This window comes from Mytilus edulis, chromosome 1, assembly GCF_963676685.1.
Source record: "Mytilus edulis chromosome 1, xbMytEdul2.2, whole genome shotgun sequence".
Lineage (NCBI taxonomy): Eukaryota > Metazoa > Mollusca > Bivalvia > Mytilida > Mytilidae > Mytilus > Mytilus edulis.
The window spans coordinates 123,374,221-123,446,309 of NC_092344.1; the positions used below are offsets into that span (position 1 = coordinate 123,374,221).

Here is a 72,089-nt window from a genome sequence, read left to right on the forward strand (position 1 = left end):
ACAGTTCGTGAAGAGTTTTCGACAGTACATCACTTTTAAGTATTTCATTGGGTAAATTGTCTATTCCTACTGCTTTGCCATTTTTTAAACTCATTAGCGCACGTTTCGTTTCATCAAGAGAAATAGGTTCTTTCAATTCAGATGTGCTCGTGTTGTCAACATATGTTTGATTAACAGGGAGGTTTTCACATTCACGCTCTAGTTGCGAATTAAGGTTTTGCAGTTGCTCAACAAATTCAGAATCAACTTTTGTATTGTCACTAGAGAACAGTTTGGAATACTCCTCTTTCCATCGTTGTAAAATTTCGGAGGGATCATGAGACACTGACCCATCGTCCATACTGACACTATCAATGATTGTCGATGTTTTTCCTGGACCTAGTTTACTGATTTCACGCCAAAATTCTTTTGGATTGCCCTAATTGATTGATTTTATTCGATTTAGTCTTTGAGCTGTATATTTCCGTTCTTCTTGTCGTAAACGTTTATCAAATTGTCTACGCTTTATTTTGAATATCTCCCTGCGTTTTGTTTTTGTTCGACGGTAACCCTGATAACTCAAATAGTCCTTTTCGGCAATATTTACCTCACGAAGTAGATTTCGTAATTCGTTGTTCCAGTACGGTTTTGTGTTACGGCGTTTACGTGTGTGTGTACGGTTTTGTGTTACGGAGTTTACATCAATTCAGATGTGCTCGTGTTGTCAACATATGTTTGATTAACAGAGAGTTTTTCATATTCACGCTCTAGTTGCGAATTAAGGTTTTGCAGTTGCTGAACAAATTCAGAATCAACTTTTGTATTGTCACTAGAGAACAGTTTGGAATACTCCTCTTTCCATCGTTGTAAAATTTCGGAGGGATCATGAGACACTGACCCATCGTCCATACTGACACTATCAATGATTGTCGATGTTTTTCCTGGATCTAGTTTACTGATTTCACGCCAAAATTCTTTTGGATTGCCCTGATAGATTGATTTTATTCGATTTAGTCTTTGAGCTATGTATTTCCGTTCTTCTTGTCGTAAACGTTTATCAAATTGTCTACGCTTTATTTTGAATATCTCCCTGCTTTTTTTTTTTGTTCGACGGTCACCCTGATAACTCAAATAGTCCTTTTCCAAGATCTTTGTAGTCAAGAAAATTGTCCATTTCGTCATGAATTGCATTCAGTAGCGTTTCATAGATTGAGTTAATCCTCGGTTCAATGTTATGACGATCGAGTAGTGAAACGACCACTTTGTCTAAACAGCGCACACATCGTTCACTCTTGAATATATCATTTGGGATCTTTGTGACGTCATATTTTCGCCTCACAGATTTTACACAGTTGTTTTCATAAATTGGCGTTTTCGTTTCCTGTGGACTTGTATAATTTCGATATTCCGAATAATCGAATGAACACTGTAATACTGAGTGATCTGGGACTCTTGAGTTGGGATGTACTATATATATATATATATATATATATAGACAATTACTAATTGCTTTTCTAGATATTATCGTCTTTGGCCCAACATGATAAGTTCCGCATGTATTCAAGTTATTTTTAATAAATGTGTTAACTTTAAATTGCTTGAACTATAAATCATTTTGTATTGAATGTTTTTTTTTTTTTTTTTTTTTTTTTATTATTCATCATACTTCATATCTATACATACTATACAATCGTTATACATATCATATTTTCAATATTATGAAGATAGTCCATACAACACTACACTCATGCATACTCTCACACATTACATCATTATCATTAAGATTTTTTTTTTCTTCTTATCTTTAAATTTAAAAGAAATTTAATAAAACTATCTAAAAACAACAACAGTCAATCGTATTTATATTTCACAACATAGCTCTCAGTCACAATGGTTATTATAGCATGATAACAAATATTGAATATATGCAGATGGTTTTCCAATTCCGTCACATATCCACTTTATTTTGACATTGCAAGCTGTTTACTAAAAGACTTGTTAGTTGAAAATTACAGAAAAGAAAGTTATTTGAAATCATGGAAATCAACGTTCAAAATTTAAAATTTATCTAATATAAACATCAATCATTTCATACAAACGAACAGTTTTTTGTCAAAAGCAAATTTTGCCATCAACAAAAGTTTATCGTTAGTATCAACCGGACGAAATCCATAAGTTCTCACGTCCATAAAGTCATGTTCTACATTTTTCTTATATATTTGATATTCAACATCATTTGGATTCACTTGTTCTACTTCATCAGATCCTCCATCATATTTTATAATGTTCCCGGTTCCTTTCAATTTCGCAATGAATTTATCAGAGAACGGTCTACTTTTCTTTATCACCGCCTTTGAAATGATATCGTCAATTTCAACTGCAATTATATCATCATTATCACAATCGTCGTCGTCATTATCATCATCATCGTCGTCTTCATCGTCGTCGTCGTCATCATCATCATTATCATCATCGTCGTCGTCGGCATCATCATCATTATCATCATCGTCGTCGTCATCATCATCACCACCATCATCATTTTTATCAGATTCATCTGACTGCTCTGGATTTTCATTTCGAGTTGATACTGTGGTATCGTTATCATCTGTTTTCATAGTTTTGAATAATTGATGCTCACTAATTTCCGGTTGTTTTGTATTGAAGGTTTGAGTCAATACCCATTTAGTTTCACATCAATATATGTATCATACACATGATACAGTTGTAAAAATATTTTTAAACAATATATTTTATAAACAAGAATAAGAACTAGAGGCTCTTAAGAGCCTGTGTCGCTCACCTTGTGTATATATCAAACAAAGGACACAGATGGATTCATGACAAAATTGTGTTTTGATGATGTTGATGTGTTTGTATATCTCACTTTACTGAACATTCTTGCTACTTACAATTTTTTCTATCTATAATAAACTTTGCCCTTTAGTAACAGAGGAAAATATTTTGAATTTTTTTTAAAAAATTTACCAAATTAATGAAAATTGTTAAAAATTTACTATAAAGAGCAATAACTCTTAAGGGGTCAACTGACCATTTTGTTCATACTGACTTATTTGCAGATCTTACTCTGCTGAACATTATTGCTTTTACAGTTTATCTCTATCTATAATATTATTCAATATAACCACAAACGGCAAAATTTCTTTAAAGCAACCCAACAACCAGTTAACCAATTCATCTAAAAATTTCAGGGTAGAAAGAAATTGACTTGATAAACAATTTAATTCTGTCAGATTTACTCTAAATGCTTTGGTTTCAGAGTTATCAGCCAACATCTACATTTTACCCCTATGTTCTATTTTTAGCCATGGCGGCCATCTTGGTTGGTTGGCTGGGTCACCGCACACATTTTTATACGACCGCAAAAATTGAAATTTTTTTGGTTGTATATTTTCGGCGGCGGCGTCCGAAGTCTTTTGGTTTTCGCACTAGAAGTTTTGGTCCCAACAGTTTAGGAATAAGGGGCAGAAAAAGGGCCCAAATAAGCATTAGTCTTGGTTTTCGCACAATAACTTTAGTATAAGTGAATAGAAATCAATGAAATTTAAACACAAGGTTTATGAACACAAAAGGAAGGTTAGGGTTTATTTTGGGAGTTGGGGTTTCAAGAATTTAGGAATTAGGGGCCAAAAAGGGGCCAAAATAAGCATTTTTCTTGGTTTTCGCACCATAACGTTAGTATAAGTAAATAGAAATCTATAAAATTTAAACACAAGGTTTTTGACCATAAAAGGAAGGCTGGGATTGATTTTGGGAGTTTTGGTTCCAACAGTTTAGGAATAAGGGACCCAAAGGGTCCAAAATTAAACTTTGTTTGAATTCATCAAAAATTGAATAATTGGGGTTCTTTGATATGCGGAATCTAACTATGTATGTAGATTCTTACTTTTTGGTTAAATTTTCAAATTGGTCTACAATAAGGTCCAAAGTTTGATTTTAATAAAAATTGAATTCTTTGAATTCTTTAATATACTGAATCTAAACATGTACTTAGATTTTTTATTATTGGCCAAGTTTTCAAGTTTGTCCAAATCGTGGTCTAAAATAAAATTTTGTTTGATATCAACAAAAATTGAATCCTTGGGGTTCTTTGATATGCTGAATCTTAACCCGTATTTAGATTTTTGATTATAGGCCCAGTTTTCAAGTTGGTCCAAATTACGGTCCAAAATTAAACTTTGTTTGATTTCAACAAAAATTGTATATATGGGGTTCTTTGATATATTCTTAATCTAACCATGTTTTTAGATTTTTGATGTTTGGGCCCGGTTATCAGATTGGTCCACATTGAGGTCTAAAGGGTCCAAAATTGAGCTTTTATTTGATTTCTTCAAAAATTGAATTCTTGGGGTTCTTTGATATGCTGAATCTAACCATGTATTTAGATTTTGGATATTGGACCATAATAGGTAATGTTCAATTTAAAATTTAAAGTTTTTGAGTTTAAGTTCTTAGACCACATTCATTATGTGTCAAAAACCTGTGTTGTGTCACTTATTTAATGACAATCCAAATTCAGAGCTGTATCAAGCTTGAATGTTGTGTCCATACTTGCCCCAATGTTCAGGGTTCGAACTCTGCGGTCGTATAAAGCTGCTTCATGCAGAGCATCTGGTTTAAACTAGATACCCTAATGATGATTGTGGCTAAGATTGGTTAAATGTAGCCCAGTAGTTTCAGAGGAGAAAATGTTTGTGTAAGATTACAAAAATTTACGAAAAATTGGTAAAAAGTACTATAAAGGGCAATAACTCCTTAAGAGGTCAACTGACCATTTTAGTCATCCAAAAACTTATTTGTAGATCTTAATTTGCTGAACATTATTGCTGTTTACATATTATCTGTATCTATTATAGTATTCAAGATAATAACCAAAAACGGCAAAATTTACTAAAAATTACCAATTCATGGGCAGCAACCCAACAACCGGTTATCCAATTCATCTGAAAATTTAAGGGCAGATAGCTCTTGATATTTCAGTGTAATAAATTTCACAAATTATGTCTGGACAGGCAACATTTATAATTAGTATCTGTGGAATGAATACAGTTGTTTTCTATCTCTTGAACGAAGATTTTCAAAAAGTGGAAATAACTCATTTTTCTAAATTACATCCAGATTAGTTTGAGCATGAAATTTTTAATTGTTGGATATAATATGATATGATTACCCTCAATACATCTAAAAAAAATCATAAGAAAGGACTATTTTATCATGAAAATATTCATATAAAATATTTATTTACAAATAGAGCCTAAAAAAGGGGGAATTTCAGGGTAAATTACAATGACTAGTATTCCTCTATTGACAACTTTCTGAAACATTTACCCAAAAATTGTTTTGCACCATTTTGTTGACAAAACATCCATAATTTTATATTGTATAGTCTTTTATGTGAGAATTTCTGGGTTTTCGGTAAAATCAGATGTAAAAAAATGATAAAAATCGGCAAAAATCATGCCTATTTTTGTGTTAAGTGGACCACCTTATGTACCAAAAAACTATTTTTATTCGAAAAATGTTTCAGTTAGCAGTTTAAATGATTGAAATCGTCTCTTATACCAATGAAAATAACAAAAAATGTTATGCTTTATCTTAGTTTTACTATAAAATACAATGTTAGCCATTTCTCCTTGCTATACTAATATATACATATGATTTCACGTTGTTTACATGGCAACCAGACTATACAGATTTTTTTTAATTATTTTTTTCTAATTTGACTGTTAGTTTGGACCATTAAAACTTAAAAAAAAGTAATAAAAAAAAATAATCTGGCCAAAATTTTTCATATTTGGTCTATTATTACAGAGTATTGCTGTTAACATGTGAGTTTTACAAATATTCAAAGTCAATGAACCATGACTGAAGGAAAATGGCTGAAAATGTCAATGGACACGAGATGTGACAATGCTGATACAACTGCATACCAAATACTATTGACTTACCATAAGTAGTTCCCTTTAAAAACGAACTAATAATACATGTTAACTAAGCAAAATCTAAAAGTCAATAAACAATGACTGAGGGGGCGGGGTCAAAAAATCTTCATGGTAATGAGATGTGCCAATGCTAATACAACTGCATACCAAATATCATTGACCTTCCACTAGTGGTTCACCATAAACCGACCTAATCACAAACTAATACATGAAACCTAAGCTAAAGTTTCAAAGTCAATAGACCATGACTGAGGGAGCGGAGCCAAATCATCTCCATTGAAATGAGATATGCCAATGAGTATACAACTGCATATAAATTATCATCAACTTATCACTAGTGGTTCCCTACAAATTGACCTAATCCTAACTAATACATGAAAACATAGCAAAAATTTCAAAGTCAATAGACCATCACTGAGGGTGTTGAGCCAAATAATCTCCATGGAAATTAGATCTGTCAATGCGTATACAACTGTATACTAATTATTATTAACTTACCACTAATGGTTCCACATATATATCGGCCGCTTCTAAAGTAGGGGGAATAGTAATTAATATGACATATCGTGTGCATTTTATTGTTATGGGGAAATGATACTTTTGTGTATGTTATTGTTTTAAAACTTTTAAATACAGCATGTGTGTTGTATTGTCCTAAGGTTTTTTGTTGGTCAGTGTGTCGGTTGTTGCGTTGTTTTCCTCTGATAGTTAATGTGTTTACCTCAGTTTTAGTTTGTAACCCAGATTTTGTTGACTTTCGAACAGCTATATGCTATTGTTTCCCTTATTTTTATAATCATATTACGACGTGACATTTTCTTTTCTTTTCTACCTTGTGTTTTGAAGATACCAAATATAATGGCATATAGAATGTTTATAATGAATGAGATTGGTTCTGTTATATCAAAAGCATCAACAAATTATTACTTATTACTCATTTATTATTAATTACATTCTTTGAATGTTCGTTTATCATACTAACTATATCACTATGAGATTTTTTTACAGCAATTTTAACTGCTGACTGGTTATCATTGTTACATTTACTATAATCTGCTCCTTTGTCTAACAACGTCTTCACTATTTCTGCGTGTCCCTCACTACAAGCATGCATTAAAGAAGACCAACCATCATTGTCACATTTATCATAATCTGCTCCTTTGTTTAACAGTATATTTACTATTTCAATGTGTCCTTGAATACAAGCAAACAAAACGGGTGACCAACCTTTATTGTTACACTTATTAACATCAACACCATGCTTTAAGCACCAGTTGATGATAGGAATATTAAACAAGTTACAAACCAGCATCAGTACAGTGTTTTTGCTTTCGCTCTCAACGTCAATGGTGTGTGCTAATCGTCTCTGGTAGGATACGTCCAGCTTGTCTAAGTGACAGACAAACCTTTGTATGAACTGAGGATCCTTCATATTAATGTTACTACATACATCATTAACTCTACCCTTTGACCAGTCTTCAGTTAATCTATGCATGTACAATTCATGATACCTGGTAGGTACTTCAGTTAAAAATTTATCCGAAGTGTCTGGTCTTTCTAACAAAAATCTGTCCTTGATTAAACTGCTATGTGCATTCTTTATCAAGCATATAAATATTTTCTGTCCGAAAAAGGACACAAGAAAGTCAAACATGTTATCATGTATAGCTCTGTATATGTTTTGTTCCTTTTTCAGGAATGTGTCTATAAGTGAGTTCAGTTCATTCTGTAAAGTTAGCCTAGATGTCCCTCTGTCCAGTCTACATGCCTCACATGTATTCTCAATAATAGTTCTTGTTTCTTCATTCACATCCTCTGTTAAAATTTCTTCCTCCAAACTGTTGTTAAATATGACACATAAAGCCAAAGCACAGTATTTGCTGTAAAATCCTTTTTTATGTAGCTTGTCAATCTCTGCTTCATAGACGGAAAATGGTTTCCGGAAAAAGTCTTGTATATCTAGTGCAGGATTTTCATGATACAAATTACATAAAAGTGGGAAGCAATCAAATAATTCATAAGAATCAGCAATTTCAATAGCTTTTGTTTTCAGATATAACTCGGCTATTGATTGTTTTTCAACTTTCGACAAGCACATACTTTCTGATAAAAGGTTACATACACATGATTTCAAAACCGATAAAGATTCGAATTTGTTGTCCTGATACACTTGTAATCGACATGCTACAATAACTTTAGAAAGTTTATTTGTAAGGATCATTTTTAGCCGCTCCATGACTGGTTCCCAAACTTTAATGTCTGTCTGGTTTAAAGAATAGTTTCCAAATAAATTATCAATAACAAACAATGTTTTCTGTTTTGGATTATAAAACTTGACAATGTCACCTGGATCTGTAACTAGAAGTACATCATAATCTTCTTTGGCCATTTGTAGTGCCACATGTTGGAGAGTAGCCGTCTTGCCAACACCAGAACTAGCAATAATAGTTACACAACTGTTCTCTTTTATACATTTCAGTACATGTTTCGCAGCTCTGGTTGTTATAAACATCTTATCACTGTCGTGGCACTCAGTTAGGAACTGGTTTATTTGTTCTGCAATATAAATGATCGAATACTTATCAGTGACCATAAGGAAACCAATCGCATGTCATACAATTGGTTGAGGTGGTGAATCTATGGCAAAAAATAAAAACATTTTCAGAACAAAAAAAGTTTGTCTAATTTATGATAATTTGATATTAAACCGTACCTTCATGCATCAAATTAAAAAAAAAATAAAGTTATATCATTATGTTAAAAAATGCTTTTTTGAACAAATACTTTATTAAAGAAAGCTCCAATTGAATGGACAAGTTGTTGCTTCTTTCAAGTTTCAGTGTGGCAATTTATCATCCATAGCATATCAAAACGAAGCTCTAATAAAACATATTGAAATTACAAAAGTGTTTTTTTTTTTGGCGAAACTAATGTTTACCTTTAAACTACACTTTTATTATCTATTAAATTTTGTTCTTAAACAACACATATTTGCTAAATCATCATCCATTCAAATTCTGTGTAGGCATTCGAGGAAAATATTTTGTATAAAATGTAGGAAGACACCACTATATAATGTGCAGGATTTCTCGTTTATTGCTTTCCTTTTTTAACTTTATGTCAATAATTATACGACTAAAATTTGATAATTTGATCTTCAATCATCGATACTTTGCATGCTACATTATTACAAATATGCTACTCAACTGTACCATATGAATGCACGTGTTATTGTGCGAGGCATACCCCATCGTTATTCAAAGTATTGGTAAAGAAGAAAATGAGTGTCTGACATATCAGAAAAACGCTCACACAATAGAACTCATATACCAAACACTCATGACTGACTATTAGTTGTTTCTCTAAAACATAAACTTAAAGTTAAATAGGCAATGGACCATCACTTAAGCGGCCCGTCAACAGCAGAATCAGCTCCCATTCCCATAGTCAAGACAATATCAACAATATCTAAATGTGACATTATCTTTCATTTTTGCTGTTGTGTTTTGTACCTGTGACTTTTGGTGTTTCTTTCGTACATATGACGTGGCTTTGTACTTTTAAAGATCTCGCCATTATGTTATTGTTCTATTATAATGCCATAATGATATTGTTAATTTTGAAAATATTTAAACGACAAAGAACTTCTGGATAATTTTAAATCTCGGTCTTTTTCTGAAATTAGTTCTAACAAAACTTTTGATTTTCAACACTGTATACCGCCATTACCCATGTCAAATTATAGTTTTGAAAATACTTTGAACGACAAAATTATTTTATATTGACGTTTATATTTTGATGCTAAACACGCGACTCTTAGCAATGTTTGTGGTTGTTAAGTTTGATAGATGCTTTTTGTGGTGCTTCTTTGTTAAAGACTTGTTTGTTTTTGTTCTAATTGAGATTGCGACTGTCATACAATGAGAGAGATTTAGCTCTATAAAACCAGGTTCGATCCACCATTTTCTACATTTGAAAATGTTTGTACCAAGTCAGGAATAAGACAGTTGTTGTCCATTCGTTTGATGTGTTTTATCATTTGATTTTACCATTTGATTAGGGTCTTTCCGTTTAGAATTTTCCTCGGAGTTCAATATTTTTGTGATTTTACTTTTCACAGTGAAGACTATATTAACACAATCTGATGTGATTGAATTCAACATTGTTCAATGGATGGTCCTCTGTGAATTATGCCTTTCACAGTTTTTATGAAAATTTAAAAAGATATTAAGGATTGAATGAAGGAGGATGCAGTCTCTTTTTATTAATAAAATTGAGAACGGAAATGGGGTACGTGTCAAAGGGACAACAACCAAGACTAAACAGTAGAACACAGATTGGATCGATTACAAATCATATAATATAGTGACATTGATTTCGCAGTCTTAGATCTTTAGATACCCCAAAAGTCATCTGATTTGTATATTTACCATTTCCTGACAGTGATATTTTGACTGAGAGTAGATGTAACCTTTTATATTATTCTGATGTGCAAATGAGCTGTAAAATATGTTTTCACGACCCATTGTGATGTCATTTGAGCGAATGGGTAAACAGGTTGGAGATTTTTCATGAAGCATTTTATTTTCTTCACTGTTAAAACTGTTTTCGTCCATTTTATTTATAAAGAGTTGCTAGCGGTTGAACTTTAAAAACTATCATTATCAAGTTATATATTGTCAAATATTTACCCCTTATATTCCATGGCACTGTATCTTCCTGAGATGTTTCTAACATGTTCATGTCTATTTTCATATCTTCATTGGCTTTATTCAAGCACTCAATGGCCTTTTTAAGTTCCGTTATTTCATCGTTTGAACATTTAATGTCCAGCATTATTTCCTCATTAGTCTGATCCAGTGTTTTCACCTTCAAGTTATCACACTCCTCCTTCATTGTTTGTCCACCTAATCTGCTGATAGCCTAGAAAGTTACAAAGATCAGACTTCTTCATAAATTAAATTAATAATGAAATATCAGGCTTATAAATTATTAAACCAGACGATAATCACGTTCCCCAGACGTAAAAGTGGGACTGGAGTTAAAAAACAGTTAAGAGGCCAAATCAAATACGTAGTTGAAGAGCATTGAAAAATCAAAAATTCCGAATAGTTGTTTCAAATATGATTGGGTATGACAACCCTTGTTGTTTCGAACAATTACGTCATTTATTTCTTTCCTCTCAGTACCTTCAAATGAATATTTAATTTTGTTCTATATTAGGACTTGAATAGATTAATTCTGACGTATATTACAAAACACATGATATCAGGTAATGAAGATTTCCAGCATCGCTTAATATTAGCAACTTAACAAATATATTAAAAGTTTGACTGATTTCTATACATTTTTGATAAAATGATTAAAAAATAATTGACTTTGAATACAAAGCTATATTTATTACAAGACAATATAGGAAAAGTTTTAGTTCTCTATAGCTATTATCTCCACTTTCGAAGTATGATTTTTTTGTATTTAAGTTAAAAAAAAATAAAATTTCAGTACAAAAAACTTAACAATTACTTCCTCTATAATACGCTGTTACACATATTCACAAAGTATGCAAGAAAATATGTCAATCAGGCTGCAATCGAACAAAACTTGAGGATAGCAATGCCATTGCCCATCTGATTAGCCCAGTATGAAAAGCCTGCTATGGGACATATTCAATCTAAGTATGCCTTTAGTTTGCTTATCGATGTAATGTCAAATTGGAGCTAGTCATATTATATAGATGCCATCTTCTTCATTAGCAATTCAAAACAATAAATACTTATGGAACAACATATAAAAAGATGCAAATCTTGGTAATGTCATACAAGAATATATGGAAACATTTTTTTGATGTCATACAAGAATATATGGAAACATTTTTTTGATGTCATACAAGAATATATGGAAACATTTTTTTGATGTCATACAAGAATATATGGAAACATTTTTTTGATGTCATACAAGAATATATGGAAACATTTTTTTGATGTCATACAAGAATATATGGAAACATTTTTTGGATGTCATACAAGAATATATGGAAACATTTTTTGGAAACATTTTTTTGATGTCATACAAGAATATATGGAAACATTTTTTTGATGTCATACAAGAATATATGGAAACATTTTTTTGATGTCATACAAGAATATATGGAAACATTTTTTTGATGTCATACAAGAATATATGGAAACATTTTTTTGATGTCATACAAGAATATATGGAAACATTTTTTTGATGTCATACAAGAATATATGGAAACATTTTTTTGATGTCATACAAGAATATATGGAAACATTTTTTTGATGTCATACAAGAATATATGGAAACATTTTTTTGATGTCATACAAGAATATATGGAAACATTTTTTTGATGTCATACAAGAATATATGGAAACATTTTTTTGATGTCATACAAGAATATATGGAAACATTTTTTTGATGTCATACAAGAATATATGGAAACATTTTTTGGAAACATTTTTTTGATGTCATACAAGAATATATGGAAACATTTTTTTGATGTCATACAAGAATATATGGAAACATTTTTTTGATGTCATACAAGAATATATGGAAACATTTTTTTGATGTCATACAAGAATATATGGAAACATTTTTTTGATGTCATACAAGAATATATGGAAACATTTTTTTGATGTCATACAAGAATATATGGAAACATTTTTTGATAGGTGGTTCAATATTTCGTCTCTCCTGTTACCATGTTAACGAAATTTAAGGTATTTAGAAAAGAAATTGATAACATTTATGCTTGTTTTTCATGGTCAATAAGATAGTTTTCAAAAGTAAAACCTTCTATATATTTTCATTCTGTATAATGACTATAATGATTATTTGTCAATTGTTCATGGTTGAACTGAAAAATACCTCTAAAAATCGATTAATTAAAAGATAATAATAACAAACCACTAGCTAAGAAATAGCGGTTAACCAATAAAATAGCGCTTAACCGATACAAACCGATAAAATTAGCGGTTAACCGACATATAAATAGCGGTTAATCGATAAAAATAGCGATTAACCGATAAAAAGAGCGGTTAACCGATAAAAATACCTTTTGAACCAAATGATACACCATACTAGCAACGCTATTATAAGATTGCAATTCATAATGTTCGCATTTTTTACTCTTTCTAATATACCCAACATCAAGTATTTCCCTCGAATGTTGGTCTACTTTTGTCGTTTTGTGTTTGGTAACAGGAAATATCATGCTACGTTCTATCCTGTTACCCTTTTTGTCTATCATGTTACCGATAACATTGCATAATTCTATATTAACTTCACCTATCATACTTTCTAATGTTCTGATCAACATTACACCAATCAATTTTACTTACACAAGTGATAGCATCCCATGCTTTGGTGAACTCAGTATTATCCATTTTCGCCTCATCAAGGTGGGAAAGGTAGTTTCTGTAATATTTTATCCTGGCCAAATCTGAACTAGGCGTAGTTTCGGTAGCTGCAGGCAACTGGTCATATCCAAAATGAGGAGGGGTCATGCTTGACAAGTTTCTAAGTAAAGTTATCATAAGAGTAACATCAAATGTTTTAGAATCAGGAACATCTGAAATAGAATATAAGAACAAGATATTATACACTGCAATAAGTCTGATGCTTGTTGACCTCTATAGCTATGTTGCATATTTATGTGAGATTGGGTTGATGTCTATTTACTATCATGATTAATGATGGTATTTGTCCCATAATCAATCAAAACACATTTCCTTATTATACGACTTAAAAGATATATTCAAATGTTCGTCCGTTCGTCACAAGTTTAATCTCACTCGACAGGTTGATAAATACAGTACCAATTGACAAAATTTTAGCAATTCAACACAATGTCATACAGTATAAAATACTGATTAAGATTGATTATGACCTTTCAAGAGTTATATCCCATATTTACCATTAAAATTCTGTTTTTCTGTCATGTTTTTCTTTAATTGTTTTGTTATACATCAAACTGTTGTCTTGTCGTTGGACATCATGTTTCACATTTTGTTATGTCAAGGTCTAATAAAGATGACTTTACTCATTGTTGATGGTCTAACAGTCTAACCTGTAATTGCTACTTCTCGTTATTAGATAGTTGCCAGATTTTTTTTTATTCTGCAAACATACCACATCTACCGATGGTATCATTAGCCCAGTCGTCAACGACACGACAAATCATTGATATGGTGTCAGTTTATAAAAACTTTGAATTGCTCGAATGCTTTTCAATTTCGTAATTGATTGTCCTTTGAACATTACTGATGAGTCTTTTGTAGGCGAAACGCGCGTGTAGCGCACACAATTATAAGCCTAGTATCTTTGATGATTTTTTTGGGGTAAAGATTGCATGAAATGCAATCAAAACCCTATGGTACGGACTTGCTATCTAAATCTTCAAAGGTTTATCACTACCTTTTAGATACACACAATATTGTGCATTTATCATAATATTCTAGGAATCTTATATTTTTTGTTCTAAAAATATCAATGATGTCATTGTTACAGTTATCCTTACAAAATTGAACTTATCTTCCTTTGTTCAGAATTGTAGTTGAATCAACTACAACCAATACTTTATACAATGAAATATTTAATTTACACCCCCTAATAATTAAAGCAATTGTTACCCTTCAGTGCTTAGAGGCACTTTGATTACACTTTTTCTTCGGCTTGTTAAATTATCATGAAAATACCTCTTGAAAAATCTTAAACACCCTGTCATGGACCACAAAATACTGACCAACATTTACCAAGAGTTCCTTACCTTAAAATCATTGTTATTGTGTTTGTTATCGGGTGACATTTAGAGTACCACATATTTTGAAATCGGAACATTATATCATGTTCTGATGGTTTAGTCATTTACTGTTCAAAGGTTGATCCACTTAGATACCTTAACCTTTTGATTTGCCTGATTTCCCAGAAGACGAAAGAGGTATTTTCTGATATTTTTTTTAACCCAATGCTGTCATAAAGTTTTCACATGTTAAGATGAGTGTATATATACTGTGAAATAATGGTCTTAAATAGTACAACAAATTTGAAGTACTTTAACCTTCATGCTGCCGACCGTTTTTCAAGGTTGCGTTTCATATGCCAGAAAATACGACAGCTCTACGTCTGTGACGTAACATGCCAAACAACGACGTCATAGGATATATGAAGTCACGACATAATGACCGTTACATTTGGGACCCATTGGAGAAAAACATAACACTGTTTAATCTTCAATCTTTTAATTGAAGGAGATACAGCATTGATGAGAAGCTTGCATGATTAAAATTTAACCATGGACACATGTGTCCCTCCGGTAGCAAGAGGGTTAAATTAAGTACTACATAATTATCTATGTTTTCAGTACTTTTAAAAAGTTATAGCACTTAAAAAGTACTCAGCAAAGGTAGCTGTCAGAGACAACTTGGACACGTATGACCAGAAGAACAAGGAGAGTGGCTCATAAATAACATGTCTCTCACTTCTAACCAAGAAAGCTAGAAAACAGGAGGGTCCGAGTGACATATATCATATCCTCTTATATTTACCGGGAAATCAGGGGAACATGAGATTACACCGAGACTAACATATAGCATCTCCTTTTATAATTACCGGGAAATATGAAGAACAGGAGATTACACTTAGACTGACATATAGCATCTCCTTGTATTTCTTACTATCTAAATCTAATAAATAAACAACAGCTTTGCAGTTTGACGTTTTATAGTTACTAACCAAAGATAAGGTGACGTCGCCGTGTGACGTCGACCTAAGATACAATGTGACTTCCGATACGTTGCAGGTCCCGCGGTCTTCTCGACATTCTCGGGGCCTCAAAAAACAACTTTATGTAGAAAAGAAAATTGAAATACAATATATTATTACATTAAATTAAGATTAAAGTCTCTCAAATTAAAATGTGTCACAGTTCTTTCACAGTTGAACTAACGTAGTTCAAAAAACAAAATCGCATACCATTAACAGTCCATAATAGTTGCGTAACAAATTTCTAAACAAATATGCTCGATCATACTTTACTCCGAAAGTCCATAAAATGTTTTTGTTCTATTTAATCGTTGTCGTGTTTCCATGGTAACTTTGCATAATCTTTGTTGTCGCGAAACTCTATATAGTTCTCTTTTTTGTGTACTTCTGCTTGTGGAGATTCTATTTATCTAGCTTCCGGCTTGCTAAATGCTTCTAAGTCGTGCCCTGTGTTTTATATGAAATTGGTACATTAAAAATACTTGACACTGTCGATAACTGTGGTTTTTCTGCTTGTAACGGTCCAGAAAGTAAGTACCCTAATTTTGATTTGACAGCGTAGGGTTCGTTTCCGCGTACAACGTTATTTTCAACTATTTCCCAATAAAAACCGGCTGCAATTAATAACGAAATTTCAAAGGTGTCCTGTTGTGTATCTAGATGTGCGAGCTTAAGTCCTTTCAAATAGTCACTGTTCCTGTCAATGTAGCGAATGTGGTTGTGTAACGGAGTAGCTATCGTAGGAACGATTAACACCTGAATTGGGATTGTATGTCCAGTTTCAGTTTCAACATAAACTGAGGATTTATCAAGTCGCCTAGTATTAGTGTTGGTTTCTCCGAATGACGAAAGTTGACTATTTTCGACTCTTTCTCTCTACAGGTTTAATTTTATACCCGCAAGACTCTCCGTTACAAAAGACCTTTGAGCGCATTCATCTAACAAAATATTCGTATCAGTGCAATGAAGATCTGACCAAACGGGGGCCACATCGGTTTTGAACAATACTTTTGATTGAAATTGTGCTGACGAGTGTAATATTGTTGAGTCTTCTTGTAGCTCGGTATCCTCCACAAGGTTTAATACAGTTGATGTAGATGTCGTAATGTCGTTCGTACAAATGTGAACTGAATCATTCGTGTCAGTGAAACGGTTTTCACCTCTCTGGTCGGGTTTCGCGGTGTGTTCAACTCCATTACATAAACAAGTGTGGTGTTGTTTACCATGTAGTTACGGCATGAACTTTTCGATTTGCATTCCTTTATGTGATGTGTTCCGAGGCAGTTGAAACATAAATTGTTACGTTTAACAATAGCGAGGCGTTCATTTAAATCGCGTTTTTTCTGGCAGTTGGCGGGCGAACGAATATCTTTGCAGAAAGTGCACGGCTTAGCTGTTAAATGCTGATTTGCATTTCTAGTACTTGCGTTGCGTTTTCTTGTGATTTAGCACCGACACAAAGGGTTGAAAACGAAATATCACTTTCTGTCTGTGTAACTTGTCCGGCTTCCATAATTTGTATCTCTTTGTGTATGCTTCTTCTAAGATCTCGTAAAAGACAATTTGTCGTACAATGCTCCCGCGCGAGATGCTTTCTGATATCTCCGGGCAGTTTGTTGATTTTAATTGTGACTAATAAATTACCGTACGAGTCCTGTGTCTGTCCAAGCGATTCAAGTCCTCTAACTAAACTCTCCATTTTGTCGTAAAAACATCTCAAGCTTATGAGGTCATTCCGGGGTGGCGTCATATCAAGCAGTGCTCGTAGGTGTATATGTGCTTGTGTTATTTTGTGAGTCTGTCCAAATCTCTCTATCAGAACATTTACGGCTTCGGCATAGTTAGCGTTAGTTAGAGATAATCCGGCAATTGTCTGAGCGGCTTCGTTTTCTAAGGCGCTGTTAATTATGTGTATTGGCATATATACTATATGTGTATGCTTTCACATTTCCCCCCGCTAAAACACATAAATAATATGGCTTCTACTAACGAAAGCTCCATTTTGAGCTAATGTGTTTAGAGACCTCTTATGTCAGTACACCTTTCCTATATAGCCTACATATAACAAATCTCTCTATACTTAGAAGAAATCTAGAGAACAGCAAATTTCCCTGTGACTGGCATCTAGATTGCCTCTCTAAACATACAAGGAACTCGGGTACAATAGGTTTTACTAGAGCTTTCTTACAAATTGACGAAAGGTACGAACGAACGTAAAGGGAGCGCGTATTTCATTTCCACAATAAAAATTTAGAGTCTTTGTTTTTTCCGGTAAAACAGAATGCTTTTCTAAATCGAATTTATCTTTCAAAAATAAACATATCGAAAGTAATACACGCTTTTAATATAAAAAAGCAAAGAAAAATAGAGTCTTATACACTTACGTCCGATACGTTACTTACGTAAACCACAAGTACACACATTTTCGCGGAAATAGTTTTAGCACGAGTTTCACGATTAAAATTTAAATGGCATTATTGATGTACATGAGTCTAAATTTAATGGCAAGATTCACATTTGTTTTTATTTTTTATAGTACACTATCAGTAAATTGTCAACGTGGAATTTCGAGATTTGCAAAACAATGATGCTACAATGTTTAAAAAAAAGTTATGTGAAATAAATCTAGAAAAAACAGATTTTGTGATATCTTAAATGTTAAAAAAGGTAATGTTATTTTGAAGATTGGGGGAAGGGGGGTTGAAACAATTTTTTTTTGGTTTTGAGGGGCATTTTTTTCTTCTGACTACCCTGTATTTAGGATATTTTGAAGAGTTATCTCTTTCCACCTGGTGGTATTGTATTGTAGCCTGTAACCGCCTTTCATACGTCCCGAAATCCTATATATCTCAAGAAAAATCTTATTTAATAAATTTTTAAACATCTGTTGATGTTGGGTTGTAATGAATTGCTGATTCGTAAGAATTCTCAAAGCTTGGCCATTCTAATATATTGCCATTAAATGTAGGTAATGTTAATTTTGGCAAACGAAGATTGCTAGATATAGCGGACAGGACAGCATAGCTTGACGTAGGAATTGATGTGGCAATTTGGCTTGTCTCTGTTAAAATTCGAGCAGCATCATTTGACTGTGGCAATGACGGGGCGACATAACTTGTCTGTACAATTTCGGGTGAACTAGTAGGGATAAACGGTGTACTGTCTTCATTTAAAACTTGATAAGACGAATGTTATGCTTGATTGGCAATAGGTTGTGATGTTTTATCTATGAATATCTTAAAATGTCTCAGTTTAGTAACAAAATTTGTGGTATACTCATCTGTCTCTACGATTTCCGTCTCTATATCCTCTGTTTCCGATGCGTTCACAATTTGTTCATTCAGTGTGTCGAGTAACTTCTTCTGTTGTAAATTTTCAAATGTGGCTATCAGCTGCTCTATGTCGAATTCAGAACTTTCTTTTGCGTCGGCAAATTTTCGTAAAAGTCTGGTTACGGAGCTACGATTGCCCGTTCTTGTAGATTTCAGCTTTGGTAACTCCATTAGTCACGGCACCAGTGGGATGTTCCATATTTAGCTAATGTACATGTTACATTTTGACATGTTACGGTAAACATTTTTTCGTGATACGTTAAACATGTGACCTGATAATATAACCCGAATTTGGGCTTTTCCATTGGGTATAGAGTGTTTTAATTATTTATGAAGTACATGGTAGTCATTTAGTCTTGATCTTTGGCTTATGATACACCTAAATATCAAGTCTTTAAATAGTATTTCGTAGTAGTCATGCAGTCTTGATATTTGGCTTATGATAACCTAAATATCAAGTCTTGAAATAGTTCTTCCTGGTAGTCATGCAGTCTTGATCTTTGGCTTATGATACACCTAAATATTAAGTCTGATAATAGTATTTCATGGTAGTCAGGCAGTCTTGATGTTTTAGCTTGTGCTACGCCACAATATCAAGTCAAAACTATTACCCCCTCCCCTTTTTTCAAACAAAATTTGGTTTAGGGGGTGAGAATGTTTCATTTAAGCCTTCAGTCCTACCTTTTAAGATCAAGAATAGAAGAATATTAATCCTCAGTGTTAGAGTTTTCAACACCTTAAATTTGTAATGTAGGTAAAAATATATAGGTTAACTGAACCGCCCGGATCACTTTGATCCGCCGTTTACCATGGTTACCGTATCTATATAAATAGGGTGCAAACATTATTCCACCAATCTGCTTCTGATGAAGGTCCCTTTTGGACCGAAACCGGTCAGGCTATGGAACATCACCAGGCGCTGTTAATTATGTGTATTGGCATATATACTATATGTGTATGCTTTCACATTCCCCCCCCCGCTAAAACACATAAATAATATTGCTTCTACTAACGAAAGCTCCATTTTGAGCTAATGTGTTTAGAGACCTCTTATGTCAGTACACCTTTCCTATATAGCCTACATATAACAAATCTCTCTATACTTAGAAGAAATCTAGAGAACAGCAAATTCCCCTGTGACTGGCATCTAGATTGCCTCTCTAAACATACAAGGAACTCGGGTACAATAGGTTTTACTAGAGCTTTCTTACAAATTGACGAAAGGTACGAACGAACGTAAAGGGAGCGCGTATTTCATTTCCACAATAAAAATTTAGAGTCTTTGTTTTTTCCGGTAAAACAGAATGCTTTTCTAAATCGAATTTATCTTTCAAAAATAAACATATCGAAAGTAATACACGCTTTTAATATAAAAAAGCAAAGAAAAATAGAGTCTTATACACTTACGTCCGATACGTTACTTACGTAAACCACAAGTACACACATTTTCGCGGAAATAGTTTTAGCACGAGTTTCACGATTAAAATTTAAATGGCATTATTGATGTACATGAGTCTAAATTTAATGGCAAGATTCACATTTGTTTTTATTTTTTATAGTACACTATCAGTAAATTGTCAACGTGGAATTTCGAGATTTGCAAAACAATGATGCTACAATGTTTAAAAAAAAGTTATGTGAAATAAATCTAGAAAAAACAGATTTTGTGATATCTTAAATGTTAAAAAAGGTAATGTTATTTTGAAGATTGGGGGAAGGGGGGTTGAAACAATTTTTTTTTGGTTTTGAGGGGCATTTTTTTCTTCTGACTACCCTGTATTTAGGATATTTTGAAGAGTTATCTCTTTCCACCTGGTGGTATTGTATTGTAGCCTGTAACCGCCTTTCATACGTCCCGAAATCCTATATATCTCAAGAAAAATCTTATTTAATAAATTTTTAAACATCTGTTGATGTTGGGTTGTAATGAATTGCTGATTCGTAAGAATTCTCAAAGCTTGGCCATTCTAATATATTGCCATTAAATGTAGGTAATGTTAATTTTGGCAAACGAAGATTGCTAGATATAGCGGACAGGACAGCATAGCTTGACGTAGGAATTGATGTGGCAATTTGGCTTGTCTCTGTTAAAATTCGAGCAGCATCATTTGACTGTGGCAATGACGGGGCGACATAACTTGTCTGTACAATTTCGGGTGAACTAGTAGGGATAAACGGTGTACTGTCTTCATTTAAAACTTGATAAGACGAATGTTATGCTTGATTGGCAATAGGTTGTGATGTTTTATCTATGAATATCTTAAAATGTCTCAGTTTAGTAACAAAATTTGTGGTATACTCATCTGTCTCTACGATTTCCGTCTCTATATCCTCTGTTTCCGATGCGTTCACAATTTGTTCATTCAGTGTGTCGAGTAACTTCTTCTGTTGTAAATTTTCAAATGTGGCTATCAGCTGCTCTATGTCGAATTCAGAACTTTCTTTTGCGTCGGCAAATTTTCGTAAAAGTCTGGTTACGGAGCTACGATTGCCCGTTCTTGTAGATTTCAGCTTTGGTAACTCCATTAGTCACGGCACCAGTGGGATGTTCCATATTTAGCTAATGTACATGTTACATTTTGACATGTTACGGTAAACATTTTTTCGTGATACGTTAAACATGTGACCTGATAATATAACCCGAATTTGGGCTTTTCCATTGGGTATAGAGTGTTTTAATTATTTATGAAGTACATGGTAGTCATTTAGTCTTGATCTTTGGCTTATGATACACCTAAATATCAAGTCTTTAAATAGTATTTCGTAGTAGTCATGCAGTCTTGATATTTGGCTTATGATAACCTAAATATCAAGTCTTGAAATAGTTCTTCCTGGTAGTCATGCAGTCTTGATCTTTGGCTTATGATACACCTAAATATTAAGTCTGATAATAGTATTTCATGGTAGTCAGGCAGTCTTGATGTTTTAGCTTGTGCTACGCCACAATATCAAGTCAAAACTATTACCCCCTCCCCTTTTTTCAAACAAAATTTGGTTTAGGGGGTGAGAATGTTTCATTTAAGCCTTCAGTCCTACCTTTTAAGATCAAGAATAGAAGAATATTAATCCTCAGTGTTAGAGTTTTCAACACCTTAAATTTGTAATGTAGGTAAAAATATATAGGTTAACTGAACCGCCCGGATCACTTTGAAGGATTTTCTTATTCCAGGCATAGATTACCTTAGCCGTATTTGGCACAACTTTTTGGATTTTTGGATCCTCAATGCTCTTCAACTTGGTACTTGTTTGGCTTTATAAATATTTTGATGTGAGCGTCACTGATGAGTCTTATGTAGACGAAACGCGCGTCTGGCGTACTAAATTATAATCCTGGTACCTTTGATAACCATTTACACCACTGGGTCGATGCCACTGCTGGTGGACGTTTCGTCCCCGAGGGTATCACCAGCCCAGTAGTCAACACTTCGGTGTTGACATGAATATCAATAATGTGGTCATTTTTATAAATTTCCTGTTTACCAAACTTTAAAATTTTTGAAAAACTAAGGATTTTCTTATTCCAGGCATAGATTACCTTAGCCGTATTTGGCACAACTTTTTGGATTTTTGGATCCTCAATGCTCTTCAACTTGGTACTTGTTTGGCTTTATAAATATTTTGATGTGAGCGTCACTGATGAGTCTTATGTAGACGAAACGCGCGTCTGGCGTACTAAATTATAATCCTGGTACCTTTGATAACCATTTACACCACTGGGTCGATGCCACTGCTGGTGGACGTTTCGTCCCCGAGGGTATCACCAGCCCAGTAGTCAACACTTCGGTGTTGACATGAATATCAATAATGTGGTCATTTTTATAAATTTCCTGTTTACCAAACTTTAAAATTTTTGAAAAACTAAGGATTTTCTTATTCCAGGCATAGATTACCTTAGCCGTATTTGGCACAACTTTTTGGATTTTTGGATCCTCAATGCTCTTCAACTTGGTACTTGTTTGGCTTTATAAATATTTTGATGTGAGCGTCACTGATGAGTCTTATGTAGACGAAACGCGCGTCTGGCGTACTAAATTATAATCCTGGTACATTTGATAACCATTTACACCACTGGGTCGATGCCACTGCTGGTGGACGTTTCGTCCCCGAGGGTATCACCAGCCCAGTAGTCAACACTTCGGTGTTGACATGAATATCAATAATGTGGTCATTTTTATAAATTTCCTGTTTACCAAACTTTAAAATTTTTGAAAAACTAAGGATTTTCTTATTCCAGGCATAGATTACCTTAGCCGTATTTGGCACAACTTTTTGGATTTTTGGATCCTCAATGCTCTTCAACTTGGTACTTGTTTGGCTTTATAAATATTTTGATGTGAGCGTCACTGATGAGTCTTATGTAGACGAAACGCGCGTCTGGCGTACTAAATTATAATCCTGGTACCTTTGATAACCATTTACCATGGTTACCGTATCTATATAAATAGGGTGCAAACATTATTCCACCAATCTGCTTCTGATGAAGGTCCCTTTTGGACCGAAACCGGTCAGGCTATGGAACATCACCAGGCGCTGTTAATTATGTGTATTGGCATATATACTATATGTGTATGCTTTCACATTTCCCTCCCCGCTAAAACACATAAATAATATTGCTTCTACTAACGAAAGCTCCATTTTGAGCTAATGTGTTTAGAGACCTCTTATGTCAGTACACCTTTCCTATATAGCCTACATATAACAAATCTCTCTATACTTAGAAGAAATCTAGAGAACAGCAAATTCCCCTGTGACTGGCATCTAGATTGCCTCTCTAAACATACAAGGAACTCGGGTACAATAGGTTTTACTAGAGCTTTCTTACAAATTGACGAAAGGTACGAACGAACGTAAAGGGAGCGCGTATTTCATTTCCACAATAAAAATTTAGAGTCTTTGTTTTTTCCGGTAAAACAGAATGCTTTTCTAAATCGAATTTATCTTTCAAAAATAAACATATCGAAAGTAATACACGCTTTTAATATAAAAAGGCAAAGAAAATAGAGTCTTATACACTTACGTCCGATACGTTACTTACGTAAACCACAAGTACACACATTTTCGCGGAAATAGTTTTAGCACGAGTTTCACGATTAAAATTTAAATGGCATTATTGATGTACATGAGTCTAAATTTAACGGCAAGATTCACATTTGTTTTTATTTTTTATAGTACACTATCAGTAAATTGTCAACGTGGAATTTCGAGATTTGCAAAACAATGATGCTACAATGTTTTAAAAAAAGTTATGTGAAATAAATCTAGAAAAACAGATTTTGTGATATCTTAAATGTTAAAAAAGGTAATGTTATTTTGAAGATTGGGGGAAGGGGGGTTGAAACAATTTTTTTTTAGTTTTGAGGGGCATTTTTTTCTTCTGACTACCCTGTATTTAGGATATTTTGAAGAGTTATCTCTTTCCACTTGGTGGTATTGTATTGTAGCCTGTAGCCGCCTTTCACACGTCCCGAAATCCTATATATCTCAAGAAAAATCTTATTTAATAAATGTCGATGCATGTAGGGTAATGGTTCAATGGCTTTAATTTAAATGTGTCAAAATAAAGGATCCCTAAAACAAGTCTTACGTATGATTCGTCAAGCGTACGTACCTTTCGTCAATTTGTAAGAAAGCTCTTCTAGGTCCAACAAATAACCGATCTCTCTATACTTCCCATGCAATGTTTGAGAAATTGGTTTTAATGTGGCTGACATGTATCTGATACATTATCGTGTCACTACAATTACAATTTCCATTGTGACTGACAAATAATGTGTCTTATATTATGCTTACAACGAAAAATAAAACAGGAAGGTCCATTGTGACTAATATATATATACCGAAAATCTAAACTTACCTGGTGACCTGGGAGTCAGGAGTTTCCACTGGGCTTGGTTTATTATTCTCTTCTTTTGAAGGTCTATAAGTATGTTATATCCTTTCTTCAGTGAGACATCCAAGCATGATGGAGCAAATTCATAATCAAACAAAGCTCGTGCTGCACGAGGAGATATTCCCGTCAGTAGCAAGCTCATCCTGACGTAGTTTTCTTCTTCTTGTGAGAGTCTAGATGCCATGATGTTATGCTCTTGTAATTAAGTTTCTAGTTTTCTTTTGTATAGATTGATTTGTTTGTTGTTTGGCGACCAGTTACAAATATTTTCTGTAATCAGGTTGACCTTTTAAACAACGTTCACACTGTATTTCCTTAATACAATGGTCATAGCTGCTCGTCCACGACATATTTGAATCTAAGGTGATGATAACAGCTTTGATGCTGATATTTAATTACGAGTGTTGTACTTCTAATGATGTAAACGCAACTTCATTATGGTTATCCTTAAGTTTGCTTACTATATAGAAGAACTGTGCTTCAATGCATAGCTATGGTTTTGTAGTCAATTAAAAACAAATGCATTGTCCATTGTGAACACAGTAATCACCTATTGGTCATGTTCCTATGATACATGTTAACAGTATTATTTCCTGTTATATATACTCAGTGCACTATACAGAGACTGAACATTCAAAGGAATTAAAACTGTGATCTTAAAGCAGCAAATTCTGTAAAAAACAAGGTGAAAATTCTTTTTAAAATGAAAATCTTAATTCAATAATAAAATAGCTAGTAAAGACATCTAATTTTTTAATTGGAGAAAACAAATCTTTTAAATCATGTAAATTGTTATGCAATATATTTAATAAATATTCTCAAGAATATGTATTTATAGACAACATGTCCTGTTTGAACTTTTATTTTTCAATGTTCAACTATAAAACTTTTTAAATCATGAAATTGGAGTGAACACCATCATTTGGTATATCATTTTATAAAGTCTAATATAATGAACATGTGTACTCTAGGTTCAAGTTAATGTGGCCACAACTTTATTTTAAACTATCATTACAAAAAATTTAACCTGAGATAAGGCAAACAGATGGACAGACGAATATTTTATTCTTTTTCAGAATGTGCTTTTTACATGCAAACTTTTCTCTATATTTCATAGTACTGGATATAAAACGATGTAGTTTGATTGCCAATGATACAACTATCCAGTGGAGACCAAATGTCGGAGATGGTATTAACTATAAGTCAACGTATGGTCTTCCACAATGAGAAAATCTTCTATTTACATTGATTTATTGAATCAATCAGTCAAAAAAAAATAACGCTGTTTTTTTTAAACTGGATAAAATAAAATGCTACGCCGAGCGCAGTCTGATACGACCGCAGAGGTTGAACCCTGAACAGTTGGTGCAAGTTTGGACACAATATTCAAGCTTGATACTGTCTTAATTTGGATTGTGATAACATTTTTGACATAATATAGGTGTCAGACACAAAATAAATGTGGTGAAAGATCTAAAAATTTGAAATGGGTTAAATAATTTGTTTTCAATTTCAATTGAAGATTTCTTTCTATTGTGAAATACTGTGATATTGTGCAATAGTGCGCTACTGCGTAATACTAAGGTATTGTGCAATACTGTGCAATTGATGATTTCTTGCTATTGCGCAATACTGGGTAATTGAATGTTTCTTGCTATTGACCAATTCCTTTGCAATTGAAGATTTCTTGCTATTGCGCAATACTGTGCAATTGGATAATTCTTGCTTTTGAGCAACTGTGCAATTGTAGATTTCTTGCTATTGCTCAATACTGTGCAATTGAAGATTTTTTGCTATAGCACAGTATTGAGCAATTGGATAATTCTTGCTTTTGTGCAACTGTGCAATTGTAGATTTCTTGCTATTGCTCAATACTATGCAATTGAAGATTTCTTGCTATTTGCGAGACATTTCAGTGTGTGCACTCTTGTTTATTTTTGAGTCATATTTTTAAATTGGACCACATTTGGGTTCAAAGGGTTCAAAATCATATATTGATGGATTTAAACTATAATTCAATTCTTTGGGTTCTATGATATGCTGATACTGGATAGATTTATGATTTTTATCCCAGTTTCATATTGGTTCATAATAAGATCCAAATGGTCCAAAATTAATCTTAATATTATCGACTTAGACAAAAATCAAATTAGGACATATATCAGTTCTGGGGCCTCCTGATGATAATGAACAACCAGACTTTCAAAATTATAAGATTAGAAGAATTCATAGCTAATTTACATCAATTCTTTGCAATTGACAAACACATACACGGTTAATTAATTGACTTTACCAAATATGTATTTACACTTTTAAACATACTTTCAGGTGGTGGTTTAAATGAGTTTTCGTCCCTGTTTTCTCAGCCATCTCAGCAATCAGATTAAACACAAAAAAGCAGCCAAAACTGGATGGATACACAATTGACACCCAAAGAAAGGCTTAATTCGGCTATGAAAATTCTGTCAAAAGATTATGAACCACTAAAACATCAGCTGTGTCTGTCATGGTCCACCATTAGTAAAAGCTCTAAGTCGTATTATCAAAAGAGAGCACAAGAGGCCATCTTCCTTATTTTGAATATAATAGCTCCTGGACAAGAAACTATATTGTTGAATTCCATCCAAACAAATAAGATTGAAATTGATTCCACAAATAAATGTATTATTGAAGCTTACAACAACGCTGCCAATAGCAGGACACAAACATAGATTATATCTCTGATAGTAAATAATTTCACAAAATCTGAACTTCAGAACATGATACCAAGAGTCACAGTTTCACGTATTGATGCTGCAAGAAAGCATGCTATGGTAACAGGCCCTGGTAACACCATTAATCCACCAAAGATATATAGAATGAAATTAACAAGACCTAAGATTACTCATTTCATTGATTATATACTTAATCCATTATATTCCAGTATTGTTGGATTCCGCCGAACTGTTCTGAAGCTATCAACAAATGAAAAGTTAACAGTTCCAAAAGTAGTCAGAGATTTAATACATGCTAGCATTATTAACAGTTATCAGACATACTGCCTTGAAACTGGATTTTCTTCTTTCAGCAAAGCTTCATTATATAGAATACTAAAGGTTTGCAATGCATCTAAGCAAAAGGCACTTCAGGGACTAGATCATACCTATGCTGCTGGTATGGGTGCCATTGATAACTTGACCAAGGTTGTCACAAAATTAGAGGCATATGGATTGCGACATGAAGATGTCAATAAACTGAAAGAAATGCTTCAACTTGTCAACCAGTTCCTCAAGTTTGAGTATAAACTACACCTGAGAATGGATGATCAATGTACAGATCATTGTACACCTTTTGCTCTAAGTGACTCTGTCGATCTGAACTTTGCTGCAAAATGCAATCATTCACACACCCAATCCTGCAAAAAATGTCAACTTGTAGACTCTTGTGTGGACATTGTTGAAAAGACATTCAGTAATTTAGACATTCCACAAACATTATCTGATGAAATAAGTTATTAACTTGAAAATGGAGCTCGATATGTATTGGAATGGAAAAGACATCTATTGAGAACAGTTTACCAAGATGGAGCCAGGAATGATGTTTTAAGTGATACTAAGGACAATCAAGGACTGCTTATAATGGACTGGGGTATGAAATTTTTGCCCTTCATCTATAGAGAAACACAGTCAGATTTTTTTGGGAAAAAAGGCATCAGTTGACATTTTTCCTGCCTTGTTCTTCGTTCACCAATAGACAGAGAAAAACTTGATCTTTTTTGTTATGTGCATATTTTAGAGGATGGATCACAGGGTTGGTTCTCTATTGCTAATATACTTGTTCACCTTCTTCATGAATTCAGAAGTGACCAACCCTTATTAGAAGAATTATTCCTGAAAAGTGACAATGCTGCTTGCTACCATTGCACAAATCTTATTTCATTCATACAACAATGTAACAAAGACTTTCCTATCAAAATCAAGCAGTACAACTTCAGTGAGGCTCAGGCCGGAAAAGATTTTGTGTGACAGTAAGACCGGCAGTTGTAGCCTGCATATATTTAAGTATGCCAATGAAGGACATGACATTTTAAATACTAATGATATGAAAACAGCATTGGAAAGTCACGGAGGTGTAAAAGTGACACACGCCTGTATAGTTTCTGTAAATCACTAAGATTCCAGGTATCAGTAGTTTCAACAATTTCACCTTTTTGGATGATGGAATTATTGTAAAGAAAGCATACAATGTTGGTAGTGGAAAGAAGATAGGTAATTGAACACTTACAGATAAAAACCTTGAAGTAGAAAGAGTTTACAACCTGAAGGTAATTTAGAGTCCTGTTAATTACTGATCTATTAGATTACATAGAAATTAACAACTATTTGTCACTGTAAAGCCTTCGTCAATGAGTAAAATCCACACCACAGGCAGCTATAAAACCCACAGTTAAGGTCATAGTAAAAACATGAAATTCTATCATTTAGAGTTAAGCAAGCTGCAAATTTAAGAAGTTGATGAATGTTTACTTTTAATAGATTTCTTATATATAGGCTGTATATAAAACAGACAACTGTTTTTAACAACACAAATAAATATAGATAAATAAAAAATAATATTCTTATCCTCTTATGGCTCTTCTCGTTCAAAAGAACAGTTTGATGTCTTAGATATATAGAAAGATTTGGTATGAGTGCTAATGAGACAACTCTCAATCCAAGTAACAATTTAAAAAAGTAAAGCATTACAGGTCATGTAGGTCAAGGTACGACCTTCAACACTGAGCCTTGGTTCACATTGAATAGCAACCTATTAAGGGCCCCAAACATTACTAATGATAAAGCATTCAAAAGGGAAAACCAATGGTCCATCAATAAGATTATTCACTTCTGAAACTACTGGTCATTTTTTGGATAAAAAAGAAGGCCACACTTTTTGAAGTCATTAGATAAGCTTTTCAGGCTCCACAGATTTTTTTTTATTGTTTTGTTCATACGCAGTTGCACAAATCTGTTTTGCTAAAAATGCAACTACAAATGTTTTATGTTTTCCAGATAAATGATCCTTTTCCTGGAGCACATGAAGTAGGAACTGTTTCATTTAACCAGCACCATGTTGGTAAAAACACTACTAATGAAAGTGTTGCCAACGAAGTTTCTGAAACAGTTGGAAATTACCACATTTCTGAAACTGATTCATTCTTTTCATGTCCAGATCCTTCATGTCAGAAGATATTTGCCAAGTGTTTCAATCTTGAAAAACATTTAGCAATTGGAAATCATTCATATCTCACAAATTCATGTACACGTATGGATGAACTGTAAATATGTATGCCTCAAAATGTGAAACACTCAGGGAATCCAATAATTTATTAGTGTCAACACTTACAACAGATACTGAACTTAATATTAACAGTAATTCAGAGGACAGAATGGGATGGGCTATAAAAAAACAAGAGAAAATCAACCCGATTCTCACTACAAGTGAAAGATTACTTAATTAAAATTTGTGAAGCTTGTGACAAAACTGGAAAACGTCCAGATTGTGGTTCTTTATCTAAAGAAATAAAGAAAGCTTCCAATGAAAATGGGGAAAAACTTTTCAAAAAAGACGAATGGTTGAGCAGCACGCAAATTAAAGGATTCATTGCATCCTATTTGTCTAGAAAATCAAAGTCATGTGATCATGACACTTCACCTCCTCCATCTAAAAAACAATCAGTTTCTCAAAATGAATGTGTGCTTGAAGAAGTTACAATGGAAGATGACGAGAAACTTACTAAAATTGTGACAGCTTTAGAAACAGACGACTACAATGAAACTATGAATAATATAGTTGACAATGTGTTCTTATCTATTAACATACAATCATAATCATAGTGTCTCAGTATATATACAGAAATGTAGATATTTCATTGTTTTATTACTTTAATGATGTACTTACATGACTTAGGTCAGGTTTAGGAATTTGTGTAAAATTTTCTGACTCTATTGTTTTTTATAATATATATCCCATATAAAAATAAATTTTGAACAGATTCTAAATTTATTTTCTTTTGACTTTCAGACCCAAATCATACATGTTCTAAAAATGCAAATATAAAGTTAAAGTATGAGTCAGACTTTTTCTTTTTATTTTAAATTTAATATCTGGAAAAGGAGCACAATAAAGAATTGATGATTTTAGCTTATTTTGTTCCTGAACTAATATTCCTCTTACTTATACTGCAAGTACTATAAGCATGATAAGTCTTAAAGTATATATTTTTTATTCTCTTTTTTTTTTTTGCAATGTTTAATGTAAAAGATTATCTGAGTTTGACTAGTTGAGGTTTCAAAGAAGATAACATCATTTCTCAGAATTTTCTTTTTCACATTGGAATAATGACTTGAATTGAAAAGTTTGTTTATATTGCATTACAGTAGATATAACTGTGTTGTATCTAAAGTTGTCCAATGGTAGTTTATTTGTTGCATTTTAAAACTTAATTTGCAACAGAACAAATACTGATGGGCATCCACAAAGCTTCAAATACAGTTACCTCTATTCTAAGATTCCTGATTTAAAAAAAATGTTTTACTCATGTAAGTAATTAATATCCTAACTGATGTTAAAAATTGTAGTAGTTTCTGATTTTTTTTTTTTGTAAATTTTCAGAAGTCTTATTCTAATTAGCAAGGTTAATCATTTGATAAAGTTTACCAAAATTATGATTTGGAAATTACTTAAATATATAAAAACATAGTGTATTTTGTTTAGTCACATTTCAAATAGGAGTTATTTACCTTTATTTTAAGTAATTCAAGAATAATTTAATGGAATTATACCTTTTATTTATTGATATAAAAGATGGTATCTTATATTAAGCTTATAAACATTTCAGATTTTCCTCTAAAAATGGTTCAAGTGCAAACAATCAGATAAATTAGTGTTAAAGCTGAAACAATACAAATGTATAAAAATACATTCTTAAAGTTCTTTGTGTACTTTGATTATTTGTTCACAGGATTGTTCTGATTTTAATTAATCAATTGTATTGAAATGTGATAGAAAACTAGCATTCACCTGGTAGATTTTCAATGTTGTATCAATAATTTGTCATTTTTAATTGTTTTATAAAGCTTTCCAAGAGTGCTTTTAGTACTTTGATTTTATGTTTGCAGTATAATATTGCTTTAAATTACAGAAAACAACATTTGTATTAATAAAGCACTTGATTTGTAAAGTCTTACCAGTAGTTATTGCTTTATTTAGAAAAAGAATGAGTTCATTAACAGAAAATAGTATACAAATACAGATTGAAATATGTAGAGGTCTAGCTGTACTAAGAAACTACAGATATTTCTAATTATTTGCCGCGGGTGGATTTTTTTTTTCTTTAACTTATCAGAGAGGTTTATTTTGATACAGTTAACTTTTAATTACAGCTTCACCTTTTCGACATTTTAGCATTTTTGTTAGGTGCTTATTTGGCTAAAATAGCCAATTCACTGTACATCAGAATAGAGAAATTGGACTGTCATAGAAATAAATATATATTTATTATTCTGTTTTTTTATTCCTTTTATAATGGTTTGTCACATGAAATGGTAAAAAAAACATATTAATCCTGACTATAATTGCTTATTTTTTCATTAAAAATGATTAAAAAAGACTAAAATTTGCCAATTTTCCCGTAAAAAAGGGTGAAAAATAGATGGCGCTGCAAAACTCCGCAATCCAAAAAAAATTCAAGCAAAACATTTTACAAGTGATATTGGCATGGCCTAAGCATTGTCTGTACCAAATTTCATGACATTCTGTGAGAATCACTCCTGGACAAGCTCTTAAGGTAAAATACACCCATATTAAAGGGAAGCAACTCTAGGTGATTTCAAATTTTAACAAACCGGCAACCCCCGCAAATCGGCCGTTTTTCGTTGTCCAACGGGCGGCCGTTTTTGAGAAGTTTCACTGAAATACCGTTACGGGTACGAATCAACTTAGGGCCGATATAAAATGGGGCGAGAATGACACCTTGACGTAATCACACTTGCGTACGTCATCAAAATATGATTACGCTAGATAATCAAAATGGAGAATCCAAACGCCGATAATTTCAGATAAGTATTGATTTAACATATAATGATTATAAAATACAATTTTTTGAGGCACTATAAAACATTTAGGATTTCAATCTGAGCAAAACATCAGAAAGTTTTGGCAGATAATTAATATAATGGATCATAATGAGTATATATGCTGTTGCCATTCATATGAGATCATATTAATAATACAGACATAAATCATGTAAATGGCGTAGGATAATTTGATATGTAGAAATTAAATTGTGTGAATGAACTTGGTGAAAATTACAAGTTGCCAGTTTTATCTTCAAGGGATAAAAAAGGGGGATACTTAATTTGAGTTTAGGCTTCCAATAAAGGCAACAGTAGTATACCGCTGTTCAAAACTCATCAATCCATGGACAAAAAACAAAATCGGTGTAACAAACTAAAACCGAGGGAAACGCATTAAATATAAGAGGAGAACAACGACACAACACTAAAAATATTTTTTCTAGTAGGAAATATGAATTTTATTTTTCTGCCAATTTATTCCTGCTAATTTGAACATAATGATTCCTGGTAGAAATCACAATGTTTCTACTAAAAATTCCTGCTAATTAAATCTTTCTGCTATTTTCCAGGCGGATTCCTACTACATTCTGGCTAAAATATGAATACTTTCCTAGTAGGAATTCTTACATAATTCCTGCTAGATTCTGTGCTAATTCTAGGCGGAATATTTGGTACAGGTATTTACATGCTTTGTAGATCTCAGAAAAGCATTCGACTCTGTTATTTATACAGGTATACACATGTACAATATAAACTGCTTCAACACAACATAGTAGGTCAGTGTTATGCTATGTATAATAAAAGTAAGCTATGTTTCAAAATTGGTGACCAATCAACTCCATTATGTATATCATTTATTGAAGTGAGGCAGGGGGATGTTTTGAGTCACAACTTATTCAAATTTTTTATTAATGATCTACCTGAAGTTTTCTATTCTTGTGCTAACCATGTCTGTGTTAATAACCAAAGGGTTGATAGTGTAATGTATGCTGGTGACATTGTAATTCTCTCAGATTCATCAGAGGGATTGCAAGAGAGGTTAACTATGCTTAATAATTACTGTTCTAAATGGTGTTTAAATGTAAATTTGAACAAGACAAAAGTTATAATCTTTAATAAAGTAGGGAGACATCCAAATCTCCAATCAAATTGGGCATCACATTTATACGGTATACCCAGTGGGAATTGTTTTCAATGTAAAGATGAATTGTACAAGAAGTCTATGAAAGCATGTTTTAAATTATAACAATGTATGTCATCTTCAAACCCTAGTATTTCAGCTTTACCTCATATATAACCATACTGTAAAGCCAATTTCAACTATGAATGTGAAGTTTGGGGTATGTTTTCAGTTAACTCAGCTGCATGCAATAAAAATGATCAATATATTTAAAGCAAGCATTCTGAGAGTATTGCATGGCAATACATAATCACATAGTCCCCTACCAGGTAAAAATGTATTATACTGGAACAAAATGCTAACTTGTTCTATGACTTGTCATGGTGTAAACAAAAAGAAAATATCAAGTCAATATCTTCAAGCACGACTAAAACAGTGTGGAAAACTGAATATATGAGTGAATTTTTCAAGTCCAAGGACCATTACTCTGCACAAAATTTTAAGACCGAAACAAAAATTTGAACTTGATCTGTAACTTGTCATGATAAAACTATATACCATCCAAGTGTCAATCAATATCTTCAAGCACTATGAAGAAAAGTGTGGAAAACCTATAACACTCTAACATTAGATATATATATGATTAATAGTTCTCTAAAATTAGATCTCATGTAATACAACGTATCTCTATTTTAAAATTACAATCAAATATAATTAATAGTTCCAAATATTTTTTCTTTCATTTGTCACAAACTAATATAGATTTGTAACTTATCTATAAAATGTCAACAACTTTTATCTACACAATGTAATGTAATGAAATATATACTTTAGTAAATAAATTTGGTGTTTTTACTGTCTTCTGATTGGTTAAAATTATTAGTTTTATTTTCAATGTTGTCAATTTTGATGGCGACACGCCCACTCTGACGTTGTGTATTCATACGCCAACATATATGTACGTTGTTATTGTTAATATAAATAATATAAAAAAATTCTTTGAGCCTTATTTCTGATAGAAATTTATTTATAATGAATGGCAATAATTTATTTTGATTTTATTGGACCATAAAACTAATTTTTGACTCTTCACTTCGCGGATTATTCAATGTGAAGAGTCAAAAATTAGTTTTATGGTTCAATAAATTCAAAATAAATAATAGCCATTCATTAAATAAAAATAGATTATTAACGTATTAAAGGATTTCACTTCATAAAAAAAAAATATATACATGTAGCATTCAGAAAATTAGTTTATACAGAATAACATATAAACCTGCCACAAAATTCCTCAAACAATTTACCAAAGAATGTCTTTTAAAAAATAAGTTATCTCCCTTTGTACAGATATATGGTTTAACATAGTACTCTTACATTAGTTATGGAGTAAATCATCAGACCAGAACAAAATTCGAACTTGATTTATAGCTTGTCATGAGAAAACTATATACATGTACCACAAATCAAATCAATATCTTCAAGAACGAAGAAAAAAAGTGTGGAAAACTGAGTTGCCGGACTGACGGACAGACGGACAGAGTGCAACCCTAAAGTACCCTTCGACTTCGTCAGTAGGGGACTAAAAATGTTAACCTCAACATTTTTTTCATTTGTGTGTTTCATAAAAAGCATGAGAAAACTTAAAAAAACAAATTGACCACAAATCTTAAATTGATTATTTTATGGACTTATACTTATGGTTAACCACAGCTTTTATGAGAAACTGACAATCTCTATCACTTAAAGGTAGATCTTTTACCATGTAACTTTTGCAGATAACTGAATTGTTTGGCAAACCCCAACAAAAGTGCTTAATGCTTCAGTTATTCATACAGGTGCTGACATACTATAAACTAAAAATCTTAGATTCTAAGGCATTTATTATTGAAATTAACATAGTTCTCTAACATTAGATATGGATTTTTTTATGGACCATAACTCTGGACTAAATCATCAGAATGGAACAAAATTCGAACTTGATCTATAACTTGTCATGATAAAATTATAGAACACTTAGAAAATGTTTATACTGTACATTGAATAGAGTTGAGGATGAGATACACTTTGTGACTGAATGCCCACTATACATGCTATGTGTTCAAAATAGAACCAAGTTCTTTAATGAAATTTCATTAACCTGCAATACTAAAGTTATTTCCGATCTTTAGACAATCTTTCGAAGTTTTAACATGGCTATTTACACAAGAAAATTTAGATTCTTGATGAATGACAAAAAGTGCACATGCAGCAAAATCCAGTTAAGTTTTTAATCTTCTAAAACATATAATGTATTTAATTTTATTTATTTAGAGCATGCTATGCTTTAACAAATTTCAAGATACACAGATTTGTCTGTAATCAGAGTAAAATTTGAGGTGAAAATGCAACCATTTTAACTAAAAGGTCCACATGAATGTAGTATTTAATATTGTCCGCCATAAAACTATGTCCACCGGACACTTTTCACAGTAATTTGTGTCCACAGTCTTAATGTTATTTGGAAAATTGTCCGGACGATGTTTACCTATAAAATTATGTCCACAGATGTGAAAAAGTGTCTTTCACAGAAAGGACAATATTTCATATAAAAAAGAGTCCTTCTTAGAAAGGACAGTATATGAAGGACAGTATGTCAAGAGAAAAAGTGCCCACTCTCAATACCTACTATGTCATCTTCGCTAGCCAAGGGTTACGATCCACTCCCGCTATCTTCACCCTTGGCGGATTGAGATAATATTTCGGAGACACAAGGTAAGGATTTTTATTGGTTGCAGTAGAAACTCGCTGCATCCAATCAAAAATCGCCTATAACATGATCACGTGTAAATGTAGAAAGTGTTTGTAAACAATTGCCACGTGTTTATTGTGCAACAAGTCTTTACATCACTAAACATACGACTATATTTTCTGACAACTTGAATGTTTTTAATCAACTAATATAAGTTTCTGTTTATGTTTCATGCACAAATGCATGAATGTTGACGTATATTTTCGTTTCCGGCTTTACCAAGTGGGTAGAATCTAGACGCTGCCGTGTTTTTACCTCCAAATTGAAGAGTTCAAGTGATACCATTGGTCAAGAATAATGTATTCGGAATGGGCTTGACTTTAATCTTTCGATAGATGGCGCAACATTGATATCATTGATTGATTGCTGGTTGCTTAAAGTCCAGTGGCAAATATTTCATGCATATTCAGGACGATCACAAATGTTGGCTCAATCTGCCAAGGGTGAAGAGAGCGGGAGTGGATCGTAACCCTTGGCTAGCGAAGATGCTACTATGTATACATAGCTTTATTTCTTTATCTAAATTAAAGTTTTAAAATTAAAATTTGGATTTTGTATCTATTAAAACATGGCATGTTAACTGGAGAAGTGAATTCATACTAAATGTGACCATCACCATGTATAATTAAACATCAATTATACAATAAAACATGTACTAAAACAGAAATATTTATAGGTTTCACAACGAGTGAGAATTAGATATCGATTGATATCAACTCGAGTTATTTAATTTCAATTATAATAAACGAGCCTATGGCGAGTTTATTATTATTGAAATTAAATAACGAGAGTTGATATCAAGCGATATCTAATTCTCACAAGTTGTTAAACCTATTTCTCTTATTGCAAAAAGTTATATGTGCGTGGCCTATTTGTTGCGAGTTGTGTTGCTACGGCCGTTTTTCTTTGCAACGCGTACTGATCTGTATACTTTTTGAACTAATATGGTTTTATTTTATTCGCTCAAGGCTGATTTTATATATTTAAAAATGAGATGACTCAGTTTAATTCAAACGATATTGAATTATCACAAGCTGTAAAACGAATGGTTAAAAAACAAATGTTTTAATGATTATTTTCGTGGCGAGAGTTGTTGCTACGGGTGTCATCTGTCAGTTGCTAAGTTGCTAACCGGAGGTAAACAATCAGTTGTCAAGAAAAAAAGTAGTCCCGGCATGACCTTTTCCAGTGAATAATGACCTGATCAACGGCCAATGAAAATATTGGAAATTTACGAGATAAGCCAAACAAATTAACGTAATTTTGATATCACTTTTTCATATCACACTCCGTACGGTGTGATACGAAAAATATCTATTCACGTGGGAGTTAGATAACAGGCCCCAACCATAAGAGAAATAAATTTAATGGTACTTTAAAATATGAACAATGTAATTTATTTCAATTTACAAAATCATGTAATATTCAAGAATAGTACTCATAAATACTGTTCTTCCTTCATTTGGCATTTCTTGTGTTTTTAATAGGGGTACAAATGTAAGTTGATGCTGGTGGATACTTTTTGTCAACATCTTTATAGCTAAGATAATTGAAAATGCTTTGGAACTTTACACTTTCCACTTTGTGTTTTTATCAAATTATAACAGGTTCTTAATTGTTTTATTTTAGTAAAAGAAAATTTAATATAGCCAAAAGATTTCAGTGACTTTTTTATATTATCTCTTCTTTATATACAGAAAAAACATCAACTGTTTGATGATTACTTTCTGGCGCATGCCTGGTTTAACAATAGTGTTAATGATTAAAATATATTTTCTGATTTCATAATAATTTTTCAATTTCTATATATATGTATTTTTATATCTATATCTATGTAAGTAATATTTTTCAATTTTTATTTTCAATTTTTGGTACAAGATAAAAACAAGATATTACATATTAAACATGTAGGTGTTTGTAAGTGTCAAGAATAATCTCTCATGTGAGTTTCTCCTTGAAGCACTCAGTAGTGGTGCTGCAGGCTATTGGTTCACGTAATTTGTTCCAGTCTTTTATAGTTTGGCGGAATTTTATTTATTTATACTGTCCTTGCTGCATCAAATTTGTCTGTATGTTTGTTCGTGGCTAGACCTGGTGTTTGATTTGCTTTTAATTATTTTGTCAGTATATGGTATGGCAATTTTATTGTTTGTAATTCTATGGAACATATTTAATCGGCGTTTGAGTCTTCTTTCTTGTAATGTTGGCCAGTGAAGTGTGTTAATCATGTTTGTTACACTTTCAGTATATTGGTATTTAGAGCATATGTATCTTGCTGCACGTCTTTGGACTTTTCCTATGGAGTTAATGTTCTCTGTTGTGTAAGGCCTAGGGTGCCAGACAGTGCAGCAGTATTCTAGTTTCGGCCTAATAAAGGGTTGGTATGCTCGGTCTTTGATGGTTACTGAGTTTATTTTTAGATTTCTTCTGATAAATGCAAGGGTCTTATTTGCTTTTGATGACATGTTCTGAATGTGTTTGTTTCACTTGACTTTAAATTTGATGATATAGTTATGCCTAGATATTTTGCATCAAGAATGTGAACATGCTTATATTATAATAAAAATGAATAGGTGTTTTCTTTGTGGTCACTCGAAGAATGTTGCATTTGTCAGGGTGGAACTGCATTAGTCAGTCTTGTTCCCATTTGATTGCCCCTTCTAGGTCTTCTTGGAGTTTAAGGCAATCTGTTGTTGATTTTATCTGTCAGTAAATAATACTATCATCAGCAAAGAGCCTGATTTGACTGTGATGTAACTAATCAGGTAAGTCATTGATGTATATTAATCAAAGCGCTGTAAGCACTGTAGGCAGTTAACCGAAAATCAAGGCAAACATAATTATGAAACTGTGGCTATGTTGCTTCAATTTTTTTTTAAAGATTTAAAAGAACAAACATTAAACATTCATATATAATTGTACATTTATGTTCATTTAATGAATTAATCATTAAGGCAAATAATTCATATTTTATCAAGGTTTTCTATAGCAACGTATATATCAAGTTTTTTTTTTTCGTGGTCATGAACTTGTAAAAGTATTAATGGACTTGCCTCCCTGGAAAGAAAACTGAGTTTGTGTTCTACAGTACAAAAGTTATGAGACACAAATTAGACAAATGTTTACTACTACAGGGATCAATGGTGAGGTCTGAATGACCTGTCCATAGTAAATGTAGATGACTCCCACCTTCACTCCAAGTCCATGATGTCTAAGTTTGGAATAAAATGACAGGTGTTAGGTCTAGCAAAATGATATGCATGTGACGCCTATGAGATTGACCTTGTATGTCATTCAATCTGTTTGAAATGACAAACAGGAATGAATATTGTTTAGGAGTTGGTATCTCAATCTTTTACAAGTTCTCAAAACGCACACGAGAGGGTGTGGGGTGACCCTAGGGACTACCCCTATTTTTCATTTGATATTTTATATTGTCCCATACATGAATATATATGGTTTAGGGGTGGGGATCTCGACCATTATCAAGTTTTCAAACAGGAGGGGGTGGGGGACCACAGTGACTTCCCCTACACTTCATTTGATTTGTTATATTGTCCAATACATGAATATATATGATTGAGGGTTGGAGATCTCATCTGTTTCCAAGTTATCAAACAGGATTGGTTAGGGTTACCCTTAGGCCTCTTCCTATATTTCATTTGATTAGTTCTTTTGTCCCATACATGAAAATATATGGTTTAATTTAAAGGTGGGGATCTCGACTGTTTCCAAGTTCTCAAACAACAGGAGGGGTGGGTGACCGCAGGGACTCCCCCTATAATGTATTTGATTTGTTATTTAGTCCCATACATGAGTATATATGGTTAAGGGGTGAGGATCTCGACTGTTTCCAAGTTCTCAAACAGGAGGGTGCAGTGACCCTAGAAACTCCACCTATAATTCATTTGATTTGTTATATTGTCCAATACATGAATATATATGGTTTATAGGTGGGGATCTCAACCGTTTTCAAATTCTCAAACAGGAAGGGGTAGAGTGGTTCAACATACTCCACCTACATTTCATATGATTTGTTATATTGTCCCATACATGAATATATATGGTTTTCGAGGCGGATTTAGGGGGCCCGGTCCCCCCTTTTTCAGAAAAATGTTGGTTGGTTATATAGGGAATCACTGAAGCGTGACGGAATCGCCCCCTACCTTTTTTAGGCATTCAGTGGCCCCCTCTTATGAAAATTTTTAGATCCGCCACTGGTTTAGGGGTGGGGATCTCGACCGTTTCCAAGTTCTCAAACAGGAGGAGTGGGATGACCCACAAGGACTCCCCCTATATTTCATTTGATTTATTATACTGTCCCATACATGAATAAATATGGTTGAGGGGTGGGGATCTCGACCATTATCAAGTTTTCAAACAGGAGGGGGTGGGGGACCACAGTGACTTCCCCTATACTTCATTTGATTTGTTATATTGTCCAATACATGAATATATATGGTTGAGGGTTGGAGATCTCATCTGTTTCCAAGTTATCAAACAGGATTGGTTAGGGTTACCCTTAGGCCTCTTCCTATATTTCATTTGATTAGTTCTTTTGTCCCATACATGAAAATATATGGTTTAATTTAAAGGTGGGGATCTCGACTGTTTCCAAGTTCTCAAACAACAGGAAGGGTGGGTGACCGCAGGGACTCCCCCTATAATGTATTTGATTTGTTATTTAGTCCCATACATGAGTATATATGGTTAAGGGGTGAGGATCTCGACTGTTTCCAAGTTCTCAAACAGGAGGGTGCAGTGACCCTAGAAACTCCCCCTATAATTCATTTGATTTGTTATATTGTCCAATACATGAATATATATGGTTTATGGGTGGGGATCTCGACCGTTTTCAAATTCTCAAACAGGAAGGGGTAGAGTGGTCCCACAAACTCCGCCTATATTCCATATGATTTGTTATATTGTCCCATACATGAATATATATGGTTTTCGAGGCGGATTTAGGGGGCCCGGGCCCCCCTTTTTCAGAAAAATGTTGGTTGGTTATATAGGGAATCACTGAAGCGTGACGGAATCGCCCCCTACCTTTTTTAGGCATTCAGTGGCCCCCTCTTATGAAAATTTTTAGATCCGCCACTGGTTTAGGGGTGGGGATCTCGACCGTTTCCAAGTTCTCAAACAGGAGGAGTGGGATGACCCACAAGGACTCCCCCTATATTTCATTTGATTTATTATACTGTCCCATACATGAATAAATATGGTTGAGGGGTGGGGATCTCGACCATTATCAAGTTTTCAAACAGGAGGGGGTGGGGGACCACAGTGACTTCCCCTATACTTCATTTGATTTGTTATATTGTCCAATACATGAATATATATGGTTGAGGGTTGGAGATCTCATCTGTTTCCAAGTTATCAAACAGGATTGGTTAGGGTTACCCTTAGGCCTCTTCCTATATTTCATTTGATTAGTTCTTTTGTCCCATACATGAAAATATATGGTTTAATTTAAAGGTGGGGATCTCGACTGTTTCCAAGTTCTCAAACAACAGGAAGGGTGGGTGACCGCAGGGACTCCCCCTATAATGTATTTGATTTGTTATTTAGTCCCATACATGAGTATATATGGTTAAGGGGTGAGGATCTCGACTGTTTCCAAGTTCTCAAACAGGAGGGTGCAGTGACCCTAGAAACTCCACCTATAATTCATTTGATTTGTTATATTGTCCAATACATGAATATATATGGTTTATGGGTGGGGATCTCGACCGTTTTCAAATTCTCAAACAGGAAGGGGTAGAGTGGTCCCACAAACTCCGCCTATATTCCATATGATTTGTTATATTGTCCCATACATGAATATATATGGTTTTCGAGGCGGATTTAGGGGGCCCGGGCCCCCCTTTTTCAGAAAAATGTTGGTTGGTTATATAGGGAATCACTGAAGCGTGACGGAATCGCCCCCTACCTTTTAGGCAGTCAGTGGGCCCCTCTTATGAAAATTTCTAGATCCGCCACTGGTTTAGGGGTGGGGATCTCGACCGTTTCCAAGTTCTCAAACAGGAGGAGTGGGATGACCCACAAGGACTCCCCCTATATTTCATTTGATTTATTATACTGTCCCATACATGAATAAATATGGTTGAGGGGTTGGGATCTCGACTGTTTCCAAGTTCTAAAGCAGGAGGTGGTGGGTGACCCTAGGGACTTCACCTATATTTCATTTGATTAGTTATATAGTCCCATACATGAATGTATATGGTTGATAAGTGGGGATCTCATCCGTTTCAAAGTTATCAAACAGGAGGGGGTAGAGTGCCCCAAAGGACTCCACATACATATCATATGATTTTCTTACATTCAGGTATCATATAATCTAGTTGCACTATATGTGTAAAATAAGAAACTTCCAGCTATTTTAACTGACCCATCAAAATTGAGGGGGAAAAAATACCCATTGAAATTGCAGTAAAATGTTTTCACTTTAAAAGCATCTAACTTGCTTTACCAATATTTATTACTGATTAAGAAAATTTATACTGTCACCAGGACCATATATATTGTTAGATATACTGTTCCCAGCTGTCACAAAGACTCACAATGTATTGGATTTTGACATTAAAATTTGTCAAAAAGTAATTTCGAGTTTCAGTACAAATATTTTCTGTTTTTCATTCTTTTATCTTTTGGTTTTCAATTCTAGTGTTTATATTTATTTACAATGCAAAGATGTATTTTGTCATCTGTCTGATTTTTTTTAAAAGTTGATCGCCAAAACCCGGAGTTACCCATATCCGCTTCCGGAATAGGAACAAAATGAACATCGCTGTCATGAATAATAATGCTAAAAACAAGTTTTGAGATCGTTTATTAGGAGACTTTGGTAAAAAGGTTTGCAAAATAATTTTTTTATTTCCTCTCAAGTCGGGAATGTCGAGCGTAGCTAGTAACCAAGTCGAAAGTCCGACTGCAAAAGTGGAACGTCGCAGACCTCGGACAACCGCTAATTTGAACCCCTGCCTCCAAATTGAAAATATACAAAAATTTCGTCTTATAATTTAAAATTGCTGCCAACTTCATGAACAGTGGAACTTATTTTAAGACTACTGACGAAGTTGACTACGTATTGACGACAAACAATATTCCTACGACTTTTGCCATTTGGGAAATCTAAACTACTTGTCTTTAGAGATTTTCGGCGATTAAACATTTCATACATTTGTTCTTTGACAGCTTAGCCAAAATCTCAGGGGATAATAAACTACATCAAGATTCCTAATGTGCCCTACTTCCTATGTGCAACTTCAAAACTTTTGGATAATTCGACGATCATTTAAGGTTTTTCTGGTCATATTTTTAGTAATCAAGAATTAAAAGTATGAAAAAACTGTCCAATTAGTTATAAATAACATAACATCCAGCTAGATAATAACAATGGGACATATTTCAGCATTTATTGGGTAGAATACAAATCTAGGGTGCTCGCATAAGGCAGCTTAACTGCCTAAAAATAGTATTGGACCTAATACAGTGCCCTGAGGAACACCTGATGTTACTGGTATGTTGTCAGAGGAATGAACTAATACAGTGCTTGCGAAACACCTGATGTTACTGGTATGTTGTCAGAGGAATGACCTAATACAGTGCCCTGAGGAACACCAGATGTTACTGATTATTGGACCTAATACAGTAACCTGCCCTGAGGAACTCCTGATGTTACTGGTATGTTGTCAGAGGAATGACCTAATAGTGACCTGAGGAACACCTGATGTAACTGGTATGTTGTCAGAGGAATGACATAATACAGTGCCCTGAGGAACACCTGATGTAACTGGTATGTTGTCAGAGGAATGACCTAATACAGTGCCCTGAGGAACACCTGATGTAACTGGTGTGTTGTCAGAGGAATGACCTAATACAGTGCCCTGAGGAACACCTGATGTTACTGGTATGTTGTCAGATGAATGACCTAATACAGTGCCCTGAGGAACACCTGATGTAACTGGTATGTTGTCAGATGAATGACATAATACAGTGCCCTGAGGAACACCTTATGTTACTGGTATGGTGTCGGAGGAATGACCTAATACAGTGCCCTGAGGAACACCTGATGTTACTGGTAAGTTGTCAGATGAATGACCTAATACAGTGCCCTTAGGAACACCTGATGTTACTGGTATGTTGTCAGAAGAATGAACTAATACAGTGTCCTGAGGAACACCTGATGTTACTGGTATGATGTCAGAGGAATGACCTAATACAGTGCCCTGAGGAACCCCTGATGTTACTGGTATGTTGTCAGAGGAATGACCTAATACAGTGACCTGAGGAACACCTGATATTACTGGTATGTTGTCAGAGGAATGACCTAATACAGTGCCCTGAGGAACACCTGATGTTTCTGGTATGTTGTCAGAGGAATGACCTAATACAGTGGCCTGAGGAACACCTGATGTTACTGGTATGTTGTCAGAGGAATGACGTAATACAGTACCCTGAGGTACACCTGATGTTACTGGTATGTTGTCGGAGGAATAACCTAATACAGTGCCTTGAGGAACACCTGATGTTACATACTGTTATGTTGTCGGAGGAATGACCTAATACAGTGCCCTGAGGAACACCTGATGTTACTGGTATGTTGTCAGAGGAATGACCTAATACAGTACCCTGAGGAACACCTGATGTTACTGGTATGTTGTCAGAGGAATGACCTTGCCCTGAGGAACACCTGATGTAACTGGTATGTTGTCGGAGGAATGACCTAATACAGTGCCCTGAGGAACACCTGATGTAACTGGTATGTTGTCAGAGGAATGACCTAATACATGCCCTGAGGAACACCTGATGTTACTGGTATGTTGTCAGAGGAATTACCTTATTCAGTGACCTGAGGAACACCTGATGTAACTGGTATTTTGTCAGAGGAATGACCTAATACAGTGACCTGAGGAACACCTGATGTAACTGGTATGTTGTCAGAGGTATGACCTTATACAGTGCCCTGAGGAACACCTGATGTAACTGGTATGTTGTCAGAGGAATTACCTAATACAGTGACCTGAGGAACACCTGATGTAGCTGGTATGTTGTCAGAGAAATGACCTAATACAGTGCCCTCAGGAACACCTGATGTAACTGGTATGTGGTCATAGGAATGACATAATACAGTGCCCTGAGGAACACCTGATTTAACTGATATGTTGTTAGAGGAATGACCTATTACAGTGCCCTGAAGAACACCTGATGTAACTGGTATGTTGTCAGAGGAATGACCTAATACAGTGCCCTGAGGAACACCTGATGTAACTGGTATGTTGTCAGAGGAATGACCTATTACAGTGCCCTGAAGAACACCTGATGTAACTGGTATGTTGTCAGAGGAATGACCTAATACAGTGCCCTGAGGAACACCTGATGTAACTGGTATGTTGTCAGAGGGATGACCTAATACAGTGCCCCGAAGAACACCTGATGTGACCGGTATGTTGTCAGAGGAATGGTTGTCTAGTATGACTGTTTAAAGGTCACCTTCTACTGCTCTTATTGAAAATCAACCTTGCAGGACGGAATTTAATAGTATTTTATCATGGAATAATGTCTAATTGAAGGACAATTTTTCACAGCATCGGACAAATGTTAATACAATGTATATACATTTTCTGTGAAAAAGTGTCTGGGTGGACAGTTTTTCACTGGCATGTTTTGCTCACATGAACGCACCCCTAGAGAAAAAGAACGCAAAAAAATGAAAGACTTCAGAATGAATATTTCCAATAGATGAAAGTTTCAAAGAAAGAAAGACAATTTCGCCCCAATAGCTCTATTTTCATACAAGATATGATAAATATCTATTTTTGTATCATGGCCACACAATTAAACTTCCTTGTCATAATAATGTCAACAATAAACTGATAAAGAATCTCAAAATTGAATATCAAAACTACATACCTTGATCACTTTATTTTATCATCCATAGAATTTGTGATATATACCACTTTTAATACTTACAAAATTATTAAAGTTTCCTTAAAGTTTATAAATCAAACTTAGCAAAATGTGCTAGATATTACTTTCGTTTTCTTTCGACACATAACAGAAAAATCAAACCAAAAGACGGAACAAATTTCGCAGTCTTGTCATGCGGGGACGAGTAGTCAAATTGGCATTCGTAGGCTACGCGTCCCAGCAATGTTATGTGCACTTGAAGTATGGAAAGAAAATTTTTGCTCTGCCGAATTTCATGGACAATGTCATTTTAAGTTATAGCTTTTTAGTTGAATTTTGGCGATAAACTTTCTTAAGGAATGCAGATGCGTGAGTGTTAACGACAATTTTTTTGAAGTAAAATTTAACTTTTGCACAAGTTATTGATTATTTTATTTCATAAACGGGCATAAAGATGTTACGCAACCTAAACATCGCTCACACTAAATTTTCCGATTGTTAATCGATCGAGCTGACAAAGTTGGACTTTGGACCTTAAGTGTATGACATGTAAATTAGAAATGACGTTAAATTCTCCCTCGCCCTGCTCGTCCTAATTTAAAGTATTTAATCTCTAAATTCAATATGCTATAAACAAAACAAACACAGATATAGGATTAGTTGCTCGCAGTAACATTTCATCATTTTCTCTTGCGATACAATATTTTATTTTACTTTCTTGTACATATCTCTTCGATTCAAACCACTGACATATAAATTCATGACATATAACATTGTTTCTCATTCGCATCTTTTCTTTTTCCTCGGTTAATACCTCCAACGCCTGTACGTATGTAATAAACATAGCAGCAACTGTCAATATACCAATGTGACCAACTTCAATTCGACGCAACTGCGAGTGTAAAGCAAAATTATATCCGGGAGAAATTTGATCCGGAGGAAAAAATGTCACAGTAGTTGTTGTTATTTTTTTATCAGAAGAAAACTATTTCCCTAGGATATTTTATCCTTTGCCGTGAAATTCTATCTGGGTAGTTAACTTATTGAATAGTTGTTAGAAAAAAATTATCCTTTAAAAATACAATGAAATAATAAGTGTATTTGAAATAAAGCGAAATTATTAAAAAAAATATATTATAATGGGAAATAATTTCACAAATTACCCTTGAAAAAATTTCCTGAAATATTCAAGTCAATATCATCCTTTTAAAAAGAAAATTATCATGAAACATAGGGAAGAAAATCAGAAGTAATTTCAAAGATCGTCATTGTGAAAATAATATCATGATTAAATAAGGTTAGTGAAATTCATGTAAAAGTGAGTTGTTTTCAGATCTCAGTACAAATATAAATTTAAAAGTAAGGTAGAAATATAGTTGCATATTGCTACTGTTAACAGTAATAGAAGAATTTGATTATGATGATATTTTTAACTATATAAATAGTTTTGTCTTGGGACAGAGATGTAGTTGTTGATTATATGGAAATCAGATAAATAATAGCATAACAATATATTGGAACAACTGCATGTTTAACAGCTGGATAGTTTTTACCTGTGAAATGTTATCTGTCTTATTAAATCAAGTTGTAAGTCATCTTTTTATATAAATGAATATATAAACTAGAGGCTCTAAAGAGCCTGTGTCGCTCACCTTGGTCTATGTGAATATTAAGGGAAGCAGATGGATTCATGACAAAATTGTGTTTTGGTGATGGTGATGTGTTTGTACACCTTACTTTACTGAACATTCTTGCTGCTTAAAATTATCTCTATCTACAATGAACTTGGCCCATTAGTTTCAGTGGAAAATGTTAGTAAAAATTTACAAATTTTATGAAAATTGTTAAAAAATTACTATTTTAAGAACAATAACTCCTAAGGGGGTCAATTGACCATTTCGGTCATGTTGACTTATTTGTAAATCTTACTTTGCTGAACATTATTGTTGTTTACAGTTTATCTCTATCAATAATAATATTCAAGATAATGACCAAAAACAGCAAAATTTCCTTAAAACTAACAATTCAGGGTCAGCAACCCAACAATGTGTTGTCTGATTCATCTAAAAATTTCAGAGCAGATAAATGTTGACCTGATAAACATATTTACCCCATGTCAGATTTGCTCTAAATGCTTTGGGTTTCGAGTTATAAGCCAAAAACTGCATTTTACCCCATGTTCTATTTTTAACCATGGCGGCCATCTTGGTTGGCCGGGTCACCGGACACATTTTTCAAACTACTAACCCAAAAGATGATTGTGGCCAAGTTTGGATTAATTTGGCCCAGTAGTTTCAGAGGAGAAGATTTTTGTAAAATATTACTAAGATTTACGAAAAATGGTTAAAAATTGACTATAAAGGGCAATAATTCCTAAAGGGGTCAACTGACCATTTCAGTCATGTTGACTTACTTGTAAATCTTACTTTGCTGAACATTATTGCTGTTTACTGTTTATCTCTATCTATAATAATATTCAAGATAAAATGTAATAACCAAAAACAGCAAAATTTCCTTAAAATTACTAATTATGGGGCAGCAACCCAACAACGGGTTATCCGATTCATCTGAAAATTTCAGGGCAGATAAATATTCACCTGTTTAACAATTCTTTCCCATGTCAAATTTGCTCTAAATGCTTTGGTTTTTGAGTTATAAGCCAAAAACTGCATTTTACCCCTATGTTCTATTTTTAGCCATGATGGCCATCTTGGATGGTTGGCCGGGTCACTGGACACATTTTAAAAACTAGATACCCCAATGATGATTGTGGCCAAGTTTGGTTTAAATTAGCCCAGTAGTTTCAGAGGAAAAGATTTTTTGTAAAAGTTAACTACGACGACGGACGACGCCGGACGCCAAGTGATGAGAAAAGCTCACTTGGCCTTTTAGGCCAGGTGAGCTAAAAATAAGATTCAAAGAAAAATTTCGCTATAAAATAGCGTTAGAAACATATTATATTAATGTCTTTAAAATATGAATTGCTCATAATTACCTCCCTTTGATAAATTATGCAAATTTAGTCGACCTTTGTGAAACATTTTATAATTATAGTCAGGTATATATTGATTGTGAGTAACTTACATAGTAGTTAATGGGACTCTATTTCACACGGTTCTGTCAAATATAGTACGGCAAATATATACCGGTAAATACTATCCGCATAACACAGATAGATTTTCACTCCTCTGGAAAAAATCAACCTGTGAAATACCATGCCTGGAAAAAAATTACCGGGACAAATTATCCTCAGGATAAAATATCACAGAGGAAGAAATAAACCGTTAAAAGAGCACCTTCGATAAAATTACATTTAAATGCCAAACTTTATATAGTATTATTAAATCCCACCCGTAGAAACCGCCAAAACTTTCCCCGTGCATTATACACCCGACATCATACTCTATAAAAAGTACATACTGTTGCAGAACTAGTTATACTAGTTCCCATCTATAATAGTTACCACTAATAGCAAACGGGAAAACACCCAATTTCAAACGAAATAAAATATATTAATTTCTAGCCTTTGAACTTAGAATTTGCCTGAAGTATAAAACTGTCGCTGAAGGAAACGGCAGTACTACTCGCGGAGAGTCGGAAAATTGTCAATCAGTCAAAAGAAGATGATTCGTATGTGGTCTTAAAACATGATCCTACAAGTCGTTACGACCATGGATAATAGGTTGTCCTATACTATATGACTTTGGAGTTTCATATCATTTACGTTCAACGTTTTTTATCGGACATTTTGTTTTACTTTCAATGTTGAAACCCAAAGTCATATAAGATCTATCTTTTTTTTCTCGTAGCAAAATTTTAAATTAATAACCCACTGCAAAAACAAATAAAAATATAAGAGTTGGTGTGAATGAAAGAGCATGGTCGCAAGAAAATTCTGAGAGGTAAATTCGAAAGAAAATTTTAGATTTTAATAGTCGTCTTCGCAACAACTTATTATTTAAGTACACAAAACATCTACACATTGTATATACACAAAACTCATCCAATAATTATTCCTGAAAACGTGTTAAACTGTGGTGTTTTACACATTTTCGCATAGACTGCCAACCATCCCGCCATCATTGCTTGCTGAAAAAAACCCACCAAAAACCACAACAAATATTCAACACTGGACACTTTAAATTTGCAAAACACTCATTTGCAAATCCACCACCGCCTCAAATAAGAGCTACAGTGTCATATATATAACCAAAATGTGCGGAATTACATGGGATTCAATAATTTCATTTGTTTTCTACTGTTTCTATTATATTTATTTTGCTATTTGATTTATAAAAACATGGGATTTTCAATATCCCATGGGACAGGGCAAAATCCCATGGGATTTACCATTATTTTGGGTCCCATGGGATTTCCCATGGGATTTTTTTTGGTCCCATGGGATATAATTGTAGTCCCATGGGATATTTGTTGTCCCATGGGACAAAAAAAATCCCATGGGATTATTATTATCCCATGGGATTTTTAATATCCCATGGGACAAAATAAAATCCTATGGGATTCAAATTATAAATATATGGATATAAATATACAGTATGTGTATGTTGCAATGAATGCTGTTTGGAAGTAAAAAATTTTAACTGTATACAAGTTTGTTTTTTTTTTTTGATATATAAATATATTTTTTTTTTCATTTTGTCACAAACATGTTTTTTATTTGTTAATAGGACAATAAAGATTATAATTATGATTTTGGAATGTTTAATAAAATTTAAGGTCAAAGAGTAAAGTTCTTTCACTGAAACAAAATGATGACATGTTTAAATAAATAAAAAAATATTGCTTTGAAAACTTTGTCTTGTTTATTTTATAATGAAAAATAGAACTGAAAAAAAAATTTCATATTCTGACTGAATAGTTTACTCTTTTCATGAAGTAAGGTTTTCTTTGTTATAGTTTCATTGCAATACATGAATATGTAAACAATTTGAATTATATACCTTTGTGGTGTACATAATATTATGCTTATATTTGCAAATTTATAATTTAAACACTTTTTGTGTTAAAGTTTTAGTTTTCTTTTTCGCTGCTTGCTATGTACAATTATTCAGTCCACTATATAAGAGTCAAGTCAATAAATTATTTCATCCACTAGAATATTCCCACAATTCTTAGACAAAACATTTTTCAATCTGTTCTTCAAAGATCTTCCTCTGTACATCTTTATTGGATGGAGCGATTCAAATGAGAAGACAAATCAGGTTTATTTGGACAACAACATACTAATATTTGTTTCATTCGTTCCTTCTTTCAATTGATAATTACATTGTTGCATTTACATGATCAAGTTCTTGAGCATCTATGATTGTGATGGTATGACTCCTTTTTGTTTATAGTCATTATGTTGAAATTTCCTTTGTCTATTTAATGTAGGAAAAAAACGTTCCATTTCAAATTAATAAAAAAAGTTGCACTATTGAGAAAAATATCATCTTCCAAGTTTTCTGTTCAGTATTGATCTGTTGAATGATGACCATGAAAACCGAGATGTCTGACCTACAAATACACAAAACTCAAAAATTATCAGTAAAGAGAAATACAGCAATAAAATGGCTATTTTATCATGTTTATGAACATTTTAATAAACTTTCATTTAAATATCTATTGTTAGTACTCTTATTTCAGTGCTTTGTGTCTATGATTAACATATTACTGGCTATTGTTTGGTTCCTTGTTGCAGTCTTTTGAGTTAATATAAAAAAGAAGATGTGGTATGATTGCCAATGAGACAACTATCCACAAAAGACCAAAATGACACAGACATTAACAACTCAAAGTCACCGTACCGCCTCCATCAATGAGCAAAGCCCATACCGCATAGTCAGCTATAAAAGGCCCTGATAAGACAATGTAAAACAATTCAAACGAGAAAACTAACGGCCTTATTTTTGTAAAAAAATGAAAGAAAAACAAATATGTAACATATAAACAAACATCAACCACTGAATTACAGGCTCCTGACTTGGGACAGGCACATACATTAATAATGTGGCGGGGTTAAACATGTTAGCGGGATCCCAACCCTCCCCCTAACCTGGGACAGTGGTATAACAGTACAACATAAGAACATAAGCCCATTGCAACAAATTTTTACAATTTGTTCAAATGTTGTGCTGTTATCATGGTTATTAAAACCACTGTCCGGTATATCGTTTGCTCATTGTCAAAGGCTGTACAGTGAACTATTTTTGTTAAATTAAGGGGGCTCGCAGGTTTCAATCAATTTTTTTTCTTAATATAGGGTTACGCTATAATTTTCTATAATAAATGAACTTTATCTTATACTTTATAGAAAAATAGAAAAATTAAATTAAAAAAATGGGGACACCATTCATTCACACTCACAATCCGCCTTTGAAAGAAGCATATATACATTTTTGTAAAGGTACTTTTTTTTCTGTTGAACTAATAGGAGAAATAGAGTTAATTTTGAAATGAAAAAAGAACTTAATTACAGAAATCGCTTAAATTTTACAATAGTTTAGTTTAAGTAAAGTTAATTGAAAATGATAATAAAAAATATAGGTCACTGATGAGCTGGAAAAGATATTACAATTCTTATGCCAAAAAATGGCATTTCTGCACCAAAGGGAGATAATTTGGAGCTTTTTCAATGATATATACATTTTAAAAGTTGTCTGGGGCCAAAACGAATTGATTTTTTAGAATGATTTCTGTACCATATGATTAAGTAAAAACTAATAAAGTTATAAATAAAATTAGTTATGAAAAAAAAATATTTAATATTTTCTGAAATTTTTATACCCTCGAGCCTCCTTAATGTCATTTGATCTCTATTGGAGAAAAGTCTTATTTGAAATCAGACTGCTTCTTATTTTTATATCAACCCAGCCATAATATGCCTGTCCAATATCAGGAGCTTGTACATAGTTCAGTGGTTGATGTTGTTTCATATCCGTCATTTTTGTTTTTCATAATATTTTGTTTTTTTATAAATTAGTCTGGTATATTTGAAGTTTGAATTGATGCTTCGTTTCAAATTTTGTTAGCGTTGTCTTCTATAGATTACAATATCATGTATAAGGTATGAGTTTTTTCATTACTAACATGTCATCACTGGCCTCTAATAAGTAATTACAATGGTTACATCCACTTAAGGTAGATAGGGTGTCTTCCTCCATTTTGGATTTTGAAATACCAGAAAACAAGGTCTATATTTTTGATAAAATGTGCAAATTTTGAGATTAGTAGGTAAGTCATGTGCAAGATTTTTCATTATAATATAGATAATGCCATGTTTTATCATATTTAGGGTTGTATTTTACCAAAAAACAAATACTTTTGTTTGATTCATTTTTTTCCAACTTTGCCAAATAAGGGGAGACAACTCAAATGCAAGGGCAGATAATTCAGATAGTGTTACTTTTACAATAGAATGTGTTAGGAATTTACCCATTTTATTATGTAGCAAGAAAACGAGTCCGGTGACCCCATTTTTTCTTCTTCTTATCTGAAAGAATATTATTGGAGCTATCTTCTCATATTTTATCTCAAAATTCTATGGTGAAGTTTTCGTTTATGACCGAAAATTGGGTTTTCCATGCATAATATATACAAAATCTGACAATTTTGCACAACCTGTAGTGTGAAAATAAGGCTGGTGACCCATTCTTTTTATTAATGTTCTTAAACAAGCAGGATATAAACTACATTTTGGCAAATTATTAAGAAATTCTATGGATTATAATTTAGACACCCCATCTACCTTAATTGAACTCTGATGGATAGTTTTCTCATTTATCGTACCACATCTTATTTTAATAAATATTTAATCATTACTCAAGGGCTAAAACTTTTTTTAACAGTGGACTTACCATTTAGGCTTTGTTGACCTTTGTAAATCTATGTTTGTTGATAATTTCTTCTGTTTATAGTTTCCCTTTATCTTCAATATTCTTGCCCTACACGTAAAAGGGTAAACAATATCATTTAATGACCAAAAAAAAAACTACTAATACATAAAAAGTAGGCAACTGAAAATTTTGCCTCATTTGTATATAACTTCGACTTGATCCTCATTCTTGCTGTTTAATATTATCATTGTTTTATGAAATTGAGGTCTTAGTAAAATTAACCTTGGCAAACAGACATCTTTTTTTATATGACACCTTGCATTCATTCCGTACAATAAGTAGACCTATAACACTGGACACTTTAAATTTGCAAAACACTCATTTGCAAATCCGCCGCCGCCTCAAATAAGAGCTACAGTGTCATGTATATAACCAAAATGTGCGGAATTACATGGGATTCAATAATTTCATTTGTTTTCTACTGTTACTATTATATTTATTTTTCTATTTGATTTATAAAAACATGGGATTTTGAATATCCCATGGGACAGGGCAAAATCCCATGGGATTTACCATTATCCCATGGTATTTTGGTTAAATCCCATGGGATTTTTTTTGGTCCCATGGGATAATTGTAGTCCCATGGGATATTTGTTGTCCCATGGGACAAAAAAATCCCATGGGATTATTATTATCCCATGGGATTTTTTTAAATATCCCATGGGACAAAATAAAATCCTATGGGATTCAAATTATAAATATATAGATATAAATATACAGTAATGTGTATGTTACAATGTATTCTATTTGGTAGTAAATTGTTATAAGATGAATCTTTTTAATTGAATATCTTTTTTCTTTGGAAATGTTAATTCAACATATTGTTCTATAACTGTTCAAACCTTAACTTTTAAACAACAAAGTAGATAATGTAAGTATCAATATATTGTAACAAAATGTGGGTTCTTTGAAATGTAACTTGTTTTCCCTAAAATTGTGTGATGATGTTGTTAAAACCTTACCGGTTATTGACTGTTTTTATTTTATATTTCTTGTACAACTTTGTGTAAACATTGTTAACTTTTTATTATTCTTAACGTCCATGTTTTGAATTTATATTCGGAACTCCCCTCGATTGTTCATGTCAAATGAAGTACATAAACGTTTACCAATCGTTCCGAACATTATTTTGGTAATTACCAATTCCGGTTTTGGTAGTTTAGGTATTTTTCACCACTGGTAAATGGTAAAAATGGTAAGCCGAAATGGTAAATGGTAAACCATTTTGGTAATGGTTTACCGAAGTATAAATACGGTGGAGAAAACCGATAAGACTTCAGTACGACTTTACCCTGGACAAGTGACACCCGCTAATTCCAAGCGATTAAGTAATAACCAGACTTTTTCTGTAGAATGTTGGCTTGTTAGTTCCATAACAAGTTGTATTTAGAGAATAACTTCTCGAGAGAAACGTTATCTTTTGACATTGAATTTCCGTTACCATTTGCCGATTACCAAACTGTCTTGTTCGTAAACTGTTTATGTATTATAGTTCCGCTATCCATTTTCTTTACGATATTCTAATAAAGTAAGGTATTTATTTGTTAAACTAGAATACTGTTACTTAAGTTATTTATTATGTGTACGAATTGCTGATATTTATTGTACGTAAATACAAGTTGATTTTTATTCGACGAGTCTGTTATTCTTACAAAAACCTAAACGGAACCAAATCAAGATCTATCAGAATACCACAACGTACCACAAAACCTATACAGAACCAACTGTAGATCTACCCGAATACCACGATACCAGAGAACCACGTTACCAAAGAAGAGTCGCCAGTTATAACTGTAGTTCATATATTCCATTCTTATAGCAACACACTAAGGATTACACATTTATAGTTTAACATCAAAGCCTGAACGCTCGGTTTTCGTTACAGTGGTGGCAGCGGAGGCACGTACCTACATTTTTATATTCTTACAATAAGTTTAATAATATTTAAGATAAGGCATAAATAAATATAAGTAAAATGGATAGCGCGGAAAATAAATTTGAAACACCTAGGTTAACTGCCCAGGGTAGACCAGTACTCCCCCGATCTCGGTCCTGTGAAATATTCCATGATCTGACGCCGACCGGAGAGATAAGCTCAAGAGTGAACCAAGATCAATGGCCCTCACAAGAGAATACAGATAGATACGAAAAGGATGGTATACATCATACTGACAAAAGGCCATTGTCAGGAGGTCTATCACCATCAACGAAAGTGGCCATTGACCAAGCGAAAAATAAGGAAGTTTCAAATAGGGCAACGGTTGTGCATTTGGAACCAAATGCGACGTGGCCGGTAAAACAGAATCTTGGTGAAGAGTCAAGCACTCTTTATAACCATGCTGCCAGGTCTAGGTATGGGTTTTGGAGTCAGAAAGCAGAGGGTTCTACTATAGCAGAGGGTACTGCTATAGCAGAGGGTTATGCTGGAGCAGAGGGAACTGCCGAGGCAAAGGGTTCTGCTGAGGGAGACTCCGGGAATACAAGACGGGTCGCGACGTCTTGTGAATCCAGATGGGATTCGGGAGATTTACCTAGGACTTTGGACCGGGGCGTTCTCCATAATATGGGGGCAACGTACCAAGCATTACCTTTGACGTCCCGCGGACGATTCAGAGTTGGGGTTAACAGGACCGACCATGAACACCGTACTGATGAAATTACCAGTAAGTTTAATTATTCTGGCATTATCAATAAACCAAATTTTGAGCGTGATTGTGATATAAACTTACAAAATACAAACTGTTACAAAAAGAAACCAGTACTTTATGACGGAGAGACTAATTGGGAAGACTATTTAGTTCAGTTTGAATTAATTGCAGCAATTAATAAATGGTCTGACCTAGAGAAAGCTTTAGAATTAGCTACTAGCTTAAGAGGTACCGCCCAAAGTATTTTAACCAATTTAAGACCAGAGATGCGGACCAATTTTGTACAACTGACTGCAGCTTTAGCGTCACGTTTTCAACCAGAAAACCAAGCAGAAATGTACAGGGCGCAAATGAAAAGTAAAATACGCGGATGCACGGAACAAATACCTGTATTAGGCCAAGACATAAAACGTCTTGTAAGATTAGCGTATCCATCAGCTCCGATAGAGGTTAGGGACTATTTAGCACGTGATTGTTTTATTGATTCTCTAAATGATGCTGACATGGAATGGGCTATTTTCCAGGCCAAAGCAAAAAATATTGATAACGCAATTCAAGTAGCTCTTGAATATGAAGCCTTCCAAAACAACAGACGTAAATACTGTAAATGAATATAATAATTTTGATCTAAATAGGGAAATTTATTTGTCTGAACAAATTGATGACATTTCAGGTCGTCTTTAAAAAAATTCCATATAACAGAAATAACAATTTTATTCCAAGAAAAGTGGTAGACCAAATGACTGGTCGGGGAAACTATTAGTAGCTGAAACCGAGTACCAAGTTTTAGCTGAGTCTAATTATGATTTTGAAGAGTCCAATAATTTTGAGAAATTCAGTCAGATAAATATATTCTGATAGTTTATATGTAATTGTCAATGTTTTGACATGAAATTACATTGTTTGATTGATACCAGGTCCCTTGTTAGTGTTTTTTTGTTTTGCTATTTATCCATGAATAATACCATGTCCAAGATTGTGAAGACAGTGTTAACCAATACACGTAGTGGGATACCCCTGCATGACTAATTGAAGCGTAGTTATGCCGATGGGGACTGCTGTATTACCAACACAGTCTAATAAATACTCGGTATCGTGTCTCATTATTGCTGACATAGATATACTTGTATCAATGATTATTGAGTTTGATTTTTTTTTAAATAAAAGTCCATGTGTATATTGGATAAGGGAAAGAGTTTTTTTTAAGTGTAATTTTATTTTAGATTTTTATTGATATTGTGTACATTTGATGATTGTTGTGTAATATGTAATTTGTTTTCAGGAAAATTATTTGTAAATAGCGCAATATGATCATTCGTCCCGCAGAGAATATTTGATGGTGCTCTATAAACATTTGTCAGAATACACAGAATCATCATAGTATTTCTGATGCGAGAACATGCATAACGAGAAGAAGAAGTGTTGCTGCTTAATGAACATTCGTCTAGAACGTCAAGTGAAGAAGATTTGTCAGTACTCTATATAAACATTTGTTAAAAATAAGCAGAACTCGTATTTTATGAACTTTCGTAATGAGAAGAAGATGTGTTGTTGTTTTATGAACATTTGTAAAGTGAAGAAGATATGTCTGTGCTCTATAAACATTCGTTAAAATAATTAGAACTCGTGTTTTATGAACAATCGTCATGTGAAGAAGAGATGTTGGTGCTATATGAACATTTACAAAATTAAAAGATCATAAAGAACTGTGCGGAAGCCTTAAACTTTGCGGGAAGACGAAAATGAACAATGAACACTCAGAAGATTGTATTTATATTTGATCAAATATTGTTTTATAATTTTGAATATGTATGCTATAGAATATTTTAATGAAAAATCTTGGAGAACTTGTTTTAAATTTTAGGGAATGGCTATTCATGTTTGAGGGCAAACATTATTTTTCAAAGGTGGGGAGAGTGTAACAAAATGGGGGTTCTTTGAAATGTAACTTGTTTTCCCTAAAATTGTGTGATGATGTTGTTAAAACCTTACCGGTTATTGACTGTTTTTATTTTATATTTCTTGTACAACTTTGTGTAAACATTGTTAACTTTTTATTATTCTTAACGTCCATGTTTTGAATTTATATTCGGAACTCCCCTCGATTGTTCATGTCAAATGAAGTACATAAACGTTTACCAATCGTTCCGAACATTATTTTGGTAATTACCAATTCCGGTTTTGGTAGTTTAGGTATTTTTCACCACTGGTAAATGGTAAAAATGGTAAGCCGAAATGATAAATGGTAAACCATTTTGGTAATGGTTTACCGAAGTATAAATACGGTGGAGAAAACCGATAAGACTTCAGTACGACTTTACCCTGGACAAGTGACACACGCTAATTCCAAGCGATTAAGTAATAACCAGACTTTTTCTGTAGAATGTTGGCTTGTTAGTTCCATAACAAGTTGTATTTAGAGAATAACTTCTCGAGAGAAACGTTATCTTTTGACATTGAATTTCCGTTACCATTTGCCGATTACCAAACTGTCTTGTTCGTAAACTGTTTATGTATTATAGTTCCGCTATCCATTTTCTTTACGATATTCTAATAAAGTAAGGTATTTATTTGTTAAACTAGAATACTGTTACTTAAGTTATTTATTATGTGTACGAATTGCTGATATTTATTGTACGTAAATACAAGTTGATTTTTATTCGACGAGTCTGTTATTCTTACAAAAACCTAAACGGAACCAAATCAAGATCTATCAGAATACCACAACGTACCACAAAACCTATACAGAACCAACTGTAGATCTACCCGAATACCACGATACCAGAGAACCACGTTACCAAAGAAGAGTCGCCAGTTATAACTGTAGTTCATATATTCCATTCTTATAGCAACACACTAAGGATTACACATTTATAGTTTAACATCAAAGCCTGACCGCTCGGTTTTCGTTACAATATGTTTATTTATGAATTATAGAATACTTTGAAACACTATTATTTACCATTTGAAATCAATGAAAAACTCTAATATAAGGCTGAACATACTAGTACTGTAAATTCAGAAATTATTGCGTGCATTTATTATTGGATTTTTGTCATTTAAGACTAAAATGAGATTTTAATTTTTTACGATTTTGAGATCAGTTTAATTCATATAAAATATTTCTAAATGGGAGTTTAAATTATTGCTTTTACAACTGTGTTGCAATTTTTGCAAATATAAACACTCACAATAATTCTTGAATTTACAGTAGCTGTTTAAGTAAATCTATTTTTTTTCACAATATCTCTCCACACAAAACATTAATAGTTTCTTATCATCCAGCATTGTGTGATCTTATAGTCCACTTTTTGGTCATTCAGCACAGAACATTGACATTATTGTGGTTTCAATATCTTTTGGTATTTAAAAGATCTTCAAATCATTGACTGAGCGATGAAAATAATAGCTGATCCAACTTTTGTCTTTGAATTTATTCTGGTCTTGTTTCTATGTTTTCTCCATTTATTCTAGGTGATGAATTTCAATCCTTCTGAAAAAGAACCAATAAAATCTGAAGTATTATATAAAATTTTATGCATACATGTAGCAATAATATGATTTTTAATAAAAATAGCTATGCGGTATGGATTTAACTGATTGTTAAAGGTTGTCCAGTGTCATCAGTTGCTTACCTCCTTCATCCTTTGGTCTTTGATGGAGAGTTGTCAAATTAGTAATATACCACATCTTCCTATTCTAATACTACCGGTATATAACAGTCAATTAATTTATTCTTCTTTAAAATATTTGGGTATTTTCCCAAGTTATATATATCATATATATATAAAGATCAATGTTAAAACTTTAGGCAATTATAATAACATATTCCATTATTCACTAGAATTTTCAATATATTATACAAAATGCAGACAACAGAAACAATATATCTTTAAGCTTTTGAAGTTCTGACAGAGTTCAATTTGTGTTTAATTTCAATGTAAAAATACCTTGAAATCTTCGGACATATTGGAAATTATAACATTGATACAAAAAAATATATTGTTTTATACTTATTTTTTGTGTTGTTGGCTTGCTGTCTCATTTTACAGTTATACATACATCAATAATCTTCTTCTTTATTAAAAGTAAATATGGGATATTATTTTTATAATCTGAAAACATTATATTTCTATCGAATTACTTATTACCAAGTTCACAAACACCAACGTGTTTGTCAGATACTAGTTTTAAGACATGTATAAATGTTCCAGACAATATAAGTATTTGGATCGTACGTTTACGGTCCGAAACATATAAGTATACTCTTACAGTCCGACCATATGCATACAATCAGACCATTTGAGTATACCCGGTACTTGTACTGTCTAATACCAGAGCTCAACCAAACATGTATTTTTATTTCTACTGCAATTAAACTTTTTGTATTAATCTATTAAAGATTTCAGTTATGTTGATCTGTAATGTATATTTGTTTCTAATAAACTTGACCAACTTCTTAAAATTGGGCAGACTGTACACGTAGTCTTAATACTCTGGAACATAAACATGATTAACAACCATTCGACAGGATGTCATGCTAAAATCCTTTAATATTAGTACTAAATTTTGAGTATATATATATATATATACAACTCGTCTAAACATCAACCCAACAATGTTAGATCTGTAAATTTGCTTTCGCAAACTTTGGGTTCTTCCCTCGCCGGGATTCGAACCCATGCTACTGTGATATCGTGACACCAAATCGCCTGCACTGCAGCCGTCCCGCTAGACCACACGACCACCTGGGCTCTCAAAAAAAGAGCTTTCGCTGGCCGTGTGTTACCTTTCCACGTCAGTTTTAATCTAGCGGCGTACTGCAGTACATGATATATAAGGCATGAAGATGTTATTGTTACAGATCAGCTAAATTATCTATAGTAAAGGATCCTACAAATTAATGTAATATACAGTCACAGAAAATAATTATATTCATAAGTACGTCTGAGTCATTTACATATATATATATATATATATATATATGTAAATCCACAGGCTACTTACTGAAATTCATGGCAAACACTAACCAAAAAATTAAAGAGGATACAATTTAGAGGAAGGACTGGACAGATGAATGCACAAACACTATTAAGACAGAGCATAAAACTTACCAAAAACAAGATGTTTTACATTTTTTCTTCAGAAGCAGGAAAATTGAAAAGTTTTTTTTTCTTTCTCTGCTGTCCATGGTATAAACTTTAAATTCATTCATGCAAAATATGAAAATCTGCAAAAGTAGGACCTTGAACCTCAGCTTATCCACATTTTGACTTTTGAGCTGCATATTTTTTTCTTCTTTTCATCTTGCTGACAATCTACATGACCTAAACATAAAAAAATGATAAAAACATAATTCTAGATTATTAACTTTGTGTTTTTATTTTTGTTGATACAAACAATTTTTCCCAGCTTAAAAGGAAAATATCATCACGAAAAAGGAGGTCATACTAACCTCCGAAATATTTAAACAAACCAAAATTATTACTTGATTAAGATCTTGTCATAAATTAATAGCATTGATACTCTTATTTTTGAAGACCATATATATATATATATAATATATATATCTTTTGCATACTTATATTCCTTTTATGCAGATTAAGATTAATTCCGAGGACTTAAATGCAGTGGCAGATGCAGGAATTTTCGAAAGGGGGGGTGCTAGCCCAGGGCAAAGGGGGGGTGCAAAACATATGTCCCGATTCAAATGCATTGATCGGCCAAAATAAAGGGGGGGTGCGCACCCCTGGAACCCCCCCTCTGGATCCGCCACTGTTAAATGTTAAATTAGCATGATTAATTTTACAGTTTCTCAGCTCCATGTGTACAATATGAGAGTATCTTGCAATACTGTATATTCTGATATTCAGAACATATTGTGAGGTTTTTATTAATGCAAATGAAAGCTGTATGTCATTCTCATTTCTGCGAGATATTTATGAGCTGAAGACCAGTGCCAAAATTTCCTCACTGCATTGAAGACCTATAGGTGACCTTCGGACGTTGTCTGCTCTTTGGTTGTGTTGTTGTCTCTTTGACAAATTCCCAGTTTCTACTTCCCATTTTATAACATGTATGCAGATTTTTCGTAAATTACAATAATCAATCACGCAATTCTGTCCATTATTTATTTGTTATTGAAAATAAGCAAAAATAAATGCACACAAAATTTAACATTGTTAATAAAGGCTTTTTTTTTTAATTCAAAACAGTTGCCTACACCGTTAATTTCCTTGTTTGATTTATTTCATATTTTTAAAGCCTTAATAGCTACCTAGATGGTATGCATGGATGGATCCAGCCATTTTATAAAGGGGGTTCCCTGTTCCCAACCCAGGATTTAGGAGGGGTGGTTCCAACTATATGTTCCCATTCAAATGCATTGATTGTCCAAAAATAAGGAGGGGGGGGGGGTTCCAAGTTGAACTTCCAACCCCTAGAATCCTCCCCCTGTGATCCGGAATTTTGTTCACTTAACCACTGGGGATCTCAACCATTTAAAAGTTTTTCAAACATGTGAGGGTGGGGGTGACCCCCCATGGACTCTCCCTATATTTCATTTGATGTGTTTAATTGTTCAATACAAGAATATATATGGTTTAGGGGTGGGGATCTTGACCGTTTACAAGATAATAGCACATGCTCAAATTGAACGGGATGGGGTGACCCCCAGGGACTTTCTTTTAATTTTAATTGATTTGTTTTATCGTCCCATTCAAGAATATATATGGTTTAGGGGTGGGGATCTGGACCGTTTACAAGATAATAGCACATTCTTGAATTGAACGGGGATGGGTGACCCCAAGGGACTAACCTTTAATTTTAATTGATTTCTTTTATAGTCCCATTCAAGAATATATATGGTTTAGGGGTGGGGATCTAAACCGTTTACAAGATAATAGCAAATTCTCAAATTGAACGGGGTGGGGTGACCCCCAGGGACTTCCCTTTAATTTTAATTGATTCGTTTTATTGTCCCATTCAAGAATATATATGGTTTAGGGGTGGGGATCTAAACCGTTTACAAGATAATAGCATATTCTCAAATTGAAGGGGGTGAGGATTACCCCCAAGGGACTCACTCTCCCTTCTTTCTTCCCCCAAAAATACCTGATCACCACCCCCCCCCCTTTTTCCTCATGTCAATCACCCTGATATGATCTGATATACATTTTAATAGTTTTATCACTTACAATAGGAATTGGTTTAAGAGGGTGGTAAAGGGTTAATTTCGTGCAACGTTTTCCGCCTTTTTAATTCACGTGTTTTCGTGTTTTGAAGTTTTATTTCTCGTTTTCTCGTGTTTGGCTCGACGTGCGTGCCTCGTGTTCTCCTTTATTTATTTTCCGTGTTTCGTGTCGGTACTCTTAATTTCTCGTGCTTGTCCTGCATATGATTAAAAGTAAGGCCGGGATGAAATTCAAAGCCCCGCCCGGTCATTCAGGAGATTGTCAGTTTAAATTATGTGTTCCCATGCAGACTATTTAAAATTCAGCCGCCTATAATATTAATTATTATGAATAATATTTTTCTTTCAAATCAGTTGCAACTAGCGGACGCTAAAATGTGACTGCAGGGTCATCTTGTCCATTATTTATAATGGCTGGATGATCTCCAAGAACGGCTGTTTCATAAATTATTTTTACTTTTTACATTAATAGTTACTATTTTATTTCTCGTGCTTCGTTTTTCCTGATTTTTATTTTCCGTGCAACGTTTTTACCATTTTTATTTTACGTGTTTCCGTGTTGAGGGCCCCCCTTTACCACCCTCGTTTAAATTCCCCAATTAATTCTAGTCGGTCAAATATATGAATAAATTGATTTAACCTTTATACCATTAATATCAACATTTTTCATTTTTCATAAAGAAGGACAAAAGTTTTCTATGGGTAGAAATTGATAGTTGCTAATTTGGGAAGCTTTCAAATTCATAGCATGCCGGTGGCTGTGTTCAAAGTGCTGGTTTTTTTTTATCACCTTCGTTGTTTGCGGACTAACGATTTAGGCCTGTGAAGGATAATAGTGTGCGTGCATTAATTTTCTATACCTTCTTAATTAATATTTTCATATACTGACGGCAAGTGTTGTAATGTATCAGTGTCTTATTTGAGACCAACGTGCTATTTACATGTGCGATCGAAAATGCAGGGGAAGGAAACTTGTCAATTGTGTTTATTTTTAATCTAAAATAAAATAAGCCGCCGTAAAATTAACCTTGGGTAAATTCCTCAAATTGATGACAGAGGCTTCTTTTTTTTAAGCTATATTTTTAATGACTTACACGTTTTACCATTATTCTTTTTCTTTCACTATTCTTTGTTCCTTTTTTTCTTTGCCCGTTATTCTCTATTCTGTTAATTCACATCCACCATACCCTCTTATGTGGACTTTCGGTGGTTTATTTTTTTAGTTCTGTGATAAGTCAATATTTCATGCAGGTTCATGAAATAATGGTTTTATGCACATCAGCCAAGATTGTGCGTGGAATTTTAATAAACAATTCAATACCACACGTTATGTGAATTTGATTAAAATCGATTAACATGAATTTGACAGCTAGTAGTGACCCTTTTACAGGTAAAATTCTGACCTACTGGCATTCAACACAAATTACCTACTTGCTGTATATTGATAAATGTGATTGTATGTCAATACCTCAACATCGTGAATACGCCATGTGAGGTGTTGGTTATGTGTGCTACGGGGTCACTGGTGGCGCCTTCAAAACAGAAAAAAAAAAAATTCAAGTAAAAAAGTGTGGAATTTTGTTGTTGAAAATTTAAGTTGTAAATTCCTGAAAAATGTACTTAATTCCGTTCAACTGCTCACATGTTATACGAAAATAGGTTAAAAAAAGCAATGGGTATAAAAAAAAAAAACCGAAGAAGAAAAGTATAAAGGAAAAGAAAGTCGTTGAATTAATTATTTTACAATTGTTTAAATATATGCTGCGAGAATGTTTTCGGCAAATTGTCTTTATTTACAGATAAATGTATTTAAGTTCAGGAAATGATTTATTCTTCTGGCGGCTTCAAATATTTTTTTATCAATAACTTATACACAAGGAGACATTTTTGACTTCTGACAGCATGGACCGCAATTAATTAGCAAACACAAATTAAGACACAAAATCGTTTACAAATAAATTTTATAGATTCAGATTCATTCAATAGTTTATTATAGAAGGAAAGGGGGGGGGGGGTAATACGCTCACATACTTCTAAAAAGATTTGCATATCAAAGCTGTCTAAAGATAATTTTAAATTATTTCAGGAGTTTTGAAAAAAGAATATATATATACAGTTTAATTTTCGACGTCTATACTGTTCCAAAAAGGTGATTCTTTTTAAAGATTTGGTACTTCAGTTTCGACTCAAAATTTCTTTTTGAATTGTTAGAATGCAAACTATTTAGGATAAGATTGTATCTGTTCTTTAAATTATTATGGTGATCGATATTGGCGACGAGATTCATTATATTATAGCAAGGGCTTGTACAAATCCTTGATTAAAGAATTTCAGCAATATCAATAGACGAAAGTAGACAAACAATTATTAAGATCTCCAAGCGGGCCAAATTGTACATCGAAAAAGATCTATATTTCTAAACGTTTTTAAATGATATAACTTGAATAGAAAATTTCCCAACTATGTGAAGATTTTTTATATTTCTAAACGTCTTCAATTATTACATACCAAAGAAAAATTTATTTAGCATATTCATATAATTTTATATTTTTTTCCAAGTAAACTTTTTTTTGTAAAGTTTACTTCTATGTGTTTATAACCATCAACAGAGACACATTCTCTGCCATCACCAATCAGTCCTAATCATTAAAGATCAATTGACAAAATTCAAATGATGATTGGTATTGAATATGATCATCGGTCATTCGTGACGTATTCTAAAATCCCAAATAACGGCGCATGTCGATAGATAGATAGATAGTTTATTAATTATCGTCTCGCCATTTAAATTTCATCAAGGGGTTGAAGCAATGAAGGACTTTATAAAACCAAGGATGTGTATAGTTACTATACAAATCCTTGATAAAACTATATACATGTACTTATTAATATTTCTATAACAAATTACAAAAACGTTTAGTGTAAAAATCATCGATTTATAAATGTTTCTTTTTCCTAAAACATATTTGCAGGTTTTGGCATTTTTGTAAATAACATTAATGTTTTGGCATCCCAATGCAAAACACAGGTGACAATAAATCTTCAAAATTCATGACGTCATCAACGCAAAAATCTTAGTTATTGGAATTTATTGCACGCTAACTTTTGGTTACTTTCTGTGGGAAATATTATATTGCTATACAATAAATGTATTTATGTCTCAAATTTCATCAAAACAAAAATTACAAGATTATGAAATAAGTTATGAATCGAATGAATACCCTCAACACTAAAATACATGGCCTAAGTGACTTTTTGTCTTGCGTGCACCGAGGAGATCCTTAACGGTTTTTAGACGCACCATTATTATATATGCATATATTTGAAGCATTTTGTACATAATAGGTATTTATATGTGTGTATCAGACAAAATGACTTCCCAATTAGCAGAGGCGAGTTTAGGTTTTTTTCCAGGCCTACATGTATACGTTTTGTCAAGGGTTGATTCATTACCGACCGTGCAAGGGCTGTATTCGTTAAAAACTTCCATTTGTCGGTTCATGCAATATTAAAATTATGTTTACTCAATGTGCAGTTACTAGTTACTGAAGTTGATATTTGCTACTTCTTTATTTCATATAATTGATTTTTTTTATTAATTTCTTCGAAAATCGTTTAAATAGGGAATAGACACAGATACCTAAGCACATTTAACAAAAGAAATTGTGTGTAATGCCATCAATCTGTATTACACGTAGAGAGGATGTTCTCTAGAAAACTTTACGTTATACACACCGGCGAGTACACGCCCTGTCGTAATGGAAAATTACTGTATGTTATAATAACCTGTAATCAGCTTTGCAACAAATCAGTTGACTGACCATGTCATTACAGTTCAAACAGATTTTCCTCAAATCAAAATGGAATATATATATATATATAGTATGAAATTCAAAACAGTGTAGCTTAGGCCATTGATTGACACATTAAAATCATTCATTGACTTGGACAATTTAGGCGAACGTTTGTATGTAACGACCAATGCTCACTATGTACTTTTTAAAGACACTTAAACTATGGGGTCACCAAAGGTTCTCAACACCTAAATAAAGTAATTCGAAAAATTAATCAGAAATAACACGATATTTTGATTTATATCAATTATATAAATCAAAACACAAAGTTATTCCTGATCAATTTTTCGAATTATTTTATAATTAAAGGCGTTAAGAAACCTTTGTTGACCCCACAGTTTAAATGTCTATCGTAGGTACCAGTTGGAAGGCAAACGCCTGAATCTGACAGATAGAGGTCAATTTGTCGACAAAAAAAGAACCCGTATGTAAAATGTTTACGCCCACAAACAGCGCCACCTATAATGTTTTCTTCGTCGTCTTTGAGCACGATGCTCCGTTCTTTAAGGAATTAACACTTTAAATTAACTGAAACATACAATAGTAAGTATAGAAAACATATTTGAATATATATATTTCCATGATTAACTATGTATGATATGCTGGCAATATGCGCAATGTTCTTTAATTCTACATTGAAAATGAGTTTGTTCCGTATTTAAAAATGGCGGATTTCAATGTTTACATTTTTTCATGTAATAATAATCTGACAGAATTTGATATCCAATCATTTATTAGCAATTTTATAATTGTTTTCTGAAGATCATCCAATTAAATTTACCGTTATAAAGTGGCTACACGTTACCAGCCTTCGTTACATAACCACGTTGTTTTTGAAGAGGACTCCTCACGGAAGGTTGTATTAGCAATTTTCTTCAGAAAAACACTCATTTTTGTTTGTAATATCGCCATATATTAAGCTCTTGTAACACCACACACACACTTATAACATCTACGAAGTATCCAGACGTGTTTGTTGTCAATTTAAACACAGATCTGTGTAAATTCAACCGATTTAGGTCCTTGTTTATCAGTTTCCAATACACGCAGCCATCCATTTTAAGTCAGCATGTACATGTATTTTCATAAGTTATTGTCCCTGTACACTTAGCATTACCTTATTTTTTAATTGTAACGGGCATTAGATTGATTGATAAATTGATTGTTAACAGTTGGACAATGCCACATATCACTAATTGTAGCTTGGTACATAGTGGAAGGGAGCCAGGTCCCTGTAAACTTTGTGGCACACACGATCTCACGAAGCGCTATGTTCATATGTGTCAGAAAAAGGATAGACTACCTGCATATTATGAATATGTAAAGGAACATCATTCTATAGAAGATGATGATTGCATTTGCAGGAAATGTGATGCAAAGTTAACAGCAAAGTTAACAAGGGACAGTCGTCTCGTGAGTGATGATTTTACAACACCTACTAAACGCAGAAGTCTAGAACTCTGTGATAGTGCTAGTAATGCACCAGATTTTTCTGGATCTATTTCAGGTTCATGTTCCACTTTAAGTGATTGTGCAAGTGTTGCACAAGATCCATGTGTCTCTATTTCAGGTTCATGTTTCCTTTCAGCTTTACATTGTGATATATCATGTAGGGTTGCTTCAGTTGAGCCCCACAAGTTTAAGAATTGCTTTAAACTTTGGGACTCATCTAAGCAACCCCTTCCCCATTCCATTGATACTAAGGTTACATTATGTGAGCATCATTATAGAGAGTATCAGAAATGTGTTTATGATATTAACTGTTGTATATGTGACAAATCTTTGAAATATTCTAAAAAGTTTGTTAATATATCTCCAGATAAACATGACCATTTCAACCTGTACATTATAGAAGAATTAAATGTTGAAAAAGAAATAGATTTTGAAAGCATGATAGTATGTTTGAGTTGCTATAGATCATACAACTTGTTTTCAAAATCTACTAATTTCACATTAATTCATGCACAGTCTGATGGATTTTTAGTTGATTGTTTACAGGAGTTTGATGAGATTGATATTAAATCAGTGGACGTCACAAACATTGATTTATTTTGTTTCAGGATGATTCTGGCAGAAGTTGTAAACAAATTTTTGACATATAAACCACTTTTACTTCAGTCTTTGTACTCAGAATATTGTGGACATGTCTCAAAATTGTGCAACACTTTGAACATTTCATTAAATGTTGATAGTGAAAATAGAGCTAGGCATGATATTAGGTGGATTTTTAAAATGCTTAAGTCATGCCTAGGATCTGCACTTCACTATTGGGTGCCAGAGGGTTTGAAGACAGGTAGGATGGTATATAGAGTAGGTACAGACTTCATGCGCTGTGCACATTCACAGCTTCATGGTCATAAAAAGAGTATTGATGAACTTCAAGCTGTGAATAAGGCCTTGCAGATTAAACTTGATGACTTGTCAGAAAGTTTACAGGCAATGAAGAAGATTGAATGTCTTGATGAAACATTAAAAATCACTAGACAGTGTATTAAATCATATGTTTCTTCAAATGTTAATTCTTCTGAACTACCTGATATTAGATGCTTTGATGTGCATGATGAGATACGGAAGCTTGACCCTGTTCTTTGGAATTTTATTTATAGACTTACTGCAAATGAAATTGAGGAGAAAGAATTGCGCAGAGATGTGTTTAATTCATGGGAAAACAGCTATTTAGGCATAGATGATTCATGTTTGAGATTATTTCCTAGGCTTTTTATTGCTAGCTGCATTTTTAATGCTCAAAGTTCTAAATGTGGTCAACCCCTTCATTTGCTTCTAAGTGATGTCTTGGACAAATACAGTGGTTCTTCTACAGAACTTTTAGCAATAAGCAATCGACTAGGTGCAACTGTTTCGAAAGAGTCGTTGAGGCGTTTAATTAGTAGTAGGTGCATTTAGCTTGATAAAGAACCTAATTTGTTAAGTTCAGACAGTTTCACTGTTGCATCTTTTGACAATTTGGATAAAAACCAAAAGTATGCTATAGTTGGGACAGGAGCAAACAAATCAGGTTTTCATGGCACGACTATTCAAGCAGTTACACCTAAGGCGAGTGTTAAGCATGATTTTACGTATGTTCCAAAGCCATCTGAGTCTGGTGATCCAGATCAGAGTGCTTCGGATACATGTGTAAAATCAGTATCTAGGAGTATTCCATCTGATTTGATTAAGGCCTTAAGGGAACCTGGAGACAACATTGGTGAACCTTCAAACATTAAAGTAAATAGGTTTACTCGGTTATCTTTAGATGATTTTTCCATATCTGAGGTAGAGAAAGTTGCGTGGGATAAACATGTGTCAGATTTGTCTGCGTACTGTTTCTCTAAATCAGTGTTGAAAACAAATCATATTGTAGTTCCCGGACTTAAGGCTTATTTAGCATATGACTGCAGCCAGACAGAGGTTTCTGAGTTTCACTCAATTGCAGTTTTGGATGAAACCGCCGACTCCAAAGCTACGGTTGAGTTGACACTCAATATTTTGTATGGTAAGTTCCAGGTTGGAACTAAGATCAACTATTTAGTTGTAGTTGGTGATGGCAAGTCTTACGATATTCTTATTAAGCTGAAATCAGAATATGGTAATGCACTAGATTGGGTTTTGCCATACCCTGGAGATTGGCATATTCTGAAAAACC

General features: G+C 33.3%; 2 protein-coding genes across 2 annotated transcripts; one reads left to right on the forward strand and one right to left on the reverse strand.

Moving 5' to 3' along the window:
* Window positions 1-6,859: 6,859 nt before the first annotated feature.
* LOC139505238 (uncharacterized) lies at window positions 6,860-47,024 on the reverse strand. Its single transcript, XM_071294988.1, has 5 exons — window positions 46,921-47,024; window positions 24,906-25,612; window positions 13,298-13,527; window positions 10,631-10,862; window positions 6,860-8,495 (listed from the first exon to the last, which is right to left on the reverse strand). The coding sequence occupies exons 2-5, from the start codon at window positions 25,123-25,125 to the stop codon at window positions 6,874-6,876; spliced, it is 2,304 nt and encodes a 767-aa protein (XP_071151089.1). The 5' UTR covers window positions 25,126-25,612; window positions 46,921-47,024; the 3' UTR covers window positions 6,860-6,873.
* On the forward strand, window positions 27,268-32,146 carry LOC139505224 (uncharacterized). The gene is made up of 2 exons (XM_071294985.1): window positions 27,268-29,244; window positions 29,972-32,146. The coding sequence occupies exon 1, from the start codon at window positions 27,701-27,703 to the stop codon at window positions 28,436-28,438; it is 738 nt and encodes a 245-aa protein (XP_071151086.1). The 5' UTR covers window positions 27,268-27,700; the 3' UTR covers window positions 28,439-29,244; window positions 29,972-32,146.
* Window positions 47,025-72,089: the final 25,065 nt, after the last annotated feature.

Bases quoted from the DNA above. Each gene is read 5' to 3' on its own strand.
- LOC139505238 (XM_071294988.1), bottom strand. From the start codon at position 25,125: ATGGCATCTAGACTCTCACAAGAAGAAGAAAACTACGTCAGGATGAGC. The intron at 13,528-24,905 runs GTAAGTTTAGAT...ATTCTATTTCAG, and splicing joins CCTGACTCCCAGGTCACCAG to ATGTTCCTGATTCTAAAACA. The intron at 10,863-13,297 runs GTAAGTAAAATT...GTAACTTTCTAG, and splicing joins CATGGGATGCTATCACTTGT to GCTATCAGCAGATTAGGTGG.
- LOC139505224 (XM_071294985.1), top strand. From the start codon at position 27,701: ATGATACCAAGAGTCACAGTTTCACGTATTGATGCTGCAAGAAAGCAT.